Source organism: Peromyscus californicus, unplaced genomic scaffold (genome assembly GCF_007827085.1).
Source record: "Peromyscus californicus insignis strain IS unplaced genomic scaffold, ASM782708v3 Scaffold_11__1_contigs__length_118956290, whole genome shotgun sequence".
Lineage (NCBI taxonomy): Eukaryota > Metazoa > Chordata > Mammalia > Rodentia > Cricetidae > Peromyscus > Peromyscus californicus.
Window position 1 is genome coordinate 69448231 of NW_026294402.1, and position 72089 is coordinate 69520319.

The 72089-nt window shown below is 41.9% G+C and overlaps 1 long non-coding RNA gene across 1 annotated transcript; it reads right to left on the reverse strand.

Moving 5' to 3' along the window:
• Positions 1 to 26814: 26814 nt before the first annotated feature.
• LOC128104440 (uncharacterized) lies at positions 26815 to 58005 on the reverse strand. The gene is made up of 4 exons (XR_008216004.1): positions 57921 to 58005; positions 29849 to 29983; positions 28043 to 28273; positions 26815 to 26919 (listed from the first exon to the last, which is right to left on the reverse strand). It is a non-coding gene; the product is annotated as an uncharacterized LOC128104440 (long non-coding RNA).
• Between the last annotated feature and the right edge of the window lie 14084 nt (positions 58006 to 72089).

Consider the following 72089-nt stretch of genomic DNA (forward strand, 5'->3'; position numbering starts at 1 on the left):
AAACTTTCAAGGCAGAGATAGGTGGATCTCTATGAGTTCAAGGCCAGCTTGGTCTACACAGAGAGTTTCAAGACAGCCATGGCTACAGTGAGACCCTGTTTCAAAAAAAAAAAAACAATACCCTTGTCTTGGTTAGGGTTTCTATTGCTGTGACAAAAACACCATGACCAAAAAGCAAGTTAGGAAAGAAAGGGTTTATTAGGCTTACACTTCCACATTGCCGTTCATCATTGAAGGAAATCAGGACAGGAACTCTAACAGGGCAGGATCCCAGAAGCAGGAGCTGATGCAGAGGCCATGGAGGGGAAGCTGCTTACTGGTTTCCTTCCCATGGCTTGCTCAGCCCCTCTTCTTATAGAACCCAGGACCAGCAGCCCAGGGATGGCACCACCCACCATGAGCTGGACCCTCCTCCATTGACCACTAAATGAGAAAATGCCTTACAAGCTGGCTCTCACTGAGGCATTTCCTCAACTGAGGCTCCTTCCTCTGATGACTCTAGCTTGTGTCAAGTTAACACACAAAACCAACCAGTACAGCACTCATTTCAAAAAACACCCATCTCAACCATGGATTCTACCCTCAGTAGATTCTGACTACACTAGTGTCTCTGTATCTCTCTATCTCCTTCCTCAGACAGCACTGCCTCCTGGACTCCTGGAGCCAACATGAAAACGAAGCATTATTTTATCCAAGATTTGTAATGCCTAGCGATATTGATCCAGCCTGCCGCCTGCCCAGAAGGGTGTTCTACTTGGGGCTTTGTGCTTGGAGACAATCTAATAAAAGCTTACTGAATAATAAGCAGTGGGAGCCCACCAATTCTAAAACATGTAGATTGACAGGAATAATCCCCTCCTTGGAACAGACAGGCCAGCAGGCACTTCCCATAAACCCATTACTGCCCACCCCCCAACACACACCAATAGAAGTTGGTAGGTTATTGGAACTCGTGGTTCTAGGAGAAATTGCTTTCCTAAATTTGACCGCCACACTAAATATAAAATATGGACCATGTGCAGTGAAGAGGGGATTGCAGCCCAAACAGCCTTGTCTCTCCAAGGCAGAGGTTAGAAGGTGGATGCACATTGACTCCAAAGAGATGGGGATGGAATGACCTTTTGCCTTGAAAATGGCCACTCCAAGCTATAATTTTAGAGAGAGGGAGGGGTCAGGTATTGGGCTGTAAAGGGTGTGTGAAGCCTCTGCTTGGTTAAACTGTTACCAGGATAGGATGGGAGAAGGCAGGGAAGCAGTGACTCATAATGGTGAGGACACAGAAGAGAGGGCAGGGGATGTTCGGAACACCTTAGGTCAGGGAGGGGGCTCAAAGCCTTTCAAAATCACCAGGCTACTGTAGATACAAGGCAAAGGATTTGGAAAGGAAGCTATTTCAGATTTACTCATGAAATGCATGGGAGTTTCCTCATTTTGTACTAGTATTTTTAGAATTTCATAAAATATATTGTGATCATGCCTCTCTGCCACACCCTCCCAGATCTCCCCGCCTTTCCTACCCACCCAACTTTGTGTCCTCTTTAAGAAAATATAAAACCATCAAGTCCAATTGGTGTTGCTCATACACTCTTGGATGTGGAGGCCTTACACTGGAATGTTGTAGACCTACCGAGAGCCTCATAGAGAAAATTGGTACCCCTGTCCTAGCAGCCATCAACTGCTTTATTTTTAACCATTTTCTCCTCACGTCTGTGCTCCCACAGTGGTCTACCTGCAGACAAAGTGCAGTCTCTTAAAGGCCAACACTTTTTACAGGAAAAAACTTTATAAAAACAATTTCTGGAGCTGAGCAAAGTCCTGTGCTCCACAGCCAATGTTTCAATCCTAACAACAAAAAAACAAAAATAAATTAGACAAACAAACCATTAAAAACTCTGACAGCAGTAGAAAGTACCGGATGCTCTGTAAGCAGCGTGTGAGGAGTGTGGGATGCTGCAGAGCGGACTTTAGCAGTGAGCAGAACATCTCATCAGAGGGAGGCTGACACTTAAGCCTGAGACTAAGCAGGTGAGCAGGAGTGGACGTTTGGGAGTGGTGGGAAGATCCAGGTGGCATACATGCCCTTGGCCTCCTGGCTCTGGTCACAGAGTGGCTGGGTGAGAGGACAATACAAGCTGTCTGGCTTCAGTTTCTGCTGTGATTGGTGTTTAGGAAACGCAAGCCTGACCTCATGAATCATGAATAAAAAATGAACTGTCATGTCTCTCTTTTATCTCCAGAAATTTTGTCCCCATTTGGCTTTCTCCAGCCATGTTCCCTAGGCTACTGTCTCTTTTAACCAAATTGTTCTTAATGAATGGAATATATGGAAATTAAACCCAAATGAAGAGTAGGACAATTAGCAGCCGCTGCAGTTAGGAATGCCTTTATTAGCTTGGTATAAGAAAGAAAAATGACAGAGTAATATTGCCACCAGCAATTCCTAAGTCATGTGATTTTTTTGAAACAGATCAATGTTGGTTGCCAAGCAACACACACATTGAGAGAGAGAGAGAGAGAGAGAGAGAGAGAGAGAGAGAGAGAGAGAGAAGCATTGCTACATTTTGATAGATATTTTTTTAGAAATCCCATGGATTGGACACTGATATCGTCATTGTAATTATTTCTAAGATCTATGTTACCTTAAAGGAAGATCAGCCTCGTTAATTGAGAAGAGTTTTGGTGAACAGCAGGCAAATACATCTGGTAAATGAATGACAGGAGCAAGGCTGGAAATCACAGCTGCCATCTTGGAACACTTTGTTAATGACATGTGTGTGCTTATTAATGAGTTTATTGCCTTTGTGTCATACGTATGTCACCATCAAATATTAATGTTTTTTATATTATAATAATATCTATTGATAGAGCTGAAATCTGTTTCCCCGTAGGTGTCACCATGAATAATACTTCTGAAATACTAAAATCAATAATGAGAATATTAGGGGGGCATTATAGTATGTCGATGAAATGAATTCTACTTTAAATGCCGCATGTAGCATAAACCACATAAACACACCAGGTTATCATTTTAAATACATAAACACATGCATCATGGATGTGTATCTTATCATACACAAGGATACATTGTCAGAAATAAGAGACGAAAGACACTCAGTAAATAGACAGGGGCTCTGTGGATCCTGATTCAAAGTCAAGAAGCTTCTGGTTGTTGGAATTAATGAGCCCCTGTTTCTTTCAACATGACAGAAAATCATGTACACAAGTGGGAGTATAAATGGCTCAAATAAATCCTACATTCATTTACCCCTGGATAGGATGGCTGCTGTTCCTGCCTCCACTCACTCCTCCCTTAATGCCAAGCTCCTGCTTAGGGGCCGTTTTTTCCCCTCACTCCACACTCCTTGAACAGCATTGGACAATGTCAGTATGAACAAGAGCCCTGTCTGAAGAATACCAAGGCACAAATGTCCGCCCTGCTTCTGGGGCTTTGGGCATAGGCGCCGGCCGGCCGGTCAGAGCAGCTGGGAGGCTGGCTGGACTGTGTAAGAATCAATACCGAGCTTCAACCCACTGCCTCATGGAATTGCTTATAAAGAGAGAGGTATGGCAGGCTGTCTTAACCAAAGGGGGAAATGCACAAGGATTCCACAGGAGCACAGCCCCATCTAGATTCTGGTTAAGTGTTAGAACACCTCTGTCGGGTCATTTAATTGCTCTCCTAGGCCAGGCTGGCTGCAGACACCAGATAGAAAGCAGGCTCCCTCGCTATCCCTTGCTTCATGCAGTCTCGATCTACCCACAGAGGGCCTCACTCTGGTGAGCCCTGCTAAAACTTTTCCTTTAATTGCTCACACTTGGACTAATGTGAGAGTGAATGCCCCAGAGCCTAGACAGCTCATCTGACAAGGAGAGAGTTTCACGGGATAATGACCCAACGTGTGTGCCTCCTGAATTACAGTTAACAGTTCTGGAAGCCTAGCCACCTGAATCACATGACTCCACAGTAAACCCCTCAATCCCTTTGTTAGTAGGAAGGCCTCTCAACTGTCCTAAGGAAGCCCCATCATATTGGTTTAGTCAGAACCTTATAGCTAGCCTGGCCCCATAAACTCCCTAACAGTTCAGAGCCTAAGTGGAGGAAAGGCTAGTGTGTGAATGTGTGAGCATATGTGCGTAAACAGAGAGAGAGAGAGAGAGGGAGAGAGAGGGAGAGAGAGAGAGAGAGAGAGAGAGAGAGAGAGAGAGAGAGAGAGAGAGAGTTACGATGCTGAATGATAAAGCCCAAGGATTTGCATTATTTAAAGATAGTCCCTAACTATACTTTCAGGGAGATTGCATGATCCCACCCCCACCCCTTCGTTTCTACTTCACCTTTGCCCCAGACTAACAAGTTTGTGTCTCCAGAGCCAGAAACACACAAGCCCATGAAACAAAATGGAAACAAATGTTTACCTCTTTCTTGTTGTTATGCATCATCTACCTTAATCTCCCAAGATCTGAGTGAGTGGGTGGCTGAAGCTTTCAAGGTTAGGCAGTCCTGAGGGTACAGGAGGAAGGGCAGACAGAAGTAAAGCACGGTGCTCAGAATTAGCTTTGGAAATTCAAAATGAGGATGCTAGAGAGATGGCTTCAGCACCCACTGCCCTTGCAGAGGACCCAGGCTCAGTGCCCAGCACCCACAACCAACCATCAATGACTCCAGCTCCAGAGGCCCTGAGGTCCTCTTCTGGTCTCCACAGGCAGTGCATACAAGTAGTACACAGACACGCAGGCAGGCAAAACACCCACACATATAAACAAAAATACAATCTTTTGAAAAATATTTAAAATGCAAACACTCTCCCACCTTTGACTCACATACTGGGTGAAGAGTCAAGTGTTTTCAGGAGCAAAAAAAGTGTGATAATGAGACCTACTATTTTGTACACTATAAAAAAATTTAAAGAAAGAAGCAAATTTCGTGCTCACTAAAAAGTTAATATAAGAAAAATCAGTTAGAAAAGAACCATGCCTGACACTTACCTGTCAGTCTTCTGGTTCTGTCCTTCACAATACATTTGGGGTATTGTGAATGAGACAATAAGTAGAAAAGTAGAGGATATATTAAAAGTTGTGAGGGAGGGACTGGGAGGAGAGGAGGGAGGGGAAACCTTGATTGGGATGTAAAAACAAACAAATAATATTTAAGCTGTGTGATGTACAATAAAGACACACATTTTCAAAAATTGGAAAATTCTGTAACTTGCTAGACAGACTCTTACATGGTTCAAAGAATCCTAATGGTTTTGTTGTTTTTGTTTTTCTCTTTGTTTTAAGAACTCTATCCCAGAGGCAATGGAAGTGACTAACTCTCATCTGAAAATCTACTTGATTTCTAATCCTAGCTTTTTTTTTTTAACCTTGTATACAAGATCACTAAAAAAAAATCCTCTAGGACAAGGCTAACATATTTTTCATGAAACTCATTAAAGTCAAGACCATAATTTATACTTAAAACTCTGAAATATGGCTTGTCATACCAGCCAAAGAAGCAGGTAGGTCATCTTCAGACCTTCACTCTCCCTCTTCTCCTCCAAATCCAATCTAAGTCCCATCCTCACCTCCATAGAAGACCACTGGCTGCAGCTTCTCCTTCCTCTCTGGCCCTATCTCCAGAGAACCACCACTCATCCCTCCCATACAGCCTCCCATCCCTTTTATCTCAGCCACCAACTTCCCAAGCACTCCCTGGAAAACTGCCAGCCATGCTGGCCAGGCAAGCAGAGAGGCTAGGTGTTGTGAGATATTTTGATCACACTCTGACACTCCTGAGACTTGCCGATAAAGTTAAACCCTGAATCAGGGGGCAGAGCCAGTGACTAGCTGACCAGAATTGGCCACAGAGAAGTCAGCAATTGGATAGAAAAGATACATGGGAAGGAACAGGTATAGACTTGAGTTTGGCACTTCCTTTTCATTCTGGGATGATGGAAGAGACATGTCTCTTGTGGTGTCCTCAGCCAAAAAGCAAGGTCAGCTAATTGCTACTCAACCTCTCTGAGCTAGCAGGTTATCACCCCAGCCTTTGACTCCTAAGTCTTATTGATAAATAGAACAATAGAGACTTAATTTAAACCTATATATCACAGCCATGGCAGAGCCAGGACCACAAGATTGGAAGCCCTGCCAGGCCACAGCCTGAGTGGCCAGTGGGGTGCTGACTGTGGGGCCATGGGGCCGCAGACAATAATTAAAATGTCAGTATATTCATGTGCAGTCACTAAGCTGACAGGAAAACATCAGCCAGGGAAGTGGGTAGGTGATCTTCAGAGCTTCACTGCCCCCCATCTCCTCCAAATCCAATTCCCCAGTCTCATACCTAGCTCTTTAGCAGACCACCTACTGAGGCTTCTCTACCTCTCTGCCCCAATTCACAGGGGACTAAGCAGATCTGGGTGACACACCCTACTTTCCTCCCTCCTGTGGACCCCTTCAGCTTCCCCCACCCCTTCTAGCCCATCTCCATCCCTGCCAGTTACCAACACCAAGAAACATATTCTTTCTGGAACCCTCAGTGACCACACCTGGCAGGATCTCAGACCTATTCCAGACCAGACAGACAGTCCACAGCCAGCATATTCTCCTAAAAACCAGAGAGAAAAACAAAAACCAAAGAATGGAGTCCCCACCGAACAAAGACAAGATCAGATATCAGCACCTAGAATTACAGTCATCCCAAACCCAGATGCCTAGATGTCACTGTAAAATCACAATCAATACAGCAAAGAAAATGTGGCTCCACTAGCGATCAGCAACCCTACTACAGTAGACCCCGAGAAATGCAATGTAGCTGAAGCACAAGACAAGGACTTCCAAATAGCCTTTATGAATGTGTTAGAGGTCTTTAAAGAAGGAATGAATAAATCTATTAAAGGAATCTATGAAAACACAAACAATGGAATAAAAGGAAGGAAATAGTTCGAGATTTACAACTAGAAACAGAATCAATAAAGAAAACCCAAACTGTAGGAAACCAGGAATGAAAAATTTAGGAACTCAAACAGGAAACTCAGAGGCAAACCTTTCCAACTGAATACAAGAGATGAAAGAAATAATCCCAGTCACTAGAGATGAGATAGAAAAAATGGATACTTCAGTCATGAAAAATGTTAAATCTAAAAAAAAAAAAAAATCCAGGCAGAAGACATCCAAGAAATCTTGGACACTATGAAAAGACCGAATATAAGAATAATAGGAATAGAGGGAGGAGATTAATCCAAGGTCAAAGGCACAGGAAATTCTCTCAACAAAATCACAGAAGAAAATTTCCCCAACCTAAAGAAGTAGGCAGAACACCAAAGAGACTAGACCAGAAACTAAATTTCACATGGCACATAGTAATCAAAACAATAAATGTACACAACAAAGAAAAAATTAAAAGCTGCAAGGGGAAAAGATGAAATAACATATAAAGTCAGACCTGTTAGAATAACACCTGACTTTCCAGTGCAGGCTCCAAATACCAGAAGGACATGAACAAATGTTCTACAAACTCTAAGAGACCACAGATGCCTATCCAGACTTCTATTCTCAGCAAAACCTTCCATCATGATAGATGGAGAAAGAAAGACATTCTATGATAAAATAAATAAATAAATAAATAAATAAATAATAAATAAATAAATAAATAAATAAATAAATAAATAAATTTAAGCAGTACTTATGTACAAATTAAGCCCTAGAGAAGGCACTAGAAGGAAACCTTCAACCTGAAGAGGTTAACCGCATCCAAGAAAACACAAGGGATAAATAGTCTCAGACCAGTAAATTTTAAAAAAAAAGGTGGGGGTGGGGGGGGGGAGAACCACACCACAACAATAAAATAATGAGAATCAACAAACAAACACTGTTTGTTGAAAACTCTCAACAAGATCCAAATTAACAAAATTAGAGAGGAAAGGGGGAACATAGCAACAGACACCAAAGGACTCCAGAGAATCATAAGAGCATGCTTTAAAAGCCTGTACTCCACCAAATTGGAAAATCGAAAAGAAATGGATAATTTTCTCAATAGATAACACCTAATAAAGTTAAATCAATATCTGATGGGCAATTTAAACAAACACATAAATCCTAGTGAAATAGAGGCAGTAATTAAAAGTCTACCAACCAAAAAACTCCCAGGTCCTGATGGTTTTAGTGCAGAATTCTACCAGACTTTCAATGAAGACTTAATGCCAATACTACTCAAAGTATTGCACAAACTGAGACAGAAGGAACATTGTCCAATTTTTTTAGGAGGTCATAGTTACCCTGATACCTAAACTACATAAAGACCCAACAAAGAAACAAATCATAGACCAATTTCCCTTATGAACATAGATACAAAAATTCTCAATAAATATTTGCAAACTGTGGTAGTTTTAATATAATTGCCCCCCATAATTTCATAGAGAGTAGCACTATTAGAAGGTGTGGCTTTGTTGGAGTAGGTATGTTCTTATTGGAAGAAGTGTGCCACTGTGGAGGTGGGCTTTGAGATTTCCTATGCTCAGGATACTGCCAAGTGTCTCCGTTGACTTCCTGTTTCCTGCAACATGTAGGACTCTCATCTATTTCTCCAGCACCATATTTGCCTGCATGCCACCATGCTCCCTGCCATGATGATAATGGACTGAACCTCTGAAACTATAAGCAAGCCCCCTCAAGCCTCTATTAGAGTTGCTGTGGTTATGCTGTCTTTTCACAACAATAAAAAAACCCTAAGACAGAAGTTGGTACCAGGGACCAACTTGAACATTGTGGTGATAGGCCTAACCATGTTTTTGTTTGGAATAATATGTACTTTGGGAGTTTGGGTTAGGAAAGCAGTGGAATGCTCTAAGTGCTGCTTAATGGACCATAATAGTAGGAGCATGGAAGACAGTGGTGCTAAATATGATTTGATGAACTGTGGAGGTCAAGAGGTTGCAGAGGAGAAGAATTTTAGTATGTTGCAGGAAATCTTTCTTGTGATATTTGGTGAAGAAAGTAGCTGCTTTTTGCCCTTGTCTGAATAGTCTGCCTGAGGCTAAAGTGAAGAGTTTTAGATTAATTCCATTCTCAGAAGAAATCTCAAAACAGCCCAGTCTAGACTCTGTTTTGTGGTTGCTGGTGTTAACTCTAATAAAGATATATAATGAAAAGGAGCAAGCTGAACAAGGAAAAATATTTCAGGAGAAAAAGAGCACCAGAAAGTGGAATGAAGCTAAGTCCTGTGTTCAAGGAGATGAACTGATTAAGAAATGGAATATAGGGAGTAGTGAATTCAGAGCAAGATCCCACCCTGCTAAGTTTCCAACTTGTGAAAAGGAACTAAAGGAAAGCTTAGAGCCAGGTGTGGGGGACACCTTTAATCCCAGCACTAGGAAGGCAGAGGCTAGTGGATCTCTGAGTTTGAAGCCAGCCTGGTCTATAGAGAAAGTTTCAGGACAGTCAAGTTTAGGGAGTGACAGACAGAAAGCTGGTGAAGATGTAACTGAATGAGGGGGCCATGGTGCAGCCCCAGTAAGCAGCAGAATTTGGATGCTTCAGCCACATGGTTCTGGTTTTAGAGTTAAGGATAGAAGAAACAGGTTGTGAAATTTGCCTCTGTGCCTAAAGAAAGCTGCTGAGGCCAGGCATGTGTCAGGGGTATCCCTGAATGGAGGCCTAGTAGAGAGGTCATTGCATGAGGCTGTGAAGTTGAAGCCTGGAGAACCCAAGATGTTAGAAATGCCAGAGTCATGGGATACCTGCCAAGGAGAGCTGCTAACAGGGAGCAGAAACAGTCCAAGAGAAAGAAGTGTGTTGCAGTCAACAAAGCTGAATGGAGTTGGAGAACTGAAGAGCATTTTGACATCAGACATGAAGATAAAGAGCTTGGAGTTTGACCAGCTGGTTTTCAGTCTTGCTTTGGTCCAGTGTTTCCTCACTATGCTCCCTTTCCTACATTTTGGAATGGTAATGAATATCCTGTTCCATTATATGTTGGAAGTATGTGATCTGTTTTTTTTTTATTTTGATTTTACAGGGGATTACAGTTAAGAGATTGCATGAATCTCAGAAGAGACTTTGAACTTTGGACTTTTAAACATTGAGACTGTGATAGAGTACAGATACTTTTGAAGTTGGACTAAATGCATTTTGCATTATGTCATTGTTATAAGCTTATGGGGGCCAGGGAGTGATATGTGGTAGTTTGATTGTAATTGACCCCCATAATCTCATAGAAAGTAGCACTATTTGGAGGTGTGTCTTTGTTAGAGTAGATATGGACTTGTTGGAGGAAGTGCATCACTGTGGGGGGTGGGCTTTGAGGCTTCCTATGCTCAGGATACCATCAAGTGTCTCAGTTGACTTCCTGTTGCCTGCAAGATGTAGGACTCTCAGCTATTCCTCCAGCCCCACATCTGCCAGCATGCTACCATGCTCCCACCATGATGATAATGGACTGACCTCTGAAACTGTAAGTGAGCTCCTTCAATTAAATGTTTTCCTTATAAGAGTTACTGTGGTCACAGTGTCTTTTCACAGCAATAGAAAACACTAACTAAAACACAGACCAAATCCAAAAACACATCCAAAAGATTAGCCACATGATCAAGTAGGATTCATCCCAGAGTTACAGAGATGGTTCAACATATATAAATGTAACTCACCACATAAACAGACTTAAAGACAAAAAGCATATGATCATTTCATTATATGTAGAAAAGGCCTTTGACAAAATCTAATACCCATTCACAATAAAAGTCCTATAAATATTAGGGATAGAGGGGATGTACCTTAACATAATTAAGGTAACTGAGGCAAGTCCATAGCCAAAATCAACTTAAATGGAGATAATCATAAAGCATTTCCACTAAAATCATCAACAAGACAAGGTTGTCCACTCTCTCCATACCTATTCAATATAGTACTTGAAGCCTTAGCTAGAGCAATAAGACAAGTGAAGGAAGTCGAGGGGATACAAATGGGAAGGGAAGAAGTCAAAGTATCTCTATTTGCAGATGATAAGCTAGCATACATAAGTAATCCTAAAAATTCTACCAGGAAACTCCTACAGCTGACAAACACTTTCAGCAAAGTAGCAGAATACAAAATGAACACACAAAAGTCAGTAACCTTCCAATATACAATTGATAAATGGAGAAACAACACTTTTCACAATAGCCTCATATAACATAAAATATCTTAGGGTAACTCTAACCAAGCAAGTGAAAGACTTGTATGATAAAACTTTAAAATACCAGAGAAAGAAACTGAAAAAGATATAAGAAGATGGAAATATCTCCCATGCTCGTGGAACAGTGGGATTTATATAGTTTTAAAAAAATGGCCATCCTACCAAAAGCAATCTACAGATTCAATGCAATCCCCATCAAAATCACAACACAATGCTTCACTGAACTTAAAAGTAAAATATTCAGCTTCATATGGAAGCACAAAAAAACCCAGGATACCTGTAACCATCCTGAGTGATAAAGAACTGCTAAAGGTATCACCATCTCCATTCTCAAATTGTACTACAGAGCTATAGAAATAATTTTAAAAAACAGCATAATATTAGTACAAAAAGAGGCACATTGATCAATGGAATAGAATTGAAGACCCCAAAATAAGCCTACACACCTCTGGATACATGATTTTTGATAAAAAGCCATAAATACACACTGGAAAAAAGATGGCATCTTCAATGAGTGATGCTGATCAAATTGGATGGCTACATGTAGAAGAATGTAAATAGACCCTGCATAAAACTCAAGTCCAAATAGATCAAGACTTCAACATAAGGTCAAATACACTGAAGCTAATAGAAGAGAGGTGGAGAATAGTATTGAACTCATTGGCACAGGAAAACTTTCTGAACAGAATACAATAACACTAATAACTGACACTAATAACAATTAGTACATGGGACCTCATGAAACTTAAAAACTTCTGTAAGACAAAGAACACTATCATTCAAATAAATTGGCAGCCTACAGAATTGGAAAAATTGTTACCAACTACACATCCAATAGAGGGCTAATATCTAGAATATAAAGAACTGGGCATCGGGGCTGGAGAGATGGCTCAGTGGTTAAAAGCACTGACTGCTCTTCCAGAGGACCCGGGTTCAATTCCCAGCACCTACATGGCAATTAACAACTGTCTGTAACTGGAAGATCCGACAACTTCACACAGATATACATGCAGACAAAACATCAATGTACATAAAATAAATTTAAAAAAAAAAAAAAAGCCAGGCGGTGGTGGCGCACGCCTTTAATCCCAGCACTCGGGAGGCAGAGGCAGGCGGATCTCTGTGAGTTCGAGGCCAGCCTGGTCTACAGCGCGAGATCCAGGAAAGGCGCAAAGCTACACAGAGAAACCCTGTCTCGAAAAACCAAAAAAAAAAAAAAAAGAACTGGGCATCAAGAAAACCAATAATGATAGATAGGCATAGTGGTACATGTCTTTAATACCAGCACTTGGGAGACAGAGGCAGGTAGTTCAAGGCCAGCCTGGTCTACATAGTAAGTTCTAGGACAGTCATAGCTATATAGGGAAACTCTGTCTTGGAAAAGAAAAAAGAAAAATAACTCAATTTAAAAATGGGGCACAGATGTAAACAGAAACTTCTCAAAAGGAGGAAACTCAAATGGCCAAAAAGTGCTTAAAGACATGTTCAACATCCTTAGTCACCAGGAAAATGCAAATCAAAACTACTTTGAGATTTCATCTTACACCAATAAGAATGGCCAATATTAATATAAACAAATGACAGCTCATGATGGTGAGGATTTAGAGTAAAGGGAACACTAATCCATTCCTGGTTGGAGTGTAAACTTGTGCACCCACTATGGCAATCAGTGCATTCGTTCCTCAGGAAGCTGGGAATCAATCTATCTCAAGATCTAGCACCTACGCCAAAGGATGCTTCATCCTACTACAGAGACACTAGTTTGAACATGTTCATTGAGTCCCCATTCATAATAGTCAGAAATTGGAAGCAACCTAGATATCCATCAACAGATGAATGGATAAAGAAAGTGGTACATTTACACAATGAATGATATTAGTCAGCTATTAAAAAAAGTGACATCATAAACTTTTCAGGTAAATGAACAGAACTAGAAAAAATAATTTTGAGTGAGGTAACTCAGACCCAGAAAGACAAAAATGGTATGTATTTTCTTATATGCAGACATCAGCTGTTAAGTCATTGGTAAGCATTCTACAATACATATAATCACAGAGGTAAGGTATACAGTAAGGGATTAAAGGGGATGGATGGCTCTACCTAGGAAGAGGAAATATAATAGATAGTTATAGATGGGTGGGGGTGAGGAAACTGGAACAGAAGGATCAAACAAGGAAAGGGAGGGAAGAGAGGAGCAAGGAAGGGAATATGATAAGGGACAGCTAAAACTAGGGGCTCTTTGAGGGATTGTATGGAAACCTAATACAACAGAAGCTTCCTAAAATAAATACATAGAGGTAATATAAATGAAATCACTGAGTAACAGGGAAGACAGAGCCCCAACTGGACATCTCTTGCCACCAAATGAAACTTACTGTTAACAGGAATGGGTTACATGTAATCAAGTGCTTTGCCAAAAGCATTCATTCCTTGGGAATTCCCATACCACCCAGGTTATTGCCAAGGCTGCTGATTGTTCTACACAAACCAACAGTAAGACCCTATTGCTAAAGACAACATGTACACAACTCATTAAACATGGAGAAACTGAGCTGGTTCCTGTCTAGAGCCTTCACCCAGATGCTCTAGTGTTTGTGGTACTGGAAGGTACTCTGCATGGTGCCAAAGGAGAAAGGTAAACACCAACCCAGCTACAAACCCTTCAATCTGCACAAGTGACCTGCCTGCACAGCACAGTGGTACAATAGTGTACAAAGGGTGTGGGAGTAACCCACCAATCTCTGATTGGAGTTTCTCACTCTACAAGATGGAACCCATACCCAGCACTGCGTGGTTGGGTGGCTCAGAACCTGAGACTAGACAGGCCAGGGACCTAGGGGAAACAAGATACCACTGTTCTGCTAAAGGAACACAGCAATAAAATGACTCCCAACAACATTCTGTTATACTCACAGATCTGTGCCTTGCTCGGACATCGTCAGAGACACCTCCTCTTGCAACAGATGAGAACAAGTACAGAGACCCACAGCATGACAATATGCAGACCGTGAGAGACTTTGGAATGCTCATGACTAAAAGAGATATCTACATCAAATCCTTCCCTTCAGAGTTCGGGGAACTCTGTGGAAGAAGAGATGGGAAGAGTGTAAGAGCCAGAGGGTATGGAAGACACCAAGAAATAAAAGCCTTCTAGGTACAACAGTACTGGTGCATACATGAACTCATAGAGATTGTGGTAGTATGCACAGGGCCAGCACTGCTCTACACCAGATGGGGTTCTAAAACTGAAAGAAGTGGACACACACCCTCATCCCTAATCCAGAAGCTATTTCCAAGTGATTAATACTAGTAGATGAAAAATTATTTTTATCCAAGGGAGACTCACTGGGGAAACAAATCACTCTTAAGGTTGGGCCTCACGCTCAGCAGTAGATGGCCAACACAAAATCTAAACAGCATCTTTGGGGGTTCTTTGTCTTTTTTTTTTTAAACCTTGCAGGTAGGTCCTTAGGGCATATATTATGGCTTCCAGTTTTGTGTTTTTATGGTTCCTGTGTGTGCGTGTGTATGTGTGTGTGTGCATCTGTATGTATTTCTTACTTTATTATTATTCCTTAGATACTTGTTAGTTTTCTGAAGAGGAGTAGGGAGAAGGGAGACCATTATCAGAATTTATTATATGAAAAAAAAATAAACAAAAAAGAAAACCTGAAATACAAAATTTCCTTACCTTCTACTAACTCCGTATGTGAATTGGAAGTTTTCAGGAGAGATAAATTGAGATGTCACAATTCCTTGAAGGAGCTCCCAGAAATATTTCAAGTTCAGATCTTATTGCATATTTTATTCCTTTAGTGTAGCCCTTCCAACAATTACCTTTTCCATGATGGCGATATGAAAAGCTATGGTACTCCTCTGGTGGTTTTTAGAAAAAAAGACTACACAGAGACCAAGGAGAGGTACAGGAAGTCAAACACAAACCAACAGCCAATAGAATCTACAGCAATGTGTATTCTGTGACGAGAATTTTCTAATGCAGTCATGTTGTTTCAATCAAATCGGTGATAATTGAAACACTACCAAGAACAGAGAGGACGGTAGAAAACCCAGAATTAGGCAGACCCAGCCATCAGACTCCGTCCAAGAGCAATACTGCAAAGTCACACACATAGTGGAAGGGGAGTGTGGATGAGAGAGAAAGTTTATTTTATTTTATGCATGTGTGCTTGAGTGTACGTTTGCACACCATGTGCGTAGGAGCCTATGGAGGTCATCAGAGGACATTGGATTCTCTCCAGCTGGAGCTATGGGCAATTGTGAGGCACCATGTGGGTGCTGGGAACTGAACCTAGGTCCTCTGCAAGAGCAGTAAGCACTCTTAACCTCTGAGCCATCTCTCTAGCCCACTGAGGAGAATTATTCCTACACAGAAATTAATGTGGTCTTGCCCCAAAATGATATAACCACTGTTTAAGAATTATGGTAAGAATTACATCCAATGAGGAATGAAGAGGTGATATCAATGTGTGACTAGGCTGAAACTTTCTAGTCAACATAGCTCCACAGACACAGAGGGGGCATCTTCCCACAGCTCTGAGAGTCTTCTCCAACTGGTTGCCTAGGAATCTGCTCTACATCCTAATTTGCCTGTGATCGCCTTCACCTCCATCCCCTTCCTCATCCACCAATTTATCAGCCATCCCTATTAGGAACCTTAATGTCCTAGAAAAGTATCAGCTTTGGATGGGAAGGTTAGAAATCCCCATACAGGGTAACACTCTTGGTTAAAATAAAATAGATTTTGTTATTAAAAGATAGTCCAAATTTTAAAGTTGTTTCAGTAATATGACAAATCATGACAATTACATTCTTGGGAATTTTTACTTAACAGTTTCTTAATCACTTCAAAAAATTGCAAAGGAATTAGCATTTGTTTGGTCAAAACGTCAACTCTATTGGACGGGGAAGTAAATTCTCTCTAGATAAATCTCATACTGATCTGACTTTCCCCGTGAAAATCCGTACAGTGACTTCCTAGTTTATTATGCCTACTTGAAAGGGGTAATTTAATAAGGCCTCGGTACAAATACTTAATTGTGCCCAGCGATCGACAGCACCTTTAAACAGTTGTGTTTTTGCCAGAATTAGCTAATGGAAGTAGAATTGCCACTTAATGTCTCAGCTTGCACTGGTGGAAAATAAATTGCATCTGACATTCCTTTGGCTTTTAAAGGACATACTTAGATAATATTTACAGTCAGATAGATCTATTATTGCATTTGTTTTCTTGGGTTAAAAAAGGGGGATCAAGTAGGTTCTAAGGGATAATATTTCTTTGTATCTGCTCCATTTGGAAACCCTGTGTACACAACACAGCTCGTTTAGTGGGTATCTAACCAAAGTCTAAATATCTGAATGGTAAGTTGACATTTCAATAAAGCAAACAGCCAGTTGAGTGATGACTGACCCATATGTATGAGGGAGTGGTCTGTTTTCATGGAGGGCATGAAAAAATAGTTTGCATTATTGACACACTAAATGTTTTCTCTAGTTGTTGTGAGCAGGATGGAGAGATCCAGTAAGGGGAATTGGCTACATACAGGGTGCTAATCTAGACGTGTTAAGCACCTCACTCACTCTTGAAAACCACACTGGACTATAGTGCTGCTTTGGTATTTCCCCCTAGCATTCCATTTCTATGAAATTTTAGAACAGACAAGTCTTATCAGTACTGGAGGTGTTAGGAGCAAGCCCAGGGTGATGCTTATTTTTGCTTGAAACACCATTTCCTGATCTGAGACAACATGGCCATAATGTACAAAACTGAGGTAAGAGGTAAGAAGAAGTTGGAATATTGGATGGTGACATGAATTCATTGTATTCCCAAGGAAATACTATAATTTTATTAAATGTAGACTTTTATTCCCTTGACTTTGGGGGGAAATAATTTTGTTAAGTATCCATTATATTTCTGTGAAATTCAAATGCATTAATACTTAAGTAATTTTAAAACGTTTCACGTGAAGAGGTATCTACACAAAAGGGAAACTATCAGAGAAAGTACTCTGAGAAGCTTCAGGAGGTGAATCTGAGGTCTTCATCACGGCTTCACTTCAACAGCCCTGGCAGTCTTCCAGCTCAGGCTTCTAGCACGAGGCTTCCAGATAAGAGCTGAGTGAGAACTAAGCTGCACTCTCTCTAAATCCTCCTGGACTCACACTTAGTTTTGATCTAACAGTGATGAGTTAAGTCAAATCTATATTTGTTTCAGAAATATTTAGGAACACTGTCCAGTCAGCTTTAACTGTCATCTTGACACAACCTAGAGTCACCTGAGGAGGGAGCCTTAGTTGAGAGACTGCCCAAAACAGCATAACTTGTGGGCTGGTCTGTGGAGTGCTGTCTTGATTGCTAATTGATGTGAAATGGTCCAGTCCACTGTTGATGATCACATGGCCCTGGGCTATATAAGAAAGCTAGTTCTCAAGCATGAACAAGCCAACAAGTAGCATTCCTCCATGGTTTCTGCCTCAAGATTTTTTTTTTTCTTTTTTTTTTTTTTTTGGTTTTTCGAGAGAGGGTTTCTCTGTGTAACTTTGCGCCTCTCCTGGAACTCTCTTTGGAGACCAGACTGGCCTCGAACTCACAGAGATCCGCCTGGCTCTGCCTCCCGAGTGCTGGGATTAAAGGCGTGCGCCACCACCGCCCGGCTCTGCCTCAAGATTTTGATTCAGTCCCTGCTCTGACTTTCCTCAAAGACAAACTGTGACCTGAACATATAAGCCAAATAAAATCTTTCCTTCCCTGAGTTGCTCTTGGCCAAAATGTTTTTGTTTTGTTTGTTTGTTTATCACAGCAACTCAAAGGAAACTAGAACAAAAATTGGTACCAACAGTCTTTCTCTGGAAGTCTAGTCAAGGCTTAACTAAAGGAGCAGAAGCAGGCAGAGGTCTCTCCACACACCCCATTCATCCCACTCTCCAACTACCAGGCAAAGCCCATTCCCTTTAAGTTATCATAAGAATATAAAAAAGAAATACCTAGCAAGCCCTGGTGGTACAACCTGTGATCTCAGAACTCAGCGCTTGGAAGCAGGAGGCTCATGATATGTGTGTATTAGAGCATTCTGTGGTATCACATTGAAGGAGACAAGTCCATGTTTTTATGTTACCAACTCAAAACAAATTTTAGAGTAACAAAGCCAAATACCTCATACTACCTAACTCCAAAATCTACTACAAAGGTATGGTAATTGAAACAGAAAAATACTGGAGTGGAAACAAAAATATCCACCAACAGAACAGAAATAAAAGAAACAGATTCGTGCATTTATAACGAATTTCACATAGGTGCCGTGAACACATGATGTCAAAATTTTAGTTTCTCTCCTAAATGGTGTTAAGATTCTCTTATGGAAATTCAAGTGACATTCTTCATAGAAATAGAGAAAGAAAACTAAAATTTACATAGAAACATAAAAGGTCCTAAATGGCTATATCATCACTGAGAAAAAAGAAAATACCACTGGATGCTGGAGGTGTCATAGTACTGAATTCAAGATACACTACAGAGCCATGTGACAAAAACAGCATGGTATGTCACAAAACAAATTTATTTATTTCTATTGATTCTCTGGGAATTTCACATCATGCACCCCAATCCCACTCACCTTCCAGTCCCTCCATGTCCACCCCCACCCCTAAGACCTTCCCCCCAAAAAATAAAAATTTTAGTTAAAAATCAAAAAACAAGTCCAACCCATGTTATCCATATACTCACTGGTGCATGGTCAAATTCTCAGTGGCCCATGCCACAAATAGAACTAAGTCGGTCCCCTTCCGCACCCCCACCAGAAGCCATCAATTGTGGAGAGCTAACCTCAGTATCCTTATTAAATTTTTTTACAAGTTCTCTTTGATGGCTTCCTGTTTAGGTTGTTACTTTCTTTGGAAGGGTTAGGGGTTTGTGCCAGAAGCCTTTCATGACCCTCCCTCTCAACTGTGCATCTGAAATCATCAATATCACTGCAAAAGTATCCTCTTTGCTCTTTACAGTCAGCAGGAGCATGGATCATGGGAGTCCATATGTTTTCTGGTGACAGCACAGATCACGAACACAGCCCCCGGCAGCACCAGGACCACAGACCCATGATTAATGAATAGAATAGAGGACCCAGAAATAAGCCTTCCACCTATACCCACTGTACTCACCTTATTTTTGACAAAACAAAAATGTCCAAATTGGAGAAAAAACAGCATCTTCAACAAATGGTGCTGGGAAAACTAAATACCCACATGTAGATAAAAGAAACTAAACCTGTATCTCTTACTTCATACAAAAATCAGTTCAAAACAGATCAAATGCCTTAATGTAAGACCAGAGACTCTCAAACAGTTAGGGAAAACTCTTCAGAGTTTTGATTTTTTCTTTTTTTTCTTTTTTTTTTTGCCAGGCCTGGGCAAGGACTTTCCGAAAAGGGCTCTTCAGAGTTCAGGAACTAAAACCAAGTATTGATAAATGGGATTGCAGGAAGTTAAAAGTCTGCTACACCACAAAGGAGACAATCCACAGAGAAGAGGCAGCCTACAGAATGGGTAAAGGCTTTTGCTAGCTACACATCTGACAGAACACATACACAAGCAAAAACTTAATACACAAAACCCAAATAATCCAACCAATAAATGGGCTAGTGAAATGAACAGCTAGTTCCCCAACTAGAAAGTGTGCATGGTCAAACAACATACAAAAAGCTTCCATCTTTCTCCATCAGAGGAAACAACACTGAGATTCTGCCTTGTCACGGTATAAGAACAACTGTCACTCAGAAAGCAGATTAACAGCAAATGCAGGTGAGGATGTGGAGAAAAGGGACCTTACACACTGCTGGGGAGAAAGGAACCTAGTCCATCTCTGTGGAAATCAGAATGGAGGTCTCAAAAAAAAAACCTAAAAGAGACCACTATTCAGTTCATAATTCTATGTCTGGGTACATGCTCAAAGGAGACTAAATGAACAACCATAGAGACAATTGTGCATTTCCATTTACTATAGAACTTTTCACAATAGCCAAGTTATGGGATCAGCCTGAACTCTTGTTCTTGCCATAATACTAAGGATACAAATGTATTTTTCCCCTTAAAAGTTGATATTCTTCTGGGCGTGGTGACGTCATATGCTATCCTAGTTAGGTTTATGTTGCTATGATAAACACAAAAGCAATTTATTTCATCTTACATCTTACAGTCCATCATTGAAGGGAAGTCATGGCTTCCCAGGAAGTGCTCACTGGCTTGATCTCCATGGCTTGCTAGACCTGCTTTCTTGTACAACCCAGGACCATGTCCCCAGGAGTGGCACTTATCACAGTAGGCTAACCCTTCTCACATTAATTATTAATCCAGAAAATGCTCCACAGACTCATCTATACACAAATTTGGTGGTGGGAATTCTTCAACTGGGGGTCAATTCTTCAACTGGGGGTCATCCTTCCTAGATATGTCTTGTTTTGTATCAAGTTGACATAAAAACCAACCAGCACACATACCTTTAATCCCAAAACATAGGAGGCAGGGGCAGGTAAACTCCTGCAAGTTCAAGACCATTCTTCTCTACATAGTGAGTTCAAGACCACCCAGAGCTACATAGTGACCTTCTCTCAAAATACAGGTTGATATTTTTGTAGAACACTCTAGACTAGTAGATCATGTGTTTTTTGGACCTTTGGCACATCAGTACCTCTTTGTTCCAGGACCCAGCAGTCATAAATTCCCTGAAGGCAGCAACACAACCAAGTGTGTTATTCACCCCTGTTGAATGATGCCCCATCCCAGAAAGCAACATGCATTGAATTTTACAAATATCAGGTACAAAAGCAGAGTATGCCACATTGCAGCAGACCTGACTCTGTCTAAATCCATTATTTCATACAGTTACTTGTAATTGATAATAGGAGGTAAAGATTAGGTCGCCTACACATCTCAAAGAAAAAGATCTTCTTCCATACATCTTACAGGATATTATATTATGCTTCTAGATGGGAGGATCAATCTTATCCTTAGTATTGTAAAGGGCATCTTTAAAATTCAATCATACTCCAGAAGAATCGCAAATGCCAAGTGTTTACATAATTGAGCTCAACGACTGTTATTAAATCAGTGGCAAAGGTTACCTTTCCTGATGGAAGGTAGTTTGGATAAATAGTAAAATTGTTTCAAATTCCCATGGAGTCTACACCAACTGTTCCATTCTCTCTCGTCTTAAATAAGAAATGCCTGAGGGGGTGATAACAATTTTCTCTCCTTCCTCCTGTTTTGTTTTGTGGGGTTTTTTTTAACTAATAATGAAAACTCAGAACAAGAAATAATGAAAACCTACAATACAAGGGCTCATGTCTGCCGTGTAAGGGGGCTGAATTAACATGGCCTCTGCTATTCCAACGGGGTTTGTTAAAGATGGTGGTTCTGTTGTCTGTGGATAGAAGGCTGTTTTAGAATAACAAAACTTCATCCAGATAAGATTGGAGTATGAACTGAATAGGTCAGGGAAATCTGCTGGGGGTTGAGGAAGGGTAAGAGACACAGAGCTAGGAAAAATCCACACTAGCCTTCTGAGTTTATGCCATTAGAATGGGAGAGGGTAAGCGCTTTGTTGGAACAGTAATCTTGGGGAAGTCAGCCAGGCCAGGATGATTCACTCTCTAACCAGCTAGTTAAAGACACCTCTCCATCACATGCCCAGAGGGACAGAGTCAGGAGGATCCTTTAGTATCATTTCCTCACTTCATTTTTTCCAAAGCCAGTCCTCTAGGCTATCCCTCTTTATAGGATATCCCAGACCCTCTTCCTCAAAGAAACACAACAGCTGTACACCATTCTTAAGGCCCAACTATGTATTCATCCCTCTTCTAAAGCTATGAACAGTGGGGACCCCTACTGTTTCTGGCAAGACATAAAATGGTATTAACCCTTTGGAAGCTGAACAGACTAGAGTTTACCCAAAGGAGTCAAAGACATACCCACATAAATGTTCAGAGCAGATTTATTTATGATTATCAAAACATAGAAGAAACCAGGGTATCTTTAAGTATAGGAAGTATCTATGCTTTCCTCTGAATTTTCCTGTGAATTTAGGGTTCCCTTTTTTAAAAAAAAAAATCACGTCTTTTAAAAAGGTATACATGCTCATTATTTAAAAAAATTAATCAAGTCACAGCAAAGAACCTTTCAGATTTTATGAACCATCTTAAAACTTTTGCCTAGCGTGCACAGGGCCCCGGGCTCAATCCCTAGCACTGCAAAATGAATAAATAAATTTTTTAAGCCAAATCATCTGACTCTCTATCACAAAAAAATGTAATATATTTATCATTAATGTTATGTGAAAATGATTAAAGCCATTAATAAGTAGAGAGGCTGATGAACACATGTTTATATGTGACTTTATTTAAAGGGAAAGCAAACATACAATGAGCTTCAGAAATCACTTCACCCAAATCCTACCACAAAATAGTCCAAAGGCGTGAGAGCCACATGGTCCGATGTATCACAGCAGTCACCGTTCCCCATACAATTTCTGTTCTAGTTACTTTCCTGTTGCCGGGATAGGATGCCCTGACAAAAAGTAACTTTGGGGAGGAAAGTGTTTATTTTGGCTGATGCTTCCAGTGGGATAGAGTCCATCACAGTGGGGGAGGACAGGGCAACTGGAAGCACATGGCAGGAGCAGGAAACTGGCTGATCACATTTCATACACACACAGGATGTAGGGAGAGAATACGAAAAGGAGCCAGGCTATAAACCGTCAAAGCCCACCCCACATGGCACACCTCCTTCATCAAGGTTCCACCTCCTAAAGGGTCTATAACTTCTCCAAACAGCGCCACCAACTGGGGACCAAGTGTTCAAATCCATGAGCCTGTGGGGGACACTTCCAAACCATCACAGACTTAGAGGAGCTATTGATTAGATAGATTTGTGTATCATATCTCCTGAGCTCTTGGCAATTTGATTTTTTCACTCAATTCCAGTGTTTCTTTAAGGGATTGTGTCTATGAGATTGCAAAGTCCACATATTTGTAATAATTTGCATGCTTTCAAATGCCCCTCCATCCCTCCCCCATGAATGACGGGGCAGTATGTGGGAATCTATGATCATCATTTTTTTTTCACTTAAAACATAGAATACTAGATTCATGTCTTTGAACAAATCTGATGATAGAATTTCTCTATTCAATACCCTGTTTTCAATTCCTAGGTTCTTATAGAAACATTTCATTTTATTTCAGTTAAAAAAATTTAGCTGGGCGGTGGTGGCACACGCCTTTAATCCCAGCACTCGGGAGGCAGAGCCAGGCGGATCTCTGTGAGTTCAAGGCCAGCCTGGGCTACCAAATGAGTTCCAGGAAAGGCGCAAAGCTACACAGAGAAACCCTGTCTCGAAAAACCAAAAAAAAAAAAAAAAATTTAACCAGAAAGTATTTCAAAGACCTTCGTGGATTTCGCCTGGTCCATGGAAAGTACAGTGACCTTGACACTCATGTTTTTTCAGTCCACATAAATTTGCTAATTATTGTTTAAATATTCCTTTATTTTAATTATGTATATGTATGTGTATTTATGTATATATATATACATGAGTGCAGTGCCCTTGGAGGACAGAAGAAGGCATCAGACCTGCTAGAGCTGATGTACAAGGTGGTTGTGAGCTGCCAGACGTGGCTGCTGGGAACTGAACTTGAGCCTTTGCAAGAACAGCAGGAGCTCTGTTAACTGCTGAGCCATCTCTCCAGCCCCTCCCATTATTTTTATTTATTTCTGCCCCCAACCCTATTCTGTTCTATCTTCTATAATCCCTTTGTATTGAGTGGAGGATTTGTTATTCCTGTCTTTATCATCTCTCTAAGTGCATTTACTTATATCCTTTCACCCAAATCTTGGAAAATTTCCTGAGCCTGTATTAATCTTCACTGAAGAATCATTAACCAATGGGTAATTTGTGTTTTCCTTTGTAATTCACTCTATCATCTGCTTTTTATTCTCTTAAAGCTTGGATCTTGCACTACTTCTTTGGTTTGATACTAGTGACTGAATTTCACTGATAATACAAAATAAGAGATTTTCTATAATTTTTCTTATATTTTCATTATATGTATACATATATACATATATATTCTATCTAAGAGCGTTCTTGCTGAGAGGACAGCTTTTGACTGTCATCATTTATTGGTTTAGGATTGGAGCTCAGGAGTGGAAACTGAACGCATACTCTCATCTACTACTTACCTGAGTCTCTATTCCCGGCCCCCTCCTTACTGCCATTTCTAGTGCTGGCCCTCTCCTTCCTACCCTGCTCCCTGTATTTAGAATCCTTCAGTCATCACCATAGAACTCTGGGATTGGGGGGTGGGGTTAGACAATAGACTTATGTCTCCATCTTAAACAGCTTGCTTTTTAACTGTGATTTTATAGGTGTGGTGAGTGGAAAGGGAGAGAAATAATGGAAATAATGGTGTTGATATTGATCTTGTTTATGGGAACCACAGCCAAAAGAAAAATTAACTGGAGCTGTGCTGTTATGTGGTATAGGCCTTGCATCAGTGAAAAAGAAAATATCAAAGTTCTGCTTGGTAGGGAAGTAGTTCCCTAAAACATCTATGACCCCAGGGAGCCAGCCTTGATCGTAACTGTGTTCTCATGTACATGAGGTTCACTGGAACTTTCTACTCAAAGAACCAAGTTTAGTTAAAAGCACCTTTAATAAAACAACTCCTTTTTTTTTGAGGCAAGATCACATGTAGGCCAGGCTAGTCTTCAACTTGCTATAAGGATGACCTTGAACCCCTGGTTCTATTGCCTCTACCCTCCAACATGCTGAGGTTACAGTGGCACACAGCTGCACCTAATTTATGATATGTTGGAAATGGAACCCAGAGCTTTGAACATGGTAAGCTTTGAACATGGTAAGCACAAGGCCCTGGGGGTATAGCTCTACCAACTGAGCTATACTCCCAGCCCTAAGATGCTTTCTAACCTTTTATTTTTCAGGATGTACACTGATGTCTAAAAGCAAGCTGTTGGGATAAGTTGGTCCTTATCAGGGGGACCAGAAGTGTTTCCTTCACAGTTGAACTGGGCCACCCAGGAGCACAGGCCAGGAAGCACTCCATCTAAACAGATGCTTCCATCATAAGGTAAGAGGTGCCCAGCTCACCTCTTTGCTAGTGTTAATAAAGAGATGTTACTGTAGCTACCTCCTCACAAACTCAACCTGCCTGTCACTACTAAGTATTCCCAACCCAGACCACATCGATCTTTTATTAGAGAATGGAAGAGAGAGGCATGAGCAGGGAGACTAAAGACAGACCTTACCAAGTGATTCAGTATGGAGAAGAAAAGGGACCACCTGTGAGATGGGCAGGGACAGAGGGGAACAATTGGGATGAAGCAGGGCAGCAGCTACGGGATCAGACACGTCATGGGAAAACCATTTTCCTTTTTTCAGTCCTTCCAGGTTTCTCTACAGGGCAAACTCTCATCTTTCTGTGGGAGCCCAGGTTGTGGGCTCCATTTTCAATCTTGTAATAGTCAACTGGTTGCTGCTAGGACCTTCTTTTACATGGCTGAGTTCTGAGCTTTCCATCACAGAGACATACTCAGCTCCCACAACCACAGCTCTGCCTTCTTCAATCATTTTGGATCATAAAGAAATAATGAATCCAGTGTCTATGGAATTTTATTTTAATTTTATTTAATTAATGTATTTAATTTTATGGATTACTGAGAGTAGAAACAGACAGATGATGCTCACTATGTACAGATCTTCAGTCTAAGTTGCGTTTTCTTATATGGGACCATGGGAAAGTAAACAAACATGGTTAAACCTACTGAAAAAGCCCAGGTGTGGAAACTCAGGTGCTGGCACTACACTGTCGCTCCACTCAGTACTCAGGTCATCAGAAAAGAACCTAGGACTCACAGCCAGAGCTTCAGAGCAAGTCCACCCTCGGCCTTTTTTATGCTATCTATGGCTTCCAGGGAAATGCTCAGGCTATAAATAACCACACAGCCCCCTGGTATTGGGGTATTAAGATAGACTGATCCATCCCCCACACACACTCTGCTTCAAAATCCAAGTGAAAGAAGACATTCAGAGCTTTCTCAGGCCAGCAAGCACCAGATGGTGGAAAAAAAAAAACATGGGTTTCAAGATGACTCATTGTTATCATTGAACTTGATCAAATGGGCAAATGTATTTAGGCCATGAGGCTAAGAAACACATCACTCTGCTTAAAATAAAATATTTTCCATTGACTGTGAAAATCTCTGGGGTTACAGGCAGACACACAACCATGAGCTTTTTATATGGGTGCTAGGGATTTGAACTTGGGTCCTCAGGCTTACAGAACAAGCATTCTTACCCATTTAGCCATCTCTCCAGCCCTCAACCTTATTGTTTAACAAAGGGTCTCTCGCTAGACCTGAAGCTTATTCATTTGGTTTGGTTGGTTGGCCAATGGGCTTCAGGGAGTCACCTGTCTCAGTGCCCACAGCAATGGGGTTGTAGACATTCATCACCATGCCTGGATTTTTACGTTGGTTCTGGAGATCTAAATTTATGTCCCCATGCTTAAGGAGCAAGTGCTTTATCCATAGAGCCACCGCTCACTCCGGGCCTCATGACAGCATTTTTAAATTTTAAATCTTACCCCGTTGAATTCCTGTCACAGAATCTCACCTTCTCTCAGGTTTTTATGTTGGCATTACTGCACACATATTTTCAGGGGGTAAGAAGATGCCATCTTATGCCAGAGACACCTGCAGAATAAAGAAGGAATTAACAAAAACCTAACAGAACTCCATTAGGACAACATGCCTAACTGTGGGATGTAGTAAATAAAGCATATGTTTCATTTTCATACCCTAATAAAGTACTAGAAAACCAGAGAAGCCATCTCACTCAAAGGTCTACAGACAAGCCGAGAAACCACATGCAAGCTGGTTAGCCTTTAAGGACCTTAGTTTTCTCATCTGTAAGGCGAAGCTGGCCCAGGTGACTTCAGTTCTCCCCAGCTCTGCAACCCTATATGCTACAACCCACCCACCTTGCTTGGCTGTAATCTTTCCTTGTAACCGGAAGACAATCCCTTTCAACCACACCTCCCCAGAGTCTTGGCCAAGCTGATTCTCACAGCAAAGCTTTGAAATTCCCAAATACAGTCAGCTCAGGCCTGCTGGTGCCTCGTGGATCTGCCTCTTCACAATTCAAGTACTCAGCTATTGACTCGTGACAATCTATATCTGCATTAAAATGGGAGTTTTGGATTAATGTGGAGCTGAGAGCCTGACGGAGGCTCTTTGCTGCCAGCCTGTTTCTGTAATTGCAGAATGGATTTCACCACCCACAAAGGGCAAAATGAATGTGATCATCCCTGGTCGTCGATAGCCTATCGATTTTTTTTCTTTTGACTCTATGATTCGCACAGATATTGAAGCTCATTTTTTAAACAAGGAGACTTATTAATCTACATTCTTCAAAACTAGTGGACCCTACAGTGAGGTGAACTCTGGGGTTGACTTGATATGTCACATAAATTTTTTTCAATTTTTTTCACATACTCATGTGCACACACGCATACACATTCACATGCATGCTTGTGTTCTCAGTCTTATTGAGAACTGGTCTGCTTTGTAGATGCTAGGATATTGTACTCATTATCAGGCCATTTAGGAAAGGTCCAGAAGAAAATGTCATCAAATATTTGATACATTCTGGTCTGTGGCATCCGTTTTCTAGGCTAGGTTTTCCACTCATCCCTAAGGTCGTAAACGGGATGTCTATAGCAAAACCTGTGGTCACAAAGATGGAACTCAGATCCGGGACCATTTCTTCCCTGAATGGAGCCTATTAATCTACAGTAAGGGAGAAAGAAAGACCGACCTGCAGCATTCAATTGTGGTTGCTCCAAACCATATCAGTTCTTTGTATTTCCCATGATGCATCTTCCATTTTATGTTGCTTCCATAATTACATCTTCTGATCACTTCTTCTATTGCCTTCTTAATTTTGCTGGAAATTCAGACTCAAAGTGGTTCAAAACCACATGTGTCAGATTTGGTTTGGGTGGTATGTTGTAAAATGTGGTGGCCTTCTCTCTTCCCATAGCACTAGCTTTTGAAAATAATCAATAAAAAATAAAATTGGTCATCAAATCCCATCAGCTTTTTCTCCTTGGGAAAATTTCCCACACCTGTCCCCTATGCTGAACCCCAACTATACACATTCTGTCTTGCTTACAGGGGACATAATTTAATTTTGCAAGAAAAAGACCATGAGAATGTTGACTATGCAAATTCAGTCATGCAACAAGGGTCAAAATGCTCAGAATTTGCTTGGGTGTGGGAAGTTCCTTCAAAATCCATAAAATTCTGTTTCCATCAAGATTGTGTTATAATTTCCACTATCTAATAAGCAGAGTGAATATTTCACTAACTTCTATTTAAGTTTAAATAAGCCAAGCCCCAGCATTAAATTATTCAATCATTTCCAATAACCACAGTGTTGTGTATAACTATCCCACTGGCCACTAGTTAATGAGTATAGATGTGTGATTTTGAGATTGTTCATTTCTAATCCAACATTAATAGCTATCAATATAATTTACATGTAAGAGAGACTTTTAAAACACATTTAGAAGGAAACAGAAACCCTGTAAAAGGGAAATGTAGGCAAAGCAACATGTTGAGACTACACATATACTTCATGTCAATCTCCCAGCAGCATTCAAACACATGTTAACACTTACCTAGACTTTGCAATGATTTCCTCACTGGGATATCAATGCCTAAACTTTGTCACATTAAATCCATTCCTGATAATGACAATGACCTTGGGAAAGACAGATTAAATATCTATGGTCCTTAGTTTCCTCAACATCTCATCTAAATAGGTATTGCAATTCAGAAGACTTGAGATAATGCATGCCAAGTACTTTGGCATTTTTGTGACTATCTTATCAATATTCTATCATGGCCCTAAAGTTAAATGTGTTTATAAGAATCTTTCTCCCACAAAAATATGGGCTTGTTGAATCAAGGACCAAGTAATGTTTACCATTTATCCCTGGCTCAGAATATGATACAAATAGCTATTCCTGACATATTTAATAAAGAGAGGCATAGTTCACATTCCAAAGAATTCTATATCAAGCCAGAGATGAAATCCATTTTTTCCTCACTAATTCATTTTTATCAATTTTCTTCATATAATATAGACCCTCACCTTACTAAAAAAGACAGTTTTCAAAGTTAAGAAGATCAGCTGTGCTCTGGCATAGGCATGTGGAATAGGATACTTTACAAAGAAAGTGCTAAGCTGGAGTTTCAAATGTTCTCAGGCAGCACAGAGAGTCAACGCTATTAGGGACTCCAGATATGATGTCCTCCAACCTTCCGTTAGTGAAGAGTTTGAGGATAAAACAGATGACATCAGCTGACCAGGGTTGTAATATTTTAGTGTCAGTCATGTGTGTGGATACCAGGGACCAGGCATTTTCCCTCCATGATGACATGCACTCAATACAGACACCACCTGTCCAACAAACATCAAACTAGCTAGACAATCCATGAGAAGATGTACTTCAACACTTATGCCATTATTACCCAAGAAGTAAAGATGCTACAGCTTCCCAATTAGGAAAATAAAATAAAATAAATCACAGTTTACCTAGGAGTGGGAGAGTCTTACCTGGCTTGTGGCTAGCTGCTTTTGTGTAGGTCTTTGTCTCTGTGTCTGGAAAATCACAGTGTTGAGAGCAATTACTGATTTTCAAGTTGGGTTTTCTGGATTCCTAGAGTTCTGAAGAATTGTCATGAGGGCCATCTTGGATGAGAAGAAAGAGTTCATTTAGAAATCAGCCTTTCCTGGTCCATTCTGTTACTTCTTCTTATTTGGACATTTAAATTTTTTACATTTATATCTGATCAAATGTAATACTCCTTTATCCTAGAAATACTTTAGTTATTTTATTCTTTTCTATGGTTTAATTTCTCAATAGAAATAAGGAAAGGGCAACAGCTACTGTGTCTACCTGATAAGACAATACTCTGATGAATGTTCTTCGCCAAAGACAGATTTGCAACTATCATCACAATTAAAGAATTCCTTAAAGGGTGCAAGAGAAAACTCTGTAAACCCCCAAATATGAGCAATGATGCTTTAAAGTATATACAAATTACAATATCGCAGACAGGATTGCAAAAACTTAACATTGGGCAAAATTCCAATGAATCTAAACTTTGTTCATTTGGTCATTTCAACCAGATTTTTGCTTTTCTATGTTGTTTTAAACTATTTCATTTTTTTTTTTTTTACCAAATTGCCTACTTCCAGAGAACTATGGAGTCTTCCTTCTCCTTCACAATTCCTACTCCATCACTAAGAAGCCACCCAGACACCTTTAGCTGGTGAGCTCCCTAGTTCATTCATTCATTCATTCATTCATTCATTCATTGACTCACTTGTAGCATAAATCTTAAAAATTCTTATTAATAAAATCAAACCTGAGCCAGGTATTGGGGTGAACTGGAAGATCAGAGAACCAGAACAAGCCACAGCTACCTCACCTTGCCGGATCCTCAGCTGGTCTTCTTTCCTCAGACTGGAGGCTTCTGAGTCCTCATCCAGAATGGATCTCAGCTGAACTGCTGCTCAAAAGCCTGAATGCTTAACCAGGCCAAATGCTTCTAGTTTCTGGTTCTCACACCTTATATACCTTTCTGCTTTCTACCACCACTCCCTGGGATTAAAGGCTCGCTTTCTGGGATTAAAGGCGTGAGTCACCATGCTTGACTGTATCCTTGAACACATGGATTTCCGCCTCTGGAATGCTAGGATTAAAGCCGTGTGCTACCACTGCCTATCCTCTATGTTTAATATTGTGGCTGTTCTGTCTCTGACCCCAGATAAGATTATTAGGGTGCACAATATTGCAGGGAGCACAATACCACCACATTTCCCCTCTTTTTGTCTAAAATTTAAAAAAAGCTCATTACTAATACAAGAAAAATTATATCCAATAAGTATATACAATATACACAGTCAAGATTACATTAACGATGTCTAGTCCATTAACATTTGACAGATTCAGACAAAAAACTCCATTAATATATAACAATGTCCAGTCCAGTAACATTTGACAAATTCAGACAAAAAAATTTTCATTACTTATCTTATTTTAAAAAAGTAATTCCTTTTTTAAAGTATTTTTTCTTTTCATAATAGATTCAGTAATCTACCTTTTGTCATTTTTATATCTTCCTCTTTTTCTTTTTAGTGTAGATTCAGTGATCTACCCATTTATCCTATTATTTCTTTATCTTTTTTCTCAGAATAGATTCAGTGATCTATCTCATATCTATATTCTTTTCTCTTTTTTCTTTCTTTTTTAAACAAAACCTCTGAATCTAATCTCCTTGTTCAGCTTTTTTCCTGACCATTAACAATTAACAACTTGTAACCAACCATCATAAACAATGACAATATCCATAACTCAAACAACCAAGAACCTCCCATCCCACTTCTTGGGAATGTGGGCGTCATTTTCTTAAAATTACTTCCTGCTTTCTAGGGGCAAAGACATCTTTAGAGAATCTTGAAAAGAAAATTTTTGGGTTAATTGTCAAGTCCTGTATCATTTGTCCAGTCTCTGTATAATAGGAAAGTTCAGGGCTTGTCACAAGTCCTTTTTCAAGTAGTCTGTCAGGCTGGATCATCTCAGCTAGCCATCTCAAAATTGTCCTGACCAATTTGTAGTCCAAAGCCAATCTTTCCTTGGTGTTAATCAGCTTAATGGCTTTACCATAGTCCATGTGGAATCATCATTGTGGGATCCGGTCATCCTTTTGAAGATTCCAAAGTCGCTGTTAGGCGTGGTCATGGTTCCCTTTAGATTTTTTTTTTTTGGGGGGGGGGGGACAGAATACCACCACACTCACTCATGCAGGCACTTGGATGGTCCAGGTGTCCAGGGGTTGAGGTTTAAAAAAGACACATAATTCAAGTGCCTCATGACAAGTGCTAGCAGAAACATACTCTAGCAATGATAAAAGGTGAAGGAAATGGTATGACATTAGAGGAGGTCAAAGTTGAGGAAGCCACCACCTAAGATTTGCAGTGTAGCGGGTGGGGGGGGGGAGCTTGAAGAGGGATTGGCTAAAGAAAACCAGGTATCAGGTGAGGAAAGAAACCATGTCTATAGAAGAAAGAACTAAGGAGGCTATAAGGAGTTTCAGGTAGACAGACCACCTGCTCAGAGGCATGAATGGCATGGTGTTTCCAGGGATCCCTGAATAATTCAGAATGGCAGGAGTACTGCCCCCATCAAGTGAGTGGAGGTGAAAAGAATATGGTAATGAGGTAGAGATGTGGTCATTAGTCAGGTAAAATGCACAAGGTCCTGGCAGGTCCATCAGAGACACGACGGAGAAAGCTTTGTGGACAAAGAACAGGCAGTCCTGAGGATCACGCCACAGAAGAGGCTATGCTTGCCAGATAAATCTTTGAAAGATAGAGGAGTCCATATATCAAAATAAAAGATGTCACTGTGAAGTTTCAAGAATAAAAACCGAGATATGGTAGGTCACTCAAGAGTCCACGGTCTACACAACAGAGAGAAGAGTTGGGAAAGTGGGAAAAGGGCATGAGATGCAAGTCACTAAATGGAGATTGTGAGCTCCCTGCCGAGGAAGGCTGCCACAGGCTGGGCACCAAAGTCACTAAAACTCTAAAATAAACTGACTCTTCCCAGGATGCCTTGCCAACTGCTATCCACGACCCGATCCAGTGCTCTCTGCCTGTCCAGGGAAGCATCAGGAAGGAAGAGAGAGCCAAATACTGAAGAGAGCTGACGAAGGAGGAGTCAAAGAAGAAGCAGAATCCAGGGGTCTTCATTAGTGCCCTGGAAAAGGACTAAACTGATGCTACAGAAAAGCTCTATCCTGTTTCCCGTTCTATCCCTGACTCAGCCAGGAAAAGTTCTCACTGAAAGGGAGATGGTCTAAAGAAAGGAAATACATGACCATAAATGGGAGCGATTTCTGGGTATCTTTGGAGGAAGTAGCCATCACAGGAATAACTTCAAAAGTCACAGGAAGGTCCCCTCGTGGGGCCACACTGTGCAGCTGCTTCTCTTATAGCATACACCAATACATACGTACATGAATGTGCTCATACACATGGACAGACACACACATACCATTGGCGAAGTCTGAAATCTCCATAATTACCACTCATTTGTCAGAACTTACCAGAATCTTTTCCACCAGTGTAAACATCCCGGAGGAGAGAGGAGCACTGAATGAATTTTATGTCATGTTTGTTAATAGACATAAGAGTAGCTGACTGCCTCTCATGATAGACGAGATGGAAAGAAAGCAAGTTACAAGACTATATTCCTTACAGGATGGAACTGATCCCCTTACACAGAGTAGGTCAAATGTTCTATTACACTGAGTGTTCTAGCTTCATCTGTTGCTACGCTAAAGCACACTAACCACAAGCAACTTGGAGAAGGAAGGACTTAGTTCATCTTACACCTCTAAGTCACACTCCATTGTTGAGGAAAGTCAGGGCGGGAACTTGAAACAGAAATCCTGGAGGAACATTGTTTGCTGGACCACTCTGATTTGCTTTGCTAGCTTACTTACACAGTCCAGGACCACCTTCTAGGGATGGTACAACCCACAGTGGGTTTGGTGTTCCTGCATCAACTAGCAATTAAGACAATGGTCCGTAGACAAGTGCCCCAGAGGCATACCTGGTCTAGGTAATTGATCAGGTTGAGGTTCTCTCTTCCTACATGACCATGGATTGTATGAAGTTGACAATAAAGATTAACAAGGACACCGAGGAAGACTTTCATTCCTGACGCTAGTAAACAAAGATTCAGCAGAGTATCTTCATGGCTCTGCCATGGAGTGCTCTTGGCTCCATCCCTATGGCTGGGTGATCAACTGTCTTGATCTAAACCAACCCTCCAGGCTCTGATCCCAGAACATGCAGGACAGTAGCGAAGACAATGAATGCAGGACCAAGAAGTCAAAGCCTGTGGCTTTCAAGAACTTGAAATTTCACTGGGAAGAAAAGTCCCAAGTGTCTTGAGAAGCATCCACCTTGCCAGGCAGTTAATTTAAAGTGACAGATTTACATTATGGAATCTTAAGATCCAGCATCAGAAGTGGTCACACCCATGGAGAATTTAAGCCACACCTCTCACAGCTGGACCAGCCTCAACTCTAGGACTTACTGGTTGGCTCAAAGGTGTGTTCCTCCAGAAAAGAAGTCATTTAACCTCACAAAGAAAGCATGGTGGAGAGAGAAATGATAAGAGAGACACTGGCAAAGAAAAATTCCCTTAGCTTCCCTGAGTGGAAACATGAGCCTTCACACATTCTTTCACACCCGCTGAGCTAACAGTGGAATTGCTAACAATATGGGAGTTTATGACAAAGTTCTGATGAAAAAGTTTGTGTTTTTTGTGTATCTTACAATGGCTCACTTTTAATCCCACCTTCTTGTAATTTGGGGCACAGGTTTAACTCTCTGTGGATCCACATAATGTCTAGACTAGAGGTCTACATATGACAAAAGAGGCTTCCCACATGACTGGCAACAGTGTTGAAACCCTGCAATTGATGAGGCCCTGGGCAATGATGGAGGTCAGACTGGGTCATGGTTTCTAGTTCTTGATCTGCCTCTGCCTATCATCTCAGAGGCTCCTAGAGGTTCTATTCTGTGGCTGTGCTCAAGACCCTTTTCTGATAACAGGAGTGGCCACTGTTCATTTCACCCTTACCAAATGCTAAGAAAATGAGGCTAGAACTTAGCATCCATTATCTCATTCTTGTTACACAATGGTGTCATCTGGTCATATTAGCATCCTGGTCCTCAGGAAGAATTTCCCAAGAACATGAAGTAGGCAAAAAGCAAAGAGATTATAAGCAAGAGCCTTTGTGCTTAGTCACATGTATAGTCACATATATAGTCTTGCTGTGACCAAATACCTGACAGGAAGCTACTCAAAGAAAGAAGGGTTTTCTTTGACTCACAGTTGAAGGTGAAGGTATGGTGGTAGGAGCATGAGGCAGCTTGTCTCATTGCATCTACCATGAAGAACTACACAGAGAAGTGTAGCCAATCTATCAAACTTAAAGGCTTGTCCCCAGCAACCCACTCCCTCCAGCTAGACTCCATCTCCTAAATGTAGCACAATCTTCCCAAACAGCTCCATAAGCTACATACCAAGTTTTCAAACACAGGAGCCTGTGGGGGATATTTCACACTCAAACCACAACAACATGATATATAGTCTAACTGGGCAACTGATCAACTAATTGTGGGTGGGTTGGGGAGATAGATGAGATGGGATAGATGAAAGATCCATGGCTCTTCTGCAGCTCTGGTTGCAAACTTGACCTGCTCTAAAGCTGAAGAACACTGGCAAACTGATTTTGGTACAAGAATAAAACATCAAAAGAAGGTAAGTGTTACATTTTATAAAGAAAATTTGTGAACAGTGCGGTATTCCAGTTGTCTCCCTTTCAGCAGTCTTCTGATATGGCTTAACAGTGTTCTCCAGGAGCCCAAATGAGTAGACAGACAAGTGAACTCATGAATAACCAAATGTACCTGGGGGCTAAGATCAGGCAGAGGGAAAGAAACAGCTTAAGTAGGAAGATAATACTACCAGAAACAGCATGCTTGGATTGGGCTCCCCAGTAGGTGGCTTCCATTAACAGCTTCAGTGCTGTCTAGAACAGGTGGTTCACACTCATCTGGTCCCAATGCACCTTTATGACTTTCTCTGTCCATAGAGCACTAGATAGCTCTTCTACTCTGGCTAAACTGCCCCTCATCATTACACTTTATTTCCTCTGTGATTTATTTTGCTCATATGTGCATTTGTTATTTTTCTTGTTGCTGAGACAAAATATCCAACAAAAGAAACCTAAGGAAGGAAGGGTATATGTTTGGCTCACAGTTGATGCTACAGTCCACCATGGTGCAGAAGGCATGGCAGCAAGACTACAAGGCAACTGGCCACACTGTGTTTGGTCAGGAAGCAGAGAGAGGTGAATGCTGGTGCTCAGCCTGTGTTCTCCTGGCATCCACTCTAGGAGTCCAGCCTATGGAATGAGGCTGCCCACAGTTAGGGCAGATCTTTCCTCTTCACCACAATCTAGATGTTCCATCACTTTGGAAAGGAGACTCTGCTTTTGTTCCCACAGAAAGCCAGAGACTATGGATTTGTTCCAGATTAAGATACATCAGGTTTGACCAGCCAAGACCCCCTGAAAGGTCTCTAATGACACCATGGCCCAGATGATCCAACATCCAGAACCGTTTCAAGGCAACTGGCTCAGACGATACACCCTCATGGACTATTCCATAATTCTAAAATTTTCTTTGTGTCCCCATAAGATACAGCACCCCCCTCCAGCAGGAAGTAGTAAGAGAAGCTACGTCCAAATTCCCAAATTATATGTAATTTTACTGTGTTAAGGTTAAAACCTTCCTTTTTGAAAAAAGAAAAAGGGGGGAAGTGCTGTGGGATGGTCTGTATGTCAAGTGTGCTGCTGATTGGTCAATAAATAAATCACTGATTGGCCAGTGGCCAGGCAGGAAGTGTAGGCGGGACAAGGAGGAGAATAAAGCTGGGAAGTGGAAGGCTGAGTCAGAGAGACACTGCCAGCCGCTATGATGACAAACAGCATGTGAAGATGCCGGTAAGCCACGAGCCATGTGGCAAGGTATAGATTTATAGAAATGGATTAATTTAAGCTGTAAGAAAAGTTAGCAAGAAGCCTGCCACGGCCATACAGTTTGTAACCAATATAAGTCTCTGTGTTTACTTGGTCGGGTCTGAGCGGCTGTGGGACTGGCAGGTGAGAGAGATTTGTCCTGACTGTGGGCCAGGCAGGAAAACTCTAGCTACACATGCCCACATATTTTAGGGATCCTAGTCACTGTCAAGGTTATAATATTAACCATCACGAGATATCTTCTTTAAAAGAATCTCTCAGTTACTATCTCTAGTCAAAAATCTCTGACCTATCCTCCAAAGTCCACCTGAAATTCTACTTCCTGCAGCCCAACTAGCAAGGCAGTGGAGCTTCTGAGTGCCTGCAAGTAACTGGAGATACCAGTAGACTTCTCAGGATATATGTGTAGTTTCTGTTAATGGATGCTGAAACACATGAGGCCTCCCAATGCAGCCTCCATCCACCTCACCAATGCCCTAAGATTCAAACAGCATTCCAGTGTCTCAATTTAAGCACTGGTGTCTTGATCTCAGATTAAGCATGATCAAAACAAGGAAGCAGATACACCATCTATGTTGAGTTTGCTTGTCTATACGATTCACTTGCCCTCCCACTACAAAGACATCTCTCCCTTCAGCAAACGCCCATGATTCTAGGTTCTGTGTGGCTAGCAAAAGCTCTCACAGTATGTAGACCTCTCCATCCCTGCTTTGCCATAAACATTTTTATTTACTTGTTTGGGTGTCCAAACACTTATTTGATCCCATGGAATGAATCTGTCTCATTCATTGTTATATCTTTTTGAGTCAGGAAAGAGCCTGGCACATCGTAGGATTTATTAAATTTTACTGAATGATTGAATAAATAAATGAATGGAAAAACTGGAGAGCCCCAGGTCAGGCCACAGGACTGGGGCTCTCAATGACAGTGAGTCACTAAAGGCCACCCCTTGTGTAACCATTAGGGTACAAGGATGGGGCTGCAGGCCTGCGTCAGGGGGCTGTCCATGGTCCTGGATGGTTGTGCTGGTTCCATTCCTAAGCCAGCACAGCTCCCTGACAGACTGTCAGCTGTGCCACTTCAGAAAACTCCAGCCTTGGCTTCTGGCAATCACTCCAGCCCTGTGTCCACTGCTTCTTCTCATATGGCTCCTTCCTGGGACTGGCCAGTTGCAAGGTTGACTACAGCCTTGGCTTAACCACTAACATGTTATGAATCCCTTGCTATGCCCTAATCCAGGAGCCAGGTCCCTGCTGTGTTTCCAGGAAGGCCCTTGGCCACCTGTGTTGAACAGCAGGGGCCTCAGGCTCAGATGGAGCGAGAGATGGTGTGAGGAGGAAAACGTTCTAGGCAGCTCAGAAACAGCAACCTCCTTGTCAAGAGGACTCTGGGCTGCCTGAAGAAGACCACGACACGGTGGTTCTTGTGAAGTGCTATTTGTCATTACCCTACCCCCTCAAGAGTTACATAGGGGTGATATTAGGAGAGGCACTCCTGGACATGGACCCAAGGAAAAGAGGATGATCTCTAATCCAGGAAGCTCCTCTCATCTCTTTTGATTTCTGAGTGAGTCCCAAATATGTCTTTGTGTATAGCATAGGAAATAAATTGCATCTGGAGCCACAGCTAAATATGGGTCACTAATACTGAAAAGGGGACATTTCAAGTAAGTTTGAACAAGTGTATTTTATATTTCTTCATATGAACTGGTTAGAACTTAAGCCAATTACTCTTACCAGATTAAGGATTTTAAAAATTCTGATTTACATTTATTTAGGTGTTCTGGGTATTATCTTATGACCAACATGTATATGTGTACACCTATGTATGTGCAGGTGTGTGCATGTGTGTGTGTAAACATGCATGGGAAGGACAGACAACAACCTTTGACATCATTCTTTAGGCACCTTTCACCTTCGTTTTTGAGGCAGGATCGCTCATGTGGGCTAGGCTAGCTTGTAGCTAGAGTTTTCCTGCCTGGCCCACAGTCAGGGCAAATCTCTCTCACCTGCCAGTCCCACAGCCGTCAGACCCAACCAAGTAAACACAGAGACTTGTATTGGTTACAAACTGTATGGCCGTGGCAGGCTTCTGGCTAACTGTTCTTACAGCTTAAATTAATCCATTTCTATAAATCTATACCTTGCCACATGGCTCGTGGCTTACCGGCACCTTCACATGCTGTTTCTCATCATGGCGGCTGGCAGCGTCTCTCTGACTTAGCCTTCTACTTCCCAGCTTTATTCTCCTCCTTGTCCTGCCTATACTTCCTGCCTAGCCAATGGCCAATCAGTGTTTTAATTATTGACTAATCAGCAACACATTTGACATACAGAACATCCCACAGCACTTCCCCCCCCCTTTTTTTTTTAAAAAAAAAAAAAGGAAGGTTTTAGCCTTAACAAAGTAAAATTACATATAATTTGGGAATTTGGGCGTAGCTTCTCTTACTACTTCCTGCTGGAGGGGGGCGCTGTATCTTATGGGGATACAAAGAAAATTTTAGGATCATGGAAAAGTCCATGAGGGTGTATCGTCTGAGCCAGTTGCCTTCAAACCATTCTGGATGTTGGATCATCTGGGCCATGGTGTCATCGGAGACCTTTCAGGGGGTCTTGGCTGGTCAAACCTGATGTATCTTAATCTGGAACAAATCCATAGCTTTTGGCTTTCTGTGGGAACAAAAGCAGAGTCTCCTTTCCAAAGTAACATATCCTTATATCCAAATTTTGAAGTCAAGGCACCTTTAAAGTATACATTTTGGCATAACTCAACAGCTTTTACAATCAAATATTTTTCTGCAGTTAAAAGTCCCAAAGACAACACTAGCTGAACTGCGAGCCCTAAGGATCTTATCTCCATCTCACCCAACTGACATTGCAAGAATGTACCACCATGTTTTTTTAACATAGGTTCTGAGTATCAAACATAGATCTACACTTTTGCCAAGTAATCACTTTATTAACTGAGCCCTCTTCTTGGCCTCATAATCATCCTTTTTTCTCATGTTACTTTTTACTTTTGAGACCCATAATCATCTTAAGCACCATCCAAATATGCTCAGTCATCATGGTTTATTGTTGACAGTGCAGTTTTCTATGTACAGGGTTTTTTTTTTTCCTTTTCATGTGCATGTCCTTGTGTGTGGGTATTGTGTGTATGCGGGTGGATTTGCATATATGTGTGCATTCATGTGGAGACCCAAGGTAGGTTTGGGGATCTTTCTGATCATTCTCTCACTGTATTCTTTGAGTCAATGTCTCTCAGTGAAATCCAAAGCCTGATGATACAACTAGTCTAGCTAGGAGATTGTTCAGAGGATCCTCTATTTCTGCTTCCTGAGGCTGGAATTATAGGAGGCCCACAACTCCTTCCTTAAATTTACCTGTGTCTGGAGATCCAAATGTGGATCTCTGTGCTTACAGAACAAGCACTTTAACAATTGGGCCATCCCCTTAAACAACCTAACAGTTTCTAAGTGGTATATCATGCCCCATCCCACTGGATTTGCTCAGGTGGCCCTGCCAAGGATTCTGACTGACACATACTTCCTAGGCCACAGTCCCCCACCCAACCATTAATCATGCCAAGTTTCTAGAAGGTAGAATAATAAGAACAGTCTTTGCTCCATAATTCACTGTAGCTGAAGCCCAAAATATTGAAACCTGGATCATAAGCCTACCTGCACATGCCAACCTTCTTGCTCTCATCATGACCTTCGAACTAGCCATAACTAAAGTCCTTTGTGGATGACTTGTCCAGCCAATAGTCCCTACCCCAATCACAGCATTCTTTGAATCATACCATTGGGCTTTCTCACCAAAATCCTGCAAACACCCTAGAAAGTCTCATCTGTGAGTCCCCTTCCCTCCCCCTTTCTGTGTGTGTATGGGAACACATGTACACACTTCATATATAAGCATGTGCATATGACTGTATGTACATGCAGAGCATCTGTGGCCTGCTGCATTGTAGGTCAGAGCAACATTGTAGCCTCGGGTTTTACTGGCCAGGTAATTGTACACTCAGGGACCAGCACAAATGTTCAAGTTTCTTGTCTCTCAACTCAGCTTTGCAAGTGTAACAACTGCTGCATTCAAAGGACACACTAGCCTCTGAGGAATTAAGGCATACCATTAGGAAGCTGATGACCTCAGCATCTGTCAGAGCTGGAAATTGGCCGTGGTGTGCCTCTTGGCCAACCCAGCACATCTGTGAAAGAAACCAGTCACGCTTGAATCACTCCTCTTTTGTCTTCATGGATTTTAATCTCCCCTCTAAGCCTAGGGGTGTTTATAAGACATCAGAGAAAGGAAAGGAAAATATGTTCTCTATTCCCTGGCTCACCCATCCCACTTCCAGATTCTACCACCAAACAAGCCAGCCAAGGTTAAAGTTCAGATCAGGTGTTTTCCATCTTTCAAGTCTGTTGCCATTAACGTTGACTCGTCATCAAAAAGTTGTGGCTACTCAGAGCTGAGAATATTCCAGATCCAAACTTCAGAGCAGGACAAACTGCTTAAAGGAAACTTCTTTGTCTTATTGTACAATTGGAAGCATTCTTTCTTACCACTAATTTCTGCACCCTTGAGCTCCTGGATCCCCCATGTACATTCCCCATTGATTCTCACCCAAGTGCCTCTGGCCTCCATCAAGCAACCCCTTTCTATGTCAAGTCTTTCTTTCATCTATCAGTCAGTTTAAAAAAAAAAACACATCTCTACCAAAAGCCTTTGTAGTAGAATGGAAAGGAGATGAGATGCCACAAGCCTGGTAGAGAGGGGAACCTGGACACAAAGGCAGATCCCCTAGGAATTGCCACTGCACTACACATCTCTATCTCCTGGACCACAGATCTCCCTATGCCACTACTCACAAAATAAGAAGTCTGTATCCAAAATGCCTTTTCAACCCTAAAGGCCCATCCCCTATGTCTCTTCTTTAAATACACATGTACCATCCCCTAGCCTACTGATTTAAAAAAAAAAAAACTCTACTTATTAACCATCACACATACATATATGCATGCCCTAATTTTGCCTTTGATTTTTGTAGACCTCTGAAATGCTATTGTTTATGTATTTTGATAATTAAAAAATAGACTAACACAGTTTCTTGACCTGACATTATTGGGATTCTCAGGTAGATTCTGAAAGTTTTAGCCAAAGGTCTTGGCGAATAATGTGGAACATGTGGGTGAACAGAAACACGCATATATGGTATCAGAGCCAACCAAAGCACCCAGAGCATGTCACATTTTAAAATTTTGCCATCAGGAAGACTCTGCTTGAGGTGTGAACATCTGTCCACTCCAGTATTCACAGCTGCTGAAACAGCTTGGAATGGCAAATGCATTTAATGGTGATTAAGTCATCCTCCCACCCCTAGAGGGTACTGTTTTGAAAAAACTCCATGAAGAACCTGCTGAGACACAGAACACACGTTTCCATCATCTCTGCCTTCCAGACTCAGAAACCTGAGTTTTCTAAGCTCTATTGTATGATGCTATCACATCCTAGAAAATGCTAATTTTCCACAAATGAAAAGCTTCTTTGCTGGTGAAAATTAACCAAGATAAAAATTAGTTGAGCTAAGATGAGAGAGCAAACTGAATGCCAAGGGCAAAGGGCAAAGAAGATCACTTTTTAGATATTTAAAATTAAATTTCCAATAGGTTATTCTTCCTAATCAACACTTATGCTAAACAAACAGTATTAAGCAACACTGCTAACCTAACTACATGTTCCTTTCTTTGTTTTTTTAAATAGTGTTGCTAGTCCCCCCACCCCACCCCGCCTCCATTCTGTCTTCTATCCCTGTAGGAAGGAAAAACCCAGGCAAGCATCCTCCAAACGCCAGGGGGTATGCAGCACAATGTGTTTCCAGCCACTGAAACACTCTCATTGTTTACACACTAGCCACACCACACACCACGGAGAGGGTGACCTCTTTCCCCCACTGACAAGTGAGCAGGAACAGCCCTGCAGACTTTGATTGGCGGTTCACTGAGTCTCTGACCTTGAATGACATTGCTGGCAGGTTTTGATTGGCAGGCTACAATACTGCAGACCACCTCCCGTACACAGGAACACTCTCCAGATATTAGCCCTTATCTTTTCAAAAACACTCCTGTGATCCCCAAACACAGGCTAAATGTACAGCAAAATGTGGCTGTGAGCATCAAACACAGTCTGATAAAGAAGGCATGATCTTTATGTACAACCTCCAGATCCGACTTTAACTGGCACAGCCAGTGATGCAGCTGGTCAGCCTGGAGTCATCTCCATGAGGCCCCCTGTCAGAGTGAAATGGCAGGAATTCAGGCAGACACACAAACATGTTGCCTGTGAGCACTGAACGTGTAGCTGCTTGGAGTTACTGGATGGTCCTTAACATATAAATAAAACATCTAGTGACATGTTATAGAGGGTTCAACTGCTCTCTACTTGCTCACACATATTGAAAAAACAAGCACCTGGATTTCATGTCCCTGGGCTAGACAGGAATTGTGTTCTTTACAATATTCTAGTGGATTAAAACAATCTGGATCCCACAGTCTACCAAACTTGCATAAGTTTCCTAAATGAATAAGGGTATGGTTCTATGACAATGCCAAACTTGCTTAAGAACAGCTGCCTTGCTTTTAAAGTATGAAACCAGGGATGGGGATGGGATTCAGTTGCCTGACTATCATGAGGCCCTGGGTTCAGTCCCTAGTACCAGATAATCCAGGTGTGGGTGGAGCACACCTGTAATTCCAAGGTGCAGGAGGTAGAGGCAGGAGAATCTTAAGTTCAAGATTGTCCTTGGTCTACATAGGGAGCTTGAGGCCAGCCTGAAATACATGAGATCCTGTCTCAAAAAAAAAAATCAAAATACTCCTAATAGCCATTAAAATGAGCCTCCCACATACCTAGGGTGGAAATAGGCACAGTCCACCTGTCCTCAAGCTTGGTTTCTGCAGAAACTCTCAAGTAAGAGAACATAAAAACTGCATACCTTGGAAGAGGACAAAAGAGAGATAACAACATATTTGGGGAAGGCAGAAAGTAGAAGAATTAGCAGATCTAATTTAACAACTACATATGGCAGAGGCAAATAAGGAGATGAGTCAGTTTCCCCAACAGTGGCAGAAGACTCAAGATTTAGAAAGAAAGGAGCCGTGTCACTGAGAACAGATGATTGTCTGCATGAGGATCTCTGGCTCCATCCCAACAACCAAGCAGCCAGAGCTCTCTTATCCCACCAACAGGTTCATTTTATGGAGAAATGACCCAAAACACCCCAGACTTGTGCCACAGAGGTATAGCAAGAATAATGCAGTGAGAGCAGACACGGATCAGGAAGAATCTGCATCCTGAACAGACACCTCCACACTCCACGGGCCGTTCATCTGAGACACTGCTGACAGCCAGGCCTCATCCCCTTGTCACAGGTCAGGTTTCCAGGCAGAAAAAGCTTACGTGGTGGGGGTTGTGTGCAGAGGGATCATTGGAAACAAGTCCCACACCTGTAGAGCAGGGCAAGTAGGAACCTGGCAGAAGAGGAAGTAAGTGTGACCCGGGAGGGCTCATTCTTCCCATGGAGAGATCTGAAATGCACCAGCCCTTCAGAGTTGGCCGTTTTGAAGCAAGATGCCAGACTTCTGTCCTGTCCATCAAGCCCTCACTGGATGTGGGTTGCTCTCTGCTGCTGGAGGCAATTCAGAAAACAGATAAGGTCTTTCTCATAAGAACACTGTTAGTGCAGCCTGGGTGGGTGGGTGACTGGCTTCATCCTCAAGGAGGAAGGGTATCTGTAGGTAATGTTCTGGTATTGATTAGATACCACCACTGCCCTGTCAAACTCACACTTGCCACCACTCAGAATCAACAACATACTCTAACAGAGAATATGGGCTAGCAATTATATAATTATAATAAAATGACAACTGTTCTCACAAAATGATAGGACTCAGGGTTAGTTTCAGGTCTGGAAGGATAGAAGTATGGAAGTTCTGGCGTGCTTTTCTAGGTTGAATCTAAGTGAGCTGGATGTGTCCACTTGGAGAAGCACAGAGGACCATGTAGACCTAAGCAAGAGAACTGTGTGCAGACTCCAGTCCAGCCAGCCTAAACGACAAGCCCCAGGTCCCTGTGAGACACTCTGTCTCCAAAAACAAAGTAGATGGCCACCTGAGGAATGACACCTAAAACCAACCTCTGGCTTCCGTATTTACACACAAAATACATGTGCCTGTACCTGCACACACATATGCAGACCCACATGCATCTTTACACACACTACACTGATGTACACATACATGCATGCATCTGCACAAACACACACACACACACACACACACACACACACACACACACACACACACACACACTCTTCCAATGGAGCTGCCTCTCCAGTCCAGCTGTAAGAATTTGATTCAACAGCATTTATTTTCATAATTCTGGAGATCATAACCCACAGGGCCCAAACCAGTGTGCTCGTCTATCTTTTCCATCTGCTGAAGCCACATCCCTTGGCTCATGACTCTCTTCAACCTTCAGAACTAATGACCTACCACCTTCTTCTGGTTCTGACTTTTCTTCTACTTCCGTGTGTGTGTGTGTGTGTGTGTGTGTGTGTGTGTGTGTGTGTGTGTGTGTGTGTGTGTGTCTGTCTGTCTGTCTGTCTGTCTGTCTGTGTCTGTGTCTGTCTGTCTGATTGTGTACATCTTCCCTTTCTAAGGATACTTGTGGTTGCATTTAGGGCTCTCCTCACTTCTTTCTTAAGACTCTTGGGTTAATCATAACAGCAAAACTAAGGTTTGAGGCAGACAACATCCCAAGGTTCCAGGTTTTCAGGTGTGCATATCTTTGGAGAGAACATTATTCATCCTACTTTGGTTGATCATCCAAGATCAATGTCAAAATGTTCATCTTAACCCTGCTGACTCATCAGCAGTTTGGGTTCCAAACAAGCAGACAAACTCAAGCATTTGAAAGAAAAATACCCTAAAATCTAAGCCTAAACATATCCCTTCAAAAAAAAGCATTTTGAAGATAGAGCAGAAGATTCCATCTCTTGAGAAAGACAGCCAAGTTGTAGGATACTTGGCATCTAGTAGGAGCTCCCAGCCAATCAGATGTTCTATTAGAAGGCAAAGCTAGAGAAATGCCCTGTCTAATTGGATTGGCTGCCTTAATGGGCCAGAAGGTAACAAGTCAGAGTGACAGATATACTCAACCAGCCATCTGGAATTGGATGTATAAAGGATGAAATAAAATAAGTCAGTTTTTTCTGAGACCACTAACAGTTTCCATACCCAAATAGACTGAAGGCTTCTGTCTCTATGGAACTGTTGGTAACAGTGTGTTCCTATAGCTATAACTATCTGTCTGGTTTTTCAAAGAGTTAAAAGCCAGTGAAGAAATATATTCATTTGAACCTCCTTCCTAACTATTGCCCATCAATTAAATTTGTTATGAGTCTGACCAATCATGCTTTCTCCACAATATCATATGACATCCCTCTCCTTTACTATATTTGTACTATCCTTGGCAGGTTTTCACTAAGACATGAGCTAGATTTTTTTTTCATCTTCTCAGAATACCACCAAACTCATGCAATTATGTTCCCGTCTACAATGGGGTAACTGGTTTTGTAGTATATTAAACATTTGGGATTTAATGGAACCCAGCCTTGAATGTTAACTTCCATCTTTCATCATCAGAGCACATTGAAATGGTCATAGAAGAGCTGGAAATGGATTCTTCCGTGATAGGTTGGTTCCATTCTTACAGGTCTTTCTACGGACTGTCTCTTGCCATCTCTGTTTTCCTTTTTCAGAAAGCCCTCAAGAAGCACTTGCCATCTAAGTCACTCTACAAACGTCCCTATTTCAGACTTTCAGCGTAGAACCGAGCAAAGGAGGAAGTACAGAGTAGTCAGGTGCTGCCCATGTAACTATGTCCTCTACTAGATTTCACCCTACCCAGGAACTGCACCCAGATTACTGGCTGCATGAGATGTAATGAGCTAATAGTATCCCCCAAAATATGCATCTGCATATGAACTTCAGGACTACTTCTCTAGAAATGGAACCTTCAAAGGCAAAATTTGATAAGAATGTCATGGTTAGGTAATCTTAGGGTTAGGCTGGTTCAATAACAAGGACGTACTGAAATTACTATCTATCTAGTGACACATATTTCCCTTCTTCTGTCCTCTCACAGGAAATATCTTTCCAGGATATTTTCCTGACTTTCCATTCATTCTTTTGCTAGTAAACAGTTTGTTTTAGTGCTATTAACTTTGCTCACACAGCATTTCCTGATCTCTTGCTTTTTACTCTGACACGTCAGCAGCATTTCTACAAGGGTGTCCACCCCTAAGAACAGCCCTTCTTGAATCTTTGTTTCAGCCAGCAAGTTTTTAGAGTCATTAAAGCTAATGAACATATTTTTTCGGAAACCACCATTTGGGCTAAATAGGCCAAATAACTGTTAGGCCATTTCTCTACCCTCAGAATCAACCAAGCTGATAAAATAGGGTTTTTTCAAGATTTATTTATTTTTTGGTTATGTTATGCGTGGGTGTTGCTGTGTGCATATGCAAATGAGTTCAGTGGCCATAGGAGCCAGAGGAAGGTGACAGAGCCACTAGAACTGGAGTTCCACAAGGTCGGAAGTCACCTGACATGGCTGCTGGGAACCAAATCCAGGTCCCGAGCAAGAACACAAGCATTCCTAACTGCTGAGTCATCTCTCCAGCCCCAAGACACTACTGTAACATCAGTTTAACCCCAGGTTTCCAGTTCTGCATAAAGCACAGCCTTGACTAACTAGTCAGATCAAGATAGGGAACTTTGGGGGAGATTGATTCCCAATTTTCTAAGAAAGCGCCATATTGATTTCCAAAGTGGTTGTACAAGCTTGCATTCCCACCAGCAGTGGAGGAGAGTTCCCCTAGCTCCACATCCTCTCCAGCATAAGGTGTCTTCAGTGTTTTTGATCTTAGCCATTCTGACAGGCGTAAGGTGGTATCTCAGAGTTGTTTTGATTTGCATTTCCCTGATGATTAGGGATGTTGAGCAGTTCCTTAAATGTCTTTCGGCCATTTGAGTTTCCTCTGTTGAGAATTCTCTGTTTAGTTCTATAGCCCATTTCTTAATTGGACTGTTGGGCATTTTGATGTCTAATTTCTTGAATTCCCTATATATTCTGGATATCAGTCCTCTGTCAGATGTGGGGTTGGTGAAGATCTTTTCCCATTCTGTAGGCTGTCGCTTTGCCTTGTTGACCGTATCCTTTGCTCTACAAAAGCTTCTCAGTTTCAAGAGGTCCCATTGATTGATTGTTTGTCTCAGAGTCTGTGCTACTGGTGTTCTATTTAGGAAGTAGTCTCCTATGCCAATGCGTTCAAGACTACTTCCTACTTTCTCTTCTAGCAGGTTCAGAGTAGCTGGATTTATGTTGAGGTCCTTGATCCACTTGGACTTAAGTTTTGTGCACGGTGATAGATATGGATCTATTTGCAGCCTTCTACATGTTGATATCCAGTTTTGCCAGCACCATTTGTTGAAGATGCTTTCTTTTTTCCATTGTGCGCTTTTGGCTTCTTTGTCAAAAATTATATGTTCATAGGTGTGCGGATTAATGTCAGGGTCTTCAATTCGATTCCATTGGTCCACATGTCGGTTTTTATGCCAGTACCAAGCTGTTTTTATTACTGTAGCTCTATAGTAGAGCTTGAAGTCAGGGATCGTGATGCCTCCAGAAGTTGTGTTATTGTACAGGATTCCTTTGGCTATCCTGGGTTTTTTGTTTTTCCATATGAAGTTGAGTATTATTTTTTCCAGGTCTGTGAAGAATTGTGTTGGTATTTTGATGGGGATTGCATTGAATCTGTAGATTGCTTTTGGTAAGATTGCCATTTTTGCTCAACCACACCATAAGAGCACTTGTTCAGTTATGTTCATATCAGCATTGTTTGTAATAGCCAGAACATGGAAACAACCCAGATGCCCTTCAACTGAAGAATGGATAAACAAAATGTGGTACATATACACAATGGAATACTACTCAGCAGAGAAAAACAATGGCATCATGAGGTTTGCAGACAAATGGATGGATCTAGAAAAAATCATCCTGAGTGAGGTAACCCAGACTCAGAAAGACAAACATGGTATGTACTCACTATAGCAGGATACTAGACATGAAACAAGGATGACTTGTCTGCTACTCACATCACCAGGGAGGCTACCTGGAAAACAGGACCCCAAGAAAGACACAGGGATCACCCAATGACAGAGAAATGGAATGAGATCTACATGAACAGCCTGGACATGAGTGGGGGTAATGAAAGGCGAGGGTTGAGGGAAAGAGAGCTTGGGGGAGCGGGAGATCCCAGCTGGATCAACAACAGAGAGGGAGAACAAGGAATAGGAGACCATGGTAAATAAAGACCACATGAGAATAGGAAGAAGCAAAGTGCTAGAGAGGCCCACAGAAATCCACAAAGATACCCACACAACAGACTGCTGGCAGAGGTCGAGAGACAGCCTGAACTGACCTACTCTGGTGATGGGATGGCCAAACACCCTAATTGTTGTGCTAGAAACCTCATCCAACTACTGAGGGATCTGGATGCAGAGATCCATGACTAGGCCCCGGGTGGATCTCTGGGAGTCCAATTAGCGAGAATGAGGAGGGTTTATATGAGCGAGAATTGTTGAGACCAAGGTTGGATAAAGCACAGGGACAAATAGCCAAATGAATGGAAACACATGAACTATGAACCAATGGCTGAGGGGTCCCCACTGGATCAGGCCCTCTGAATGGATGAGACAGTTGATTGGCTTGATCTGTTTGGGAGGCACCCAGGCAGTGGGACCAGATCTTGTGCTCATTGCATGAGTTGGCTGTTTGAAACCTGGGGCCTATGCAGGATTGTTTGGCTCGGCCTGGGAGGAGGGGACTAGACCTACCTGGACTGAGTCTACCAGGTTGACCTCAGTCTGTGGGGACGGCTTTGCCCTGGAGGAGATGGGAATGGGGGGGGGGGGGGGGGTTGGGGGGAAGGTGAGGGGGACGGGAGGGGGGAGAACAAGGGAATCCGTGGCTGATATGTAGAACTGAATTGTATTGCAAAATAAATTAATTAAAAAAAAAAAAAAAAAAAACTCAAAAAAAAAAAAAAAAAAAAGATAGGGAACTTTAAAAAAAAAATGGCTGCTGTCCCAATCTAAGCTCTTGCATCTAATAAAGAAGGTGGTTAGCTGATTTCTCCTTTTTTGGTCATATTACAGGAAATCTGGCGAGGAAGTGTACACCGTAAACAAGCAGGGGCTCAGGAAATCTCTGTCTTGGTTGCCCAGAAAGGCAAAGGTGAGATGTAATCTTCAGCATCAGGAGAACCCAGGAAAAGAGGGAAGTGCTCTCTGCTGAGAAATTACAAAGGAGGCCCAAACCAAGGGATGCCTCCAACTTGCCACTAGATAGACAACTAATGAGAAAGAGAAAAATCTTGTGGGAGCAAAGTCCACCTTCTATAAACACGAAGCACAGGCACCATTCAAACAGGAGATAAGAGCATGCCTGACTATGGAGGAAGAGCCAAATCCAGACAAGCTCATTCCAACAGGGTGCAAAATACCTTCTGTCCAAGAAGGTAAATAAAATCAGGGTAGTTGGGGCTGGGGAGACGATTCAGTGGGTAAGAGTAAGCACATGGCCTAAGTTAGAATCCCCAGCACCCGCGGTGGAGGTCAGTTGTTTTCCACAGTGTAGACACTAAATCCCTGATGAGTGAATCAGTTCTCATTCTCTGGGTGAACCGCTCTGCTTCTCAGCCTTCTTCTCTTCTATTCTCAGCCTTTTCTGGTATCATAATAAATATGTGTTCACTCTGAACATCCAGCACGCAAGACCCTGGTCCAGAACTCTCACATGGACTTATCAGTCAGTTACCAGATGAAGCAGCTTCACTTTCTATCCCCATTTTACAGATGTGAAAACCAAAGTGCCCAGAGATGAGATGGTCTGGAATCACACCTCTGTGAGAAAAATCAATTCTAATATTAAAAGTATGTCTCCATGCCTACATGCTGAGCCAAGGCTCTGAGATTCCTCTCTGTCCATAGATACTGTTCTCTTCTCCTCGCTGTAAAGCTGTTGGGAAACTTAAGTACCATCTCAGGATTCATATTGGCATTCAATCAGTGCCTCGGGTGCAAGCATCTGACCAGCTCTGATAACAGTGACTGTGAGATCTCTTCCAGCCTCATCAGATCCTGCTGGGACCTCATAAGCTGGACTCAGTCCCAGACAATAAACCCAATGGGCAGAGGAGCCAAACCCCGGCAGAAGTATGCAATCCTGTTCCACTCACCATGTACCCAGGAAGCACTGCAGCTCTGGAAGGCAAGGAAAAAAACCAAAAGGGGGGTGGGGCATGCCTTAGGAACAGAGCAGGAAAATCAATAGGAAGGTGGGTCTTTCAAGAGTCCCTGGGTATGAAAAGAGAGAGAGAGAAAGAGACAGCAGCAGGGCCTGCTGGAGGGTGGACTTCAGTGGCTGAAGTGTCTACCATTGACCAACGAGGTAAATCAAATCTGCTGCCAATACATTCTTCTGCTGTCCAGATAAAAACGGCAGACTAAGCCGCTGAACTTTCACCCTTCACCCCCGCTCTTCAAGCCAAAGTACAGATTAAAAAAAATCAATAACCCCAATCGATGGGAAAATATTTTTAGTCTCTAACTGAACGATATGTTTTGACAAGGCCAAGGAGGCGCACAAAAGAATGGCAAAAGATAAAAGGCAGAAAATTAGGAATTTTCTTTATTGGGTGCGGTGGAAGCACCAGCCGCTCTCTCTTACCCCAGCGACATCCGTCCAAATTATCCTCTCAGTGAAGAGATAAAGTGTAAGGAGACGGGTTTACAAAAATGGAACGATTCACCACCGAGCACCTTACAACCTGTGATTGCTACTGTTTTCTGTTGCCATTTCCAAGAAGGCAATCTAGACACGCCCCCCGTTCAGTTGAAGGGAAGCAAGTCCCCAGTGTGGACAGAGCAAACAATGAATCTGCAGGGCCCTCTGCCTCCACCCCAACCTGAGATCACATCCACCACTAAACACGTCAGAAAGTGTTTAGAATCCTCCCAATTTGGCTCCATTTCCTCGCAAAATATCCACTGTTTTTCATAACCCAGGACCCTTGAGGCACTTTCATAACTGAGCAAATTAAACACATCGTATCAGTGGGTCCTGTGCAGCCTTGAGCGGTGATTTATATTTTGTGCCTCTCCTGAGCTGGCTGTATTTCCTAAAATTATTTCACTTTTTTCCACCTCTATTGAATAAAAGTGATGAAGAAACATGATACCCAGAAGGATATAAACAGGAGTCATGCAGCAAGGCTGTTTGTTTTCACACGAGAAAATCCTGGAACCAGGAAACAGCCACAGCAACCAATTAACATGTTCAATTATTCATCCCCATCACAACTGGTAAAGAGATAGATTTATGGGATTCAAAATCTATATAAACCCGATAGACTGAGATTGGGAGCACCAGCAGACCATTTTGCTTATTTATGCATTTTTTTCCCTCTGATATCAATACCCCATCTCTTGTCCCATGGCCTTTGAAGTGAATTTAATGACTGTCATTTGACTACAATTCCGTATTTGGTTCTTTTATTAGAAGTTTAAATATACATTCCTTTTATAAACACAGACTCAGGCTGAGGGTCACCACTACATGCTGGCAGCCAATTCAACCCACAAAAATAAACTCAATCAATTCAATAAAACAGACTATGAGGCCAACACTTTGACATCATGTGTTTTTGGCAGGCAAAGCATAGCCACTCAAAGCTACGTGATTGGCCAGTTCTGACGCTGTTAGGAAGTCACCCTGTCCTTAAGATCAACAGGACCACACAGCAGCTATCATTTTGGAGAATGAAGAAGTGTAAACAGGCCAGTTTTCCAAGACTGCCCCATAAGATCACACACCCAGCCTTGTACTTGTGGATCCTATTTACCCAAGTAGCAGAAATCCTCTTGAGCTGTGGCTACCATCTCCTAACAGGCTCCCAGTAGACTTAGACCTGTCACGACTGTTAACAATGTGCTTCCATTTCTCTAACGATAAAATCATGCAACCTCTCTTCTCTTTCCTGAGTGTCGGCTATATACACCGGGCTCTCTATGCCTAGCACCTTTACAAGCCTGATTTCATGTGTCCTCAGAACAAGCCTACAAGATAAATAGTACTAATTCAAAATTGCACAAAAGATGAAACAATTACCTAGGACGACACCAGCTAAGTGCTAGAGACAGTGGATAAATCAATGTCTGTCTGATTCTGACATCTACACCGCTATCTCATTCATCTATGTTTCTACTACCAAGACAGACTAGATCGGATCAGATTCACTGTCTATAGGGGTTGAAATGACCATGGACTTGTAGCTGATGATATCTCATTCGTCCTGCCATCTTCAAATGAACATGATGAGCACTTGAAAGCCATTAACTATAATGAATGCATTCATTATTTTAGATCCAAGATATTTACATAGCTACATGTCCTGATAAATTCACATCAGGACCTTGGTTAAGGAATTCTTGTCCTAGCAAAGTAAAGGATTAATGTACTCTAAGTGCACATAAGGGCATCCTGAGTATACTTCACTGGGAAAGCTGGAATCCAGAGTACTGATGAGGTCCACAAAAACATCTTTCCTTGGTGTTTAATTTTACAATATTAAACTGCCTTCTTTCACACATTTCCCCCAAATGGCTGTCCATAAAATGCCATACTTCCATTTGCCTACTTGTTTAGTCCTCTTTTCAAAGTGCCTCGAGTATTCTGGGTATGCATTCTCTCCTTTTGAGGCTCCCTGGAATAGCTGTGACGGTTGACTGTTGAAGCGCTAGTAATTGAAATGAGTTGGTAATTACGACATTGAATGCTTTCTCTGTAGCCAGGGAAGTGTGATGAGCACTTGAACTAGCTAACAGAAACACATCAAGCCACTGCCAGGAGAGCTATCATAAAAATCCATGATTATTACAATCTTTAGTTGGCAAGTCACCACCTTGAAAACCCAGAATGGCACCAGCCATCACCATCACCTCCTCATTCTGTTGATCCTTTTCTTACTATTCAGAAGCTTTTTAGTCTGATGTCCGCCCACCTGACGACTCTTGCTTGAATTGCTTTGTTATATCCAAAGTCCATGGCCAAGGCCAAAGTTTCTCCCATTTCCTCCCAGGACTTTACTGTTTCAGCTCCAGTTGAAACATCAATCCCTAATCTGTTTTCAGGAGATTTCTGTACAGTTCAAAATAAGGATGTGATTTCTTTTGCTTTGCCTTTCCTTCTCCTTCCCTCCCTCCCTCCCTACCTTCCTTTCCTCTAATTCTTGTCGATATCTAGTTTCCCCAGCATTGATTACTGGGGACAGTTTTGCTTTCCCACTTTGTCCTCTTATCATCCCTGTCAAGGGTTAGTACATACTTGGGCTTAGGTCTAGGCTCCCCATCCTGTTCTTTGTTCTAGAGGTCTATCTGGCAATGCCATACTGTTTTAATCATTTTAGCTCTATAGGATGCTTTTTAATTTGGTTGTATAGTGCTTCCTGTTTTGTTCATTCTTACAGCTGTTTTGGTTACTGAGGAAATTTAAAGGCTCCATATGAACTTTATAATTGTCTTTTCTGTGTAAAAGGTGCCATTGAGATTTTCGTGGTAATAATCTCAAATCTGTAAACCAGATTGGGTAGAAAAACACTTAAATGATGATCATTCTTATAGGCTATGAACAATTTTTACATTTATTAATTTGTGTCTCTTTTAACTTCTTTGATCTATGTGTGGAAGTTTTTAGTACAGAAGTCTTTCACCTTATTAGTTAAGTTTATTCCTAAGTATTTTAGTCTCTCTAATGGTGTTGTAAATGGGAATGTGTAGCTAGAGTTTTCCTGCCTGACCCACAGTCAGGACAAATCTCTCTCACCTGCCAGTCCCACAGCCACTCAGACCCGACCAAGTAAACACAGAGACTTATATTGGTTACAAACTGTATGGCCGTGGCAGGCTTCTTGCTAACTGTTCTTACAGCTTAAGTTAATCCATTTCCATAAATCTATACCTTGCCACATGGCTCGTGGCTTACCGGCATCTTCACATGCTGTTTGTCATCGTGGCGGCTGGCAGTGTCTCTCTGACTCAGCCTTCCACTTCCCAGCTTTATTCTCCTCCTTGTCCCGCCTACACTTCCTGCCTAGCCAATGGCCAATCAGTGTTTTATTTATTGACTAATCAGCAACACATTTGCCATACAGAACATCCCACAGCAGGAATGTTCTTGAGTTTATTTTTGAACGGTTTATTCTCAGGTATAGATACATGACTGGTTTTGTGTTTTGACTGTGTGCTGGAAGCTACCTTTGTTCATTCATTAGTGCCAGTTATTTTGTGGTATATTTGTGACCTTTCTACATATCAGATCAAATCATCTCTGGTAATGATGTGTTCAACTTATCATTCCTATTATTAAAGTTAACATCTCTCATTTGCTTTTTATTTTCCAGGATCATTAAAGGGATCATCTTATTAAATTACCAAAAAAATTTCTTAAGTAAGAAAATTAAATAATCAAAGATTAGAGAGATTGAAACTATCTTTCCATGCATGGCAGAGCTGAAAAGTAGGACTCTTATCTCTGGGGTAATGGCAAGAAAAAAAGTCTTGGGGCTGGATCAACTGCTCAGACATTAAGAGCCCTTGCTCCTCTTCTAGAGGAGCAGAGTTCAGTTCCCAGTATCCATATCCAATGGCTCACAGCATCTGTAACTTCAAGTCCAGGGAATGTAACACCTGGCCTCCACAGGCACCAAGCACACATGTTGCATGAGCACACATATGGGCAAAATACCCCACACATGAAATAACAAAACAATCTTGAAAAGAAACAAGGTTCTACAAGGTCAGGAGGAGGAAGGTACTATCTAGAAGTCAAGTGACAACTCAAGCCTCCTTTCCAAGGGTGTCTTTTACCTTGAGGTTACCCAGATATACCAGCAAGCTATTTCTAAATCAGCCACAACTAAAAAGAGGAGTCAATCGATTTCAAAGCCAGTGTTGAGTAGAATAACCCTGGAAATATCCAACTTGAAAGATCACCCTGATGCAAAGGGCTGTTTAAAGAGCTTCCTAAGCCGGGCGGTGGTAGCGCACGCCTTTAATCCCAGCACTCGGGAGGCAGAGCCAGGCGGATCTCTGTGAGTTCGAGGCCAGCCTGGTCTCCAAAGCGAGTTCCAGGAAAGGCACAAAGCTACACAGAGAAACCCTGTCTCGAAAAAAAAAAATAAAGAGCTTCCTAGACTTGGGACGGACTTCACAAAACCAGCAGGGGCATGCTTCAGGGTGATTCCTTCCACCACTCTTCTGAAGATATCCTGGTGTGGAATTTCTAATACTATCAGATCCTAGGACTTCAGATTCCCAGATCATGACCTTTAATGGTGATTGTGTTTGTGGCATGTCACATCAGCTGGGATTGGAGGAAAGCTAGAGAGACAGACAGGGGTTCAAGAGGCATCTTCCAATGGCTTCTCAAAAAGTATCTGTGCTCTGCACCTGAAGGCTCCCAGCTTGTCATAACACTTTCCCAACACACAAGATCACTTTCCAGGCTGGGAAAACCAAAACTGTAGAGGTGCAATGTGACACTGATGTCCTGTGAAATGATTGCTACAAACTCACCTCTGAACTTGAACAAGTAGACTTCATTTGTAGAGGAAAGTGGGGACAGGTCCCCTGTGGGAAAAAATGAGGCAACTGCACTGGCATCTTTATGTAAGTGTTTGCATAAATGTATTTGCAAATGTTTATGCAAGTGTTTACTGGATAAACTCTGTGTTTGGACTATATACATCAAATATTACCCTTAATTCAATTTTGAAATGCAACTTTTTTCCCTAAACTTGCTTCAGTAGTTCCAAAAAGATGGAATCCAAATCTGATTCATCCTTCCTCCCACCTGTCAGTCATTGCTTGGCACAGAATAGGTACTGAATTTGGTCTTGATAAATTAAAAAAAAAAAAACATTGATTTTATAAATGTACAGTTACCTTTGTCCTTTTGTCTAAACCATAAATCAGTGTGATAATCAAGCCACATGGCTGAATTACATACAATCCAACCTGCCATATTCTTTCTCCATAGCTCTACAACTTCCTCAGAGGGTAAAAATGTTCCCCATAGGCTCACCTGTTTGAAAATTGGTCCCCAGCAGGTGGTGCTGTTTAAGAAGGTGGTGGAAACTTCAGAGTGGGAGAAGCCTTTCTAGAGGAAGTGGGTAACTTGTGGGGTGGGCCTTGAGATCTGATGGCCTGGCCTCACTTCTTGCTCACACTCAGCTTCCTAACTGCTAATACAATGTGACTACCTGCTTCCTGCCCTTGTACCATGCCATCCCTACCAGGATAGAATGTACACCCTCATACTACAGCTTGATTAAACCTTTTTCTTTAATTGCTTCTTGTCAGCTATTTTGTTACAGTAACCAGGAAAGGAAATAACATAGATAGGAACTCATTTCATCATCTTGGGGGCCACAGGAAAGAGCCATGATCAATAGAACCAGGTAGATGTTTGAAATCTGATGAGTCCCAGTACTGTTATGCAGCACCTGATGGTATTATTTTGGAAGTAATCTGGGTATAACCTGGGAATGGTGTTTACAATGGACCCAGGCATCATTCTGTGGAGCCTTTCAAAGAGGCACAATGCTTCAGAGCCAAACTAAGGAGTTCAAGCCCCATAACTGACAAATGGAGAAGCACAGCCCAAGAGAACTGAACCTGCCTGAGCTCACACAGCAGGCAGAGGGCAGAACCAGCCTGTCTTTTCATCCACTCTACATCCCACCTCATCTTCAGTTCTTCATTTAGTGCCTCCCTGACCTCCCCAGGGAAAGGAGACCCTTCTCCTACTCACCCTCAATATCATGCCTTGGAGACTTGTTTTCAGTGTTCTGTAGTCGCATCCACTCTTGCCCAGGACTGTATGGAATCGGTAACTTGTCAGGCACTGAATGGCCCATAAATATCTATGAAATAAGTAAGTGAACGAGTGAATGAATGAACATACAAACTCCTCACAGTGCATTCTCATTACTGTATATAGCTTTAATTTACTTATATAGAGAGAAAAATCCATCACAAACAAATCTTTTATTTCCATTCAAAATAACTAATGAAAAAAACATCTTTAAGACTGAATTAAAACACTTTTTGAAAAATGAGTAGATGTTTCTAGCATGTCTGGACACTCACTCTTGAGACCTCTGATTCCTCACAAACTACCACTCCTTTTCCTTATCTTCTTGTCTACAGCCTGCCACACAATGATAATAGTGGGTAGTAGGGCATCAAGACATCATTTAGTGAATACATGTGGCCAATGATTATAATTTATAATGACAAATTATCTATATAATCATTCAAGTTGTTACCCAGAATTTAGAGGGTAGGTTTTCTGTAGAATGAGCCATTTGCTTTTTCTAGATAGAGCTAAATTCTGTGAACTAACCAGAAAGCTGACTGTGGGGTGTCTGAACCCAAGGGAAAACTCGGTCTCAGTTAAGAGGTTAAGGATCTTTCCCCCTCAAACATGAGAATAAATTGGGGCTACAAAAAGGACAAACAATAAACCATCTCCTGCCTGCTCAGCATCAGGGACCCTGGAGCCCAGGTACCCACTGCCCGTACTGAAATGAAACCCAACCGTGGTCAAGTATGCTGGCTGAGTCACAGCTGAAGCAAAGCTATATCCACTGCTCAAAGAGATAGCACATGGCCAGCGCAGCAGTGGCCTCCCCAGACTGCCAGGCTGCCCTGACCTGAATGTCCTTCAGACAGAAGGTGCTTTTCTGAAATACACAGAGGCCTACTGTAACCACCCTGTGGCAGCCATAGGTTAAGTCTATAAAAGAAAGGGTTAACATCCTGTTCTGGGCAGAGTGCACTGCCTGCATTATGTTAAAACCCCTTCGTGGAAAAGAAGAGCTCTAACTGTTGTGCAGAAAATCTCCACCCCTTCTGATCGATGGGCCTTACTGCCAGGGCATCTAGTAATTTCTGATCCTGTCACCTGTAGCCTTCACTTCAATGACAGGGCACAGCAGGCCAGGGGCAGACAGCCGCCAAGTTCCGCATGGCAAGGCATCAACATTGCCAGGAGGTGTGAGTGGTGCATGGAGGGGGGTGGTGCACACCGCCAAGGGGAGGTCGCCAGGGTCACGCTAGGACTGCTTTAAGCCATGGCCAGGTCCTCCATCATAGACTTAGAGTTCAAAGTTCTATTAGGCCATAGGTCACGGATCTCATCTCAAGGTGATTGTCACCTCTGGCCCTTTAGCATCCATCTTGGAGCAGCTACATCCATTCCACAACCAGTGGGCACTCTCAGTGATTCAATGATGGGTCCCTGCCTTTGGAGGAAGCTTACAGAGGTTGAATCCTACAGCCTCCCATTTGAATTTTCCTCTCCTCTCTGCTCCTGCTAATCTAAGGCATGTTCCAGATCTGGAGCACATCTGAAATTAGAACCTGTGGGACTCTCCATTACTGACTGAGACTGTGCCCACTTCTTAGGTCTGCTAGCCTTTTTCTTGTCCTCACTCCTCATCTTGTCCCCGCTCTGAGAACCAGCCCACCTCCCCAGAGTTTCCCTCCTCCCACTCGCCTCTCTTAGGCCCAATCTGGAACACACAGAGTAATGAAGACAATCCCCCTGCTGTCTTTTGCTGTCACATCTTGTTATGGAAAAAGAGCATGTTGCTCTCAAGCCTTAAGGAACCTCTCCTCACCTTCTCCTTTCGAATAAGTAATAGTTGGTTGCTTTGGGTCATTTATAATTCAATTTTGAGGCATTCCTATTGCACCAGTATCTATTCTGAAAAAAAAAAAATCATCTTTCAGCACATACAGAGCAAGCACTCTGTATGGTGCTCTGAACTTTTTAATCTGCAGAACAACCAACAAAGCAAACTCCTTCTTTGAAGTGAGAGACAGAGGTACAAACACCTTATAAATCGCCACACATCTACTGGGTATAAGCTGCACTAATAGAAGGCATCTGAAGGATAGTTGGATTGTCCTGTGGCCAGACCCCACAGCTATCATCAGTAGGAGTCATGCCCAGGCCATCTCGGGCGGGATCCAAAAATCACACATCTGTATCCAATGGTCCCTCTCCACCTTGAGAGTTTTCAGAGAAAGGAATCTTATACCCCCTTCTAGTAATTTTGTGGAGCGACAGTTTCCAGAAAGGAAAATGTTATATTGGTCTAGACATGGGATACCCAAGTCACATTTCTTCAAAACTATATCTTTTTCCAATAATGTTATGTTGTGGACTGAGACATGACTCATCAAACAAGATAACTTCCTACCCAATCATAGTGACTAGAGTTTGGATCTCAGCACCAACTCCACCTCCAAGGGATCTAACAACCCTCTCTGGCCTCCATGGGCACTGCACTCAGTTGTGTACACACACACACACACACACACACACACACACACACACACACATACACACACACATACACAAATTTTTACAAATTTTAATGTTGTGTTGCTTGAAATACACTGTTCTTACGCTTTGGAGTCTTAATCAAGAAATCATCACCCAGAGCAACTAAAGGAGATTCCCAGTTTCATTCCACTCTCTCTCCAGCTTATGCTATTGGTAAGTGTTTTTTCCATTTGGAGTTAATTCCTCATGATGCATGAGATAAGGCTCCAGTGTCATCCTTCTGCATGGAGATGTCCAGTCTTCCCATTGCTGAGGTGCTGCCAATCCTCATTTTGTGTCTCAGCACTTCCTCAAAACTCAAATTGACCATAAATGTTGTTTTCTAGGTTTTCTCTTCTGTTCAACTGGTTAGTATGTCTGATTTGCACCAATACCAAATTATTTCTGTTTGTTTTTTTACTTAAATTTTTATTCATTTTTACATACCAACCACAGATCCCCCTCTCATCCCTCCTCCCACTCCCCCTCTGCTCCCCCCTGACCCCCATGCCCTCCTACAAAAGAATACCATATTATTTTGTTTGCAACATCTTTAAAATATATCTTGCAATCTGGAGGTATAAATGTTTTGAATATTTGGGGCATTTTTTGTTTTATGTAAATTTCTGTTTCTATGAAAAACATCATTGAAGTTTTGGAATGTTAGGGATTGTATTGAATCTATAACTTACTTTGGGTAGTGTGGACACTTTTCTATTAATTTGTCCAGTGCATAAATAGGGGATGTACTTCTGTTTACTTGTCTTCCTCCATTTCTTTCATCAATGTTTTGCAGATTTTGCCATCCAGGTCATTCATATCTTTTGTTACATTAGTTTCTGAGCATTCTGTATGCTGTTCTAACTAAGGTAGTTTTATTCATTTATTGTTTGTTGTCAGTACATAAAGATGCTCCCAATTCTATCTGCTGGTTGTAGCCTCCAGCTTTACTAAACATATCAGTTCTAATGGTCCATTTTTGTGAGCCATTTGGGGATCTCTGTATATAAGATCCTGCACTCACAGCAGAGATTTCACTTCTCCACCTCTTGTATAGATCCCTTTTATTTTCTTTCTTGTCTAATTGTTGCGGCTTGTTGATATCACAGAAATAGAGTGGAAAGGAAGAGGCTTAGGAGGAGAGCAATGGACGGCAAAGAGAACATGTCAATCAGAGGTGAAGTTTCAGTTAGGTCAAAAGAACATATTTCAGTAATCCATTGTGTGGCACAGCAATCACAGTTAATGAGGCCGTGTTTTAAATTCTAAATTTGCTAAAGAATAAATGTATTTGTTTTCATCCTGGGATTGAAGCTTAATTCTTGTGCATGCTAAGCAAGTACTGTTCTACTGAGCTTTATCTCCAGCCCAAAAATATATTTATCCATATAATGTTGTTACCACAAAAAGTATCTAGTTATTGAAGATGATAGATATATTATTCCAGTAGTTTTTCTATGATGAATGTGTATATCAAAATATCACATGTATCAGATAAGTAGACATAATTATCTTTCAAATAAACACAATAATAAATTTTAAAAACCACTTCAAATCCATGGACCATGAAGAATAATGTTGTAAGGTAGCTGGATGGACAAAACCCCTGACATTGCTAAGTTCTTGCTCTGGCTTCTTTTTCTAGAATAATAATTATTTTATTTCCCTGGCTTGACTGACACTTTATACTATAGCCCCTCAAACTTGTTGTTCAGTGGTCCTGATGGAGACATTGCAGTCCTCTGTGGCAGCATGGATATACAAGCTGGTGGTGAACCATTCTTCAGAGAGAGTGTGGGCCAATAGCACGGGCCACCATGGGGGTGTGACAGGAAGCCAGGCTGGCCAGTTCATTGACCTGCAGGCATGTGAGAGCTAGGTTTCAAGAGAAAACAAAACTGAACAGTACGCCCAGATGTTCTACCAGGAACAAAGGTTGGATCTAGGCATGCTTTACCAAGGTTAAGTCAACACTGGACACAATTTGTTCCCTGGGCACTTTTATGATGATGAGTCACATCCAAGCATTTCATGAATACAACATTTGAAAGTGGCCAAAAGTCTAAGGTACCATCCTCTTCACCAGAAAGCAAATATCAATGTTTTCCATGAATTAGAGTCCAAATGCCAAACTCAAGAGAAAGCACTTGAATTGATGTGTTAGTTACCCAGCATTGACCTACCTCCCACAATATGTTAAACAAAGGGCATGGTCTCTGAGCAGCTTCCAGTCCCCTAACTCAAAACCAAGTGTTACACAGTTAGTGTCCCATACAGGAGCTGGTGCTGCCCCTTCAACGTTGCATTTAATTCCCCAATGCCACTACCAGAAAAAGAAAGAAGTCCATAACTGGGCAGAGGCTGTGAGAACGCAGAAAAACTTGATTTGACCAATGGAGTTCTACTGCCCTTGTTTGGGATAGAAAATGTCCTGAGGGTTGGGGTATACAGTATGTAGAGAATGCAACAGATTCACAAAGTTGGAAGAGTATGTTAGACTTAGGGTTGGTCTGTATCACAGCATGCTATTCCCTCATGCCCAGAAGGAAAGAGGGAACTCAGAGAAACCCTGGCATTAACCACCTGGATCCAGACTTGGTGCTCATCCAGATTTGGTTTGGTTTGATCTGATCTGATTTGTCTGCTTTGATATGGTCTGGATTGGTTTGATTCGGTTTGGTTTAGTTCGTTTGGTTGTGCTGATTCAGCTCAGTTTGGTTTGATCGGGTCTGGTTTGGTCTGATTGATTTAGTTTTTGCCTTCAGGGAAGTTGTTCCCTTGAAAATGGGTCCACAAAAGAACACAAGTAGACTGAATTTTCTTTTCTGGCAATGATTGCTTTACAAACAAAGTCAGCATGTGAACAATCTTCAATGGTTGGAGCTTCCCTTAAGGTTCAGGGAACAATCGTTGAAGCTTCCAGTATGTGGGCTAGCTGAGTTAGGCAGACTCTAGTCCATCATGGGGCTCTAGGGTGTTGCAATGAGTAGGGTGTTAATTAGCCAACCTGTTCCAGTACTAAATTCAATGCTGCAACTCAAGCCTGCCACTTGACCATTTTAGGAGATAATCACTGTGAAATCCAAGTGAGCTACCTTCAGAAGACCACATGCCCAAATATGAAGTAATTTGATTCCTCTTTGACTTTCTAGTCAGTTTAACTACCTAGAACTGCTCCAGTAATTAATCCATGTGCTAGGAAAGCAAGAGGTGGTACTATTCAGGGGAAGGAAAGGAATCAGGCAGAGCAGGGAGACAGGGGACAAGGGAAGGACAGTGGGAGAGGACAATGATTGCTAACAGAACACAGTGAAATCTCTGTAAGAAAACACCATGATGAAAACCATTGCTGTATGCTAACCTAAGAAATTTATTAAAAGAAACTGTACCAAAAGTTCCTAAACATATATGGGTCATAGAAATAATTTCCACCCAATACAACAGGAGTTTGGGTAGATTTTTATGAAGAAAATAGTGTGCTGCCTTTTTATTGTTTTATTATTCTGAACACATGCAAACCTGGAAACACAAGAATAATAAAACTGAGTGTATGTCATCCTTCTCCAACCACAAGCTCCCTTCATACCGAACTCTGGTCCCAGGATTTGCTTCTGGTCAGCTTCTCTGACACTGGGAATTTCTCACTTTCAGTTGCTGTGTCTGAGTCCCTCCAAGTGGGAGGAATTAGCAAAACGAAAGAGTTGTGCCCGAAGTGTGGGAAGGAGCAAAAAGAGACAAAGCAATGAGTAGAAGGTCCATAGAGCAGAGCAATCGCTATCTCTCTCGGTATGAACCTAGCCTTGGAAATGCCCTCTTGTGCTCCTAGGAAGGAGGAAGAAGAGCTATGAGCACAGGGCTGAACTCAATCTGGGATGAAGCTAGCAGACATCAGAGGGCTTGCGAGTCTTTGTTAGGGAGAGAAGAAGGGAAATCCCGACCCAGTCAGAGGAAATAGATTAAATAAAATTCCCTCCCAAAGATGTGAGGCTAGTTTAGGACTGTCCATTTTGTTCTTTCTTTATTCATCTTTAACACCCAACTCACCAAATTTCTCTGCATTTAAGGAGGGACTGAAAGCTTAGAGGGAGCAGTTTATAGGTGCTTTTTCAGAAAAGAGACCACCCCCCAGCAGCCGTCAACTGCCATTAGCTCTCCAGCTCAGGGTAGGGCATCTGGACCCAGTGGCTGACCCCACACACGCTTGTGTGGGTAGAGATAAGTGGACTTGGTGGGTTATTTTTTTTTAAGACATTAAGTTGGGAGGGAGATGGGGGAGTTAGAAAAGGGAAGTGGTGAATGAATATGGCCAAAACAGAATGTATATATGCAAGAAATTTTCAAAAATAATATTAATAAAAATAAATTTTAAAATCCATAAAGAGAAAAGAGACTAAATAGTCTAAAAGGATTCTCAATAAGCATATATCTGCAAATAGAAAGAGAGAGAGCAGAGAAAGGAAGGAGAAGTACTTTTTAATCTTAAAAACTGAAAATATTTTCAGAAATTAACTGTGGGGTGATTTTTTATGGCCAACTAAGGATGAGAAGCTCCCAGTTGGCATTCCTATTACTTGGTGGGTTGATCTGTTTATTTTCACCTCATAAGATAGTTTAAATGATTCTGCATGTCCACCTATCTCCTCAGTTCCTTAACTTTCTACCTGTAAGGTCATCTGCTTCTCAACCATAAATCCTCCTATCTGGGGCCTTTCAGCTCCATAAGCATTTTTGAAGCAACTCCTGTATTGTTTATGTGAGTCAATAAACTAATCAATCACTAGTGCTGTGTGGTGCAATCACAATAGCACATGGGTGGGAGGGGCCAGGGACAGAGAAGGTCCTGGAGAGAAGAAAGCATGCTCCTGGACCATGAAGAGCTCAGTGTACTGTGAGAAACAGAATAACACACCAAACTGTAGTTCAAGGGGAAGAAGAGAGAAAGTATGCATGGCATAGGAGGAGCACTACTTGTATGAGAGTAGCATTGGAAAAAGGTTCTAGAAGTTTTGATTAATAATGGAAGACCCATTAAACTGCACCTTGAAAAATACAGTTTGCTATGCTAAAATTGAGGAGCAGAGAAAGGAGGTATTGCAGTCAAATTTGTGGCCCATAGAAACATTCCTAAAATATAATTCAACAGTTCTTTGTGATAAAAAAAAAGAAAACCTTAATAAGTTAAATACAGAAAGATGGTAAGTAAGCATAATGAAATTTATATAAGCAGCACATAGTACACATTGGAGCGAACGAGGGAATGTCAAAGGCATTTCCTCTAAGACTGGGTCTATTTTCAATGTTTCTAGTCAACATTGTTCTATTTTGCTTTCTGTTGTTGTGATAACCACCCCGAGAAAAATATACTTGGGGAGGAGTTTGTTACATCTTCCAAGTTACAGTCCATCACTGAGGGAAGTGGGGACAGGAGCTCCAACAGGAAGCTGTAAGCAGGCACTGAAGCAGAGACCATGGGGGAACACTGCTTACTGCCTTGCTCCCTCTGCCTTGCTCAGCTACCTTAATTATACAACCCAGGTCCACCTGCCTGGGGATGGTACCACCCTCCTACATCATTTATCAATGAAGAAAATGCACCCCAAAGATATGCTCCTACTCCAATCTGATTAAGACAACTCCCCAGTTGAAACTCTCTCAATTAACTCTGGGATGTGTCAAGTTGACAGCTGAACTAGGGGAAACATCATTCTGGAAAATCTAGCCAGGAAAAAGAAAGAAAATGTCCACAACAGGAAAGGAGAAAGGTAAACTTTTCCCATTTTTAAATATAATTTAGTAGATAGAAAAATCTAGAGACTCCACCAAAGACAATAGAACTAAGAAATAAATTTAGTAAAATGTCAGGATGAAAAGACAGCATCCAAAAATCAGGAACATTGTCCTGAAGAGATGGCTCAATGTGTAGTGCTCTTTCAGAGGACCTGAGCTCAATTCTGAGCACCATCCAGTGTCTCACCTGCAACTCCAGCTCCAAGAGATCTGACACCCTCTTCTGGCCTCTCCAGGCACTACACTCTCCTACACATACACATACTCAAAAAAACATAAATCTTTAAAAATTGGAAATCAGTGATCTTTCTATACCTCAAAAATGACCCTGCTGAGAAAGAAATCCCAACAGTAATCCCAGTTGCAATGGTTACAAACAAACAGTAACAAAGCACAATGCCTAGGAAAACAGTCAAGTGGACCTTTTCTTCCTGATTAAGGAAACTGGAGGAAATACATTAAAAATAGGAAGGCTTCCAGTTTTGCTTTAAAAATAATGTTAAAATGTCCATGTCACCCAAAAAAAAAAAAACTTTTTTTGCAATCCCACGAAAGGGGAATGGATCATGACACTGTTCACAGAACTAAAAAAATTCTAAAATTCACATGGGAACATAAAAGATCCTAATAGTCAAAGCAATCTTGAGCAAAAAAAAAAAAAAAAAAAATAACAAAGCTGGAGGTATCACAGTATCTGATGTTAAGTATACAACAGAGCTATAATAACCAAATCAGCACGTGCTAGCACAACCCAGACACTGAAACCAATGAACACTGTGGCAATCACAAAAACAAACCCATGCATGTTCAGATAACTGACCATTAACAGAGGTACCAAAGTCCTAAATGGAGAAAGAACCTCAGGACCAAGAATACCTTTCAGGACTAGTGTTCCTCAGAATATGCTTTGGATGATGGCAATTTTAACCTATAATTTCAGGTTACTGGGAATAGAAATGGACAAAGTCTGTGAATCTTAGGATTAAAAATAGAGTAGAAAGATCCCCCCCAAAAAAAGTACCCTAGAAGTAAGGTTGAACTGTTTAAAAACAGATGTGACTCCCGACACATAAGTAATGGGACTGGTCTAAGAAGGGCCAATACCCTCCAGAAGTCCACAGACTTACTAAACTCCATATTCATGTATAGCTCTGCATTTCAGTCCTGTTTGAAACAAAGATGAGAAACAACCCAAGGGGTTTTAGAGCACTTGGTAAACTGTGGTAGATTTTCATAATGGATTCTATGAAAGTTTTAAGGTCATTTAGAACACAGGTCAATTCTATGCACACAAATTATACAAAGATCAGATATGTTTTGGTGGGTGGGTGTCTGTTTTGCTGTGGGTTTTTAATGTCAATGCTCTAGCACAGATCATAAAATTTTATATGTGCTACCTAAGTATTTGAGTAATAAAAGAGTAAATATAATGATTGAATAAATGATACAACTCAAACCATGGCCCCTTACCAATGTACTTCTTCCAAAATTTTCTTCTCTCAGGACCCTAGTAATTGATTGGCCAGACACTTGTTAAGTGTGTTATATGATACACATTATTCTAGATACACAAAGGCAAATCAGAAACATACCCTACTATTGGTGAAATTATTAAGGCCACTCCACGTAGTTAAAAGGAGATTTATTTAATGGCGTAACTTACAAATTAAGGAATAGGTAGGTCGCGGAGTCTGGGGAAGGTGTATCACAGTCCAGCGGTGTTCTCTGGAGCTCTGCTCGGTCCACCTCCACTATCCAGGGTCCCGCAACAGAGAGAGCACCCGCCGATCCAGCTCTCGGGTCCCCAGGCACCTCCCTTGGCCCCACCTTGTAGGCGTGACAGTTGCCGAAGTCTCAATGGGGGTTGGAACTTCCAGATCAAAGCTGGAATGGCTACCCACTACACCCTACTTCTTGAGATACCATCTCTTATAAAAGATATTTAAGAAAACTTAAAGCTAGGGAGAACTACTAATTGAATACCACCTAACTTAGTTAGGGTTTCTATTGCTGTGGCAAAACACCATGACCAAAGAGCAAGTTGGGGAGGAAAGGGTTTATTTAACTCACAACTCCAGATCATAGTCCATCATTGAAGGAAGTCAGAACAGTGTGGGAGACCAGCTCCCACCTTTTCAAGGGTTCTTATGAGGAGGAGAGAGGGATAAGAAAATATTAGATAGAAAATAGCAAAGAGGAGAAAGACAGAAACACAGGATAGCTTCAAGAGGACCTGGGTCAATACCCAACAACCTTTTCCATTTTTTTTGGTTTTTCGAGACAGGGTTTCTCTGTGCAGCTTTGCGCCTTTCCTGGGACTCACTTGGTAGCCCAGGCTGGCCTCGAACTCACAGAGATCCGCCTGGCTCTGCCTCCCGAGTGCTGGGATTAAAGGCGTGCGCCACCACCGCCGCCGCCGCCGCCCGGCCAAAAGGGCTTTTTATAACAATGCCAAGGGGCGGGGCAAAGACTTCCTCCTTGCAAGATCAAAGCATATCGCACAGTCAAGTGTAGACCCTTCCAAACACCAGGTAACCATGCCCATGGTCAAATCATCCCATTATGCAGCCTTGCTGGGTAAAGCAAGCTCAGATCCTCTGACCCTGAGTAAGTTCTCACTAGATAGCCTCTGTGGGCCCCCATGGAACAGGAACTCAAGCAGGTCTGGAATCTGGAGGCAGGAGCTGATGCAGAGGCCATGGAAGAGAGCTGCTTACTGGCTTGCTTCGCCTGGCTTGCTTGGCCTGCTTTCTTACAGAATTCAAGGCCACCAGTCCAGGGATGGCATCACCCACCATGGGCTAGGCCCTCCTTCATTGATCACTAATTGAGAAAATACCTTATAGCCGGATCTCATGGAGGCATTTCTGCAACTGAGGCTCCTTCCTCTCTGATGACTCTATTTTGTGTCAAGTTGACACAGAAAGCCAGCCAGTACAACTGACCCCTTGCCAACCTGACATACAAACACATTACTATTAAACTACAACCCTTCCTTTCTTATTCATTTCCAAGATCTCAATTTAAAATCATTAATAATTTTAAAGTCCCACAGTTTTACAAATTCAAACACATTAAAATTTCAGTCTCTTTAAAATATTTAATCTCTCTCAAAAATTCAAGTCTTTCATCTGTAGGTTCCTTTAAAAATCAAAATAAATATCTCTCCAAGAGGGAAGAACCAGGGCACCATCACAATCTGAACCAAGCAAAACCAAACTCCAACAGTATAAATAACTCGATATCCAATTATCTGGGATTCACTCACAACCTTCTAGGCTCCTCCAAAGGCCAAGTTGGGTCACTTCTCCAGCTCTGCCCTCTGCAGCACACACAGCTTGCCTTCTAGCCTCCAGCTGGCTCCACTTCACTGCTGCTGCTGTTCTTGGTGGTCTCCCCATGGTACTGGCATCTCCAACCCTCTGGAGTCTTCTGCTGCAACTGAACTGCACATTCACCAGTAGCCTTTCATAGGCTCTCTTCATGGCGCCAACCCTCAACTTCTTTGCATGATACCTTCAGTTCTGGGCCTTCAACTGCTACTGAGGCTGCACCTTCAACAATAGCCCCTCACAGTGCCAAGCCTCAGCTGCTCTCCATGACCCCTTCATGCCTTCAAAACCAATACTGCCTGGGTAATGCTTACACATTACCAAGTCCTGCTGCCAACACAAGGTACAACCATGTCTGCCTCTGCAACACAGCTTGTCTGTGCTCTCAGAAAACACTTCCCAGAAGATTTCACCTCAGTGATGATGGTCTCTTCTTCATCACCACTAATTTCTTAGTTCCAGGTGACCAGCGCCAAGTATCCCAGCAAAGCAAAGTCTTGCTTTAATAGTTTTTATATCTTGTTAATAACAGCCAATTCTTCAGCCCCAGCTAACCAGAACCACAGACTCTTAATTCAGTTTAATAAATGGCCCCAATAGGGTCTTAAAACTTCCCTCTGAAACTTCCCAAACTAGGCTTCCATCCTCTGCACTGCTCTCAACATTCTTATCTTCCAAGCTCCCATAGAACGTCCCATAGAGCTCACAATGCTCAATGGCTCTTCTAGTACAAAGTTCCAAAGTCCTTCCACAGCCTTCCCAGAAACATGGTCAGGTCTGTTAGAGCAATATCCCACCACGCCAGTACCAAGTTTTCTTAGTTAGGGTTTCTATTGCTGCAGCAAAACACCATGACCAAAAAGCAAGTTAGAGAGGAAAGGGTTTATTTAGCTTACACTTCCAGATCCATCATTAGAGGAAGTCAGAGCAAAAACTCAAGCAGGGCTGGAACCTGGAGGCAGGAGCTGATGCAGAGGTCATGGAGGGGAGCTGCTTACTGGCTTGCTTCCCCTAGCTTGCTCAGCCTGCTTTCTTACAGAACTCAGAATCACCAGCCTAGGGATGGCACCACTCACCAACGGCTCATTGATCACTAGTTGAGAAAATGCCTTATAGCTGAATCTCGTGGAGGCATTTCCTCAACTGAGGCTCCTCTCCCTCTGCTGACTCTAGCTTGTATGAAGATGACACATAAAACCAGCCCATACACCACCTTTGGATACTATGACAGCTAGTCCTCAGGAAGGAGGTTTCTAAGTCTGTTCCAGATTGGTTCCTCCAAGTCCTATGTCCAAAGTGTGTTGTCATAAACCACAACAATGACCGTGTGGCCAAATACACACAAGAGTGCCACAGTGGCACTCATCTCTTGGAGGTAAGCAACAGCCAGTATAATTGGTCTTAAAGTCTGTTCCATAGGAGGGAATTCACGCCAACTGCCTGTGCTGGTGAGCTCATAGACCCTGAGGAGAGCCTACTCTTGCTGTTTTCCTGAACCCATATAATTTCCAATTGCAGTCTAAATATCCATAGGTCTTTTTGCAACAAAGACCATAACAAAAATCCACAACTGGTCAAAATGCAGAGAACTGACTTCAGGAACCTGAACTCCAATTGATAGGTCTACAACACAAGCTCTATACCTAAGACTGGAAATACTGCAGAAGAGAGGGAAGGAAGATTGTAAGAGACAGAGGACCAGGGTGTCTGCTTCAAGGCAGTGTCTTCTATATATGGCAGGGAGCCACACCCATGAAATCTCAGCAATATACCTTTCTAAATAAGACCAGTTTGGGGGAAATGGGCACTTCAAGAAGCAAACATTTTGTCCAGACCCAACCTAGCCAAACCTGGGTATTACAAAGTCATGCTTGCCAAACTTGACCCCATGGCAAGAAAAGAATAGGGATTATGTTTCCACCATGCCAGCCAAACAGAAGCATGAAATAAAAATTAGATTGAGTTACAGGAGAAAAAAAAAACTGCTCTCTGACCATGTGTATTACAAGCCATTGTAAAAGTTGGCCAAAGCTAGTTCCCTGCACCTTAGGATTCCTGCAGTAACCAGGCCTGCTCACACAGAGAATTCTCTGGCTTCATACCAGTTCCAGATACTTCCCGGTGGAGGGTCTCCAATATTGCCCGGATGCCAGATGGCCTGCTTTCATGAGTGGAGGTCTCTTTCCTTGGAACAACCGAGACACTAAGAGTTGAAACCCAGAACCACTCACTCTCCAAGAATGTGGTCATTAGAGCTCCATCATCTGTCACCTTTAGGTGGTAATTAGAAAAGAGAAGTCAATAACAGTAGTGCACAACACTACTTTACTAAGATTTAAACAAGTTGTAATATTGTTGAACACCTATTGATGAGTCCAAATGTGCTGCAGGCCATTGAGCACAGGGATTTGGGGGGGGGGGGGTTGATGGGAGGCTTTTCATTATTAATTTGATGGCATGAGGTTTA